Source organism: Cupressus sempervirens, chromosome 1, assembly GCF_028749045.1.
Source record: "Cupressus sempervirens isolate cs-2001-9-10 chromosome 1, ASM2874904v1, whole genome shotgun sequence".
In the NCBI taxonomy this organism is placed as follows: Eukaryota; Viridiplantae; Streptophyta; class Pinopsida; order Cupressales; family Cupressaceae; genus Cupressus; species Cupressus sempervirens.
The window spans coordinates 173,381,236-173,453,324 of NC_143118.1; the positions used below are offsets into that span (position 1 = coordinate 173,381,236).

The 72,089-nt window shown below is 36.6% G+C and overlaps 2 pseudogenes across 1 annotated transcript; both read left to right on the forward strand.

The window, feature by feature from the left end:
* The first annotated feature begins 1,363 nt into the window (after positions 1-1,363).
* On the forward strand, positions 1,364-48,638 carry LOC149576693 (uncharacterized; annotated as a pseudogene). The gene is made up of 2 exons (XR_016362066.1): positions 1,364-3,137; positions 48,262-48,638. The product of XR_016362066.1 is annotated as an uncharacterized LOC149576693 (transcript).
* On the forward strand, positions 12,646-13,156 carry LOC149576694 (iron-sulfur cluster assembly SufBD family protein ABCI8, chloroplastic pseudogene; annotated as a pseudogene).
* Positions 48,639-72,089: the final 23,451 nt, after the last annotated feature.

Consider the following 72,089-nt stretch of genomic DNA (forward strand, 5'->3'; position numbering starts at 1 on the left):
GAAGTGGCACTTGTTTAGTATCGATTTCATATGTTATCATATATTCTATTTTTATCTAGAACCCAAGTTATCAATCTAGGGCTCCAAGTCTCTTTCTTATCGTAAAAGTGGTTTGGTGTTGATTCTAGTGGGACCAGGTTTATGTAGAATAAGGAGATGCTAGTGTTTGATTTGTTGGAGTCCAATTCATATCAGAGTGCTTCCACTAATTATAGTCTATCCCTCATTTTATCTTTTGTGACATTAAGTGTATATTATCTTTTTTAGACAATCACAAGCTACCTTATGGATGGAATTTAAGAATTTTATTAAACGTTGAAATACTGTTATGTTCATCTTCAGAGATTTTAAGATAATGAAACCAATATGTCTGTTGGTTCAAGAATATGATATGAGAGATGGAGACTTATCCATGATTTCCTTTTGTGGAAGGTATCTATTTGTTACAATTGTATCTTAGTTCAACTTGATTAGAAAAAACATGTCAAGTCATTTGTAATGTGGTGATTTTGTCAGCAATGTAGGAGGTTTTCTTTCCTTGATTCTTCCCTCTCGATGCTCTTTTGAGAAAAATCTGTAAATGCTATGGTCTTTTATCTATATATATGTTCTTAATTTAACTATTAATTTTTATTATTTCTAAAACTTTAAAGTGGAAAAATAGTAAATATAATATATTAACAATTAGTTATTATAGTTAAATATTTTTAATAATAAAATATATTTAAAAATCAATTTCTATTTATAAGTGAATTCTAATAAATATTAAACATATGTAATCATTTATCAATTCTATATTTCTCTGCTCTACCCTCTCTATTTATACCTTATTATCTCCAACTCCATCTATCTCTCTGGCTTAATCTTTCTATATCCACTCCTCTCCATATCCCCTTCTTTTTCCCTCTTCATCTCCATTTGCTCCCTCTTGCTCCCTTTCCCCTTCCCACACATATTGCAAAAATAACATGATCTTATTTCTAGTAGAGTTTAATTATCTTCTTCATTCAAAGGTTTTGTTTAAATTAGATCTAGATCATTCAAAGATTTTGTTTAAATTAGATTTAGATTCTTATAAATAAATCCGCACTTATATTTAGATTCTTATAAATAAATCCACACTTAGATTCAATCTCTCTCAATACATAGATGATTTGAAACTATTATTTCTTTATATATATCTTTGTTACACAAATAACATACATCAATCTTTTAACATACCTATTACTTAATCTTTTAATCTTGTTATGCATAGCTTATTCTTAATCTTTTAATCTTGTTATGCATAGCTTATTCGGAGGAAATAAGATGCATACCAAAAGAAAGCATTCAAAGCATTCATTCATTACAGACAAAAGTACAATATATAATTCAAACAGCGTTATTATTCTCATTCAATAACGTGATGGGGTTTAAGGCAGTGTTCCGTCTATCTGTGATTATTAAATAGAATAACAAAAGTAAATTTATAAAGAAACGCAATTAAAGTCGGGGAATAAGTTGACAAAGTTTCGAATAGAAGAAAACGCAGAGAAGAAGAAATGTCCAATCTTCATACCGAGGACACGGATAGACGATGGCAAGGAAGATAGAGAGGTGGCGAATGGTTCCACTTCAAGCCAGCGATTGTCTCCATGCCTGCGAGTGCTCTGCAATTTCGTTTTTACCAAATTTTGACATCCGCAGCGCAACTGTTTTGAATTTGTATGACAATGGCGGCAACAGGGCTGCATTGTGCGATGACAATTGGGAAAACGCTGACTTTCATTTCGTCTTCTCACATCTCAAATGCAATGTCAATTGGAGGAAGAAGCATTGGGCGAAGACATTCCATTGGAATTGCAATCCGCGCAGAAGCTTCCGATGAGACCATGGCGGATAGAAGTGGAAGCATCGTAAACATCCCTTCAGAGTCGAAAGATAGCGACCCAATATATCAGTATCTTAGTAAGGATTACAAGTGGGGTTTTGTGTCTGATATCGAATCCAAATGCATACCCAAAGGGTTGTCAGAGGAAACTGTGAGGACAATTTCCGCTAAAAAGAGTGAACCTCCATGGTTGTTGCAATTCAGGCTAAATGCCTACAGACAGTGGCTGAAAATGAGCGAGCCTAAATGGTCTGATAATACTTATGCTCTTATTAACTTCCAAGACTATTGTTACTACTCTGCGCCGAAGCAGAAAGAGCAGAAGCAGAGCCTAGATGAGGTGGATCCTCAGCTCCTTGAGACTTTTTCAGAAATTGGGGATTCCTCTGACTGAGTAAAAACGACTGGCCAATGTTGCTGTGGATGCTGTTTTTGACAGTGTTTCCTTTGCTACAACACACAGGAACACCCTTGAGGCTGCAGGAGTAATTTTCTGCTCCATCTCTGAGGCAGTTCATAAATACCCCGATCTCGTGAAGAAGTATTTGGGTAGAGTTGTGCCCCCTGCTGACAACTTTTATGCAGCGCTCAATTCTGCAGTATTTAGTGATGGGTCCTTTTGTTACATCCCCAAGGACACCGTGTCGCCCATGGAGATTTCTACTTATTTTAGGATCAATTCAATGGAGACCGGTCAGTTTGAGAAGACCCTTATTGTGGCCGATGAGAGGAGCTATGTAGGTTATCTAGAGGGATGCACTGCACCTTCCTACAGTACCAATCAGCTTCATGCCGCAGTTGTGGAGCTATATTGTGCCGAGGGTGCCGAGATTAAATACTCCACTGTGCAGAATTGTATGCCGGAGATGGGAATGACAATGGTGGAATTTACAATTTTGTAACTAAGAGGGGTTTATGTGATGGAAATAGGTTCAAGATATCTTGGACACAAGTTGAGACAGGGTCTGCAATTACTTGGAAGTATCCCAGTGTGATTTTGAAAGGAGATGGTAGCATTGGAGAGTTCTATTCTGTGGCCCTCACAAATAACTATCAGCAGGCAGATACAGGGACAAAGATGATTCATGTGGGAAAGAATACAAGGAGCAGGGTCGTCTCGAAAGGTATCTCTGCTGGTAACTCAAGAAATTGTTACAGGGGACTGGTGCAAATACAGCCATCTGCTCACGACTCCGGAAACTTTTCACAGTGTGATTCGATGCTCATTGGTGACGAGGCAGCTGCAAATACCTACCCTTATATTCAGGTACTCCTGGAAATTCTGCTGTTATACATTGCAAATATTATTGAATGCATTTATAGTCCTGGGAATTACTAGTTATGTTTAGTGCATGTCATCGAACAACCTTTCAAACTTGGTACAGATTAATCTTTTTATAAGTCAACTTTGGCTGTATGCAAGCTGGAAGGAATTCCTCAATTTGTTCACATCATAACTCCGATGGTTGATATTAAAAGGAAGCCAATTGCGGAAACACTTCCAAATGCTAAATCTAACAAGAATGATAGCGCAGAAAAATTCTTTCAAAACCTTGACTATCGCAAATTAGATACACACATAAATTGGATTTAAAACAATACACACATAATACTAGATATACACGGGAAAACCCTTTTGGAAGAAAACCCATCACTCCAAAGCCAGATCCAATTGTATTATCAGCAACAAAGCAGTTACAATACAATTTCAAGACCCAATGTTCTCCAAGATTAATCAGCTGTGATATCTTAATCCATAATAATTTCGTCAGCATAACAATGCTCTTCAAATACTTATCTCTCACAATTTTCTTCAGCAATACATTGTATTTATAGAGTTTTAATGTAAAAGAAAACTGTTTCTAAAACGTCTACATTCAATGTATTCACAACCTATTTCTAAAAGCTTCCTTTATGGATAACTCTTGCATAAAATACAAATCCAAGAGACTATGCCAAAAGATAAACTTTCTAATTTTTACTCAAAGCCTATCCTTGTAGAAGATTTGGTCCTATCAAGCATCTTTGTGAAAATGAATAAACATTGACCAATGAAAGATCCTAAGGTTGAGTCACCTTATTCCAACAATCTCCCACTTGACGAACACTTTACAGGAGGCTTTGTATCTCAACTTAGGCCCCAAGGCCCATGGAACCAACACACCATATAAATCTCTGAGTGCTCACTGACTTTGTCAATGCATCTGCAACATTCTCCAAAGTAGCAACCTTTTCCGATTTCACCTTTTCATCTTCCACCATATCACAAACAAAATGATATTTAACAGATAGGATATTTTGTATGAAGATAGCCACCGGTTTTCAATGTCCAATGCCAGGAAGATGAAAAGCCCGTCGGATATTTATGTGGGGCAAATTTGATGGTCACTTTCGTAAAAAACAATGGTGATGGAAAAGATGGCCAAACCCTTTGATTTTTGTACTCGTTAGTCCTTGCGTCAAAAGACAGTACAATGATCTTATCACTTTGTGAAACTGGCGATGATTCTTTGAACAATTTAGGTGAGAGAAATTATCGCTATATTCAATGTATTGTCAAATTGTAATGTCCCCCTCATAAAATAAATAAATGATCAAAACTTTGTTTACGGGCCGATTGATTTAGTATATCTCAGACCCATTTTTATTTTATTCGCATTTGTAGGTGTTGCCATCGGCTCTCTTTTAAATCCTCAGGAGTTCCTTCAAAGGGTATTTAAGTACGACATGTAGGAAGTTGTGAATACATGATTTGGATTATTTCTTTGTATTGTAGAAATTTTGTATTGTTCGCCACTTTGGAAGTGGAAGATCTTCCCTACTTGGCTATTCTGGTTTCAGTGGGATTCAACCCTCACCCTATTCCATCTTGTATTACTTTGCTTCAGATTTGACACATCTAGAGCACCATCTTTGTTTTGCAAATATAATATTTTTGGGTTTCGACAATAAATTGTTACATCTCTGTGTTGGCATACGCTTCTATGTCCAACCATTATTTGGTGCATTTGGTGAATTATATCTTCCCCTTGGCATCTCCAGCACACTTTCTTCGACACATTCCTCAAATAGTATCGTGGCATCAAAACTTTCCCTCGAGAACTTTCCCTTGAGTGCATTTCCCTCGGGCATTTCCCTCGGCATGTCTAGCACACTCTCTTTGGTACATTCCTCAAACAGTACCATGGCATCAAAACTTTCCCATGAGCACTTTCCCTTGGGTGTCTCCCTTGGGTACGTTCCCTCATGTGCTTTTCCTTAGATACTTTCCCTCGGGCACTTTCCCTTGGGAGTTTCCCGTGGGTACTTTCCCTCGAGACTTTCCCTTAGTCACTTTCCCTCGGGTGTTACTCTTAGGAACATTCCCTCGGGTACTTTCCCTTGAGTGCTCTCCCTCTAGTACCTTCCCTCGAGTGCTCTCCCTCGGGCACAATTCTCCTTCGGGTTGAGTTTCCCTTTGGATCGAGATCCTCTTCGGACTAAGATAGCCTACGACCAAGATCATTCTGGGAACATTACAGTGGTATCCGAGCGAGTGATCCAGCCATCTTGTGGACAATGAATGGAAGTTTATAGCTGGAAACAAAGGAGATCTCACTCAATTGATAGAATGGTAGATCAAGAACCCACTCCTGCTGAAGTCATAGCACTACTGAGGGATCTTTCACAGAATTAGGCACATATCAATGATACTCAACATCTTATGGAAGAAACTCTTTGAAAATTGGCGGAAAATAAGATATTTGGTGAACAAAATGGGCATAGTGCCGATTTGGTCTTGTGAAAGACAAGTCTTCATTTGGCACACTCTCGATCCTCCATGCCAACCTTTGCTCCATGAATGGAGGTACCGCATGGAGGAAGGCAACCAACCTTTGAGAAAATCCAAGAACAATTGAAAGAAGACTGGAAGCATGCAAACTTAGAAGAAGATATATCCTACAAAGATTGTGTGGAATTAAGAAAGTGATATTATGGAGGTGGAAACCTAGGATACTTTAACGACAACCTTAGAAGGAAGTTGAGTAAAGTGAATTTATCACCATTTGATGGATCCAGATCCATATCTGCCTAGGCATGGGTAATGAAGGCCAATACTTACTTCCAGCTCAATGCGATGCCAAAAGAGGAAGAAATTAAATTTGCAACACTCCACTTGGAGAGAGTCACGCATGAATGGGGACATCATGACACCATTACGCTGGGACATGACCAAGTGAATACTTATGCAGAATTCACTGAAAGATTGATGGACCAATTCGATGGTAAAGATCCGAAACTTAGTTTTTGAAGAGTTGGCGCAGTTCAGGAAAACAGGTTCGACCAATACAATACAAAGTTTTAGAAACTCTCTATTCTAGTTACAGACATTTCTGAAAGGAGGCAGATAGTACTCTTCATGGACAGACTAACCAAACCACCGAGGAGTTAGGTTAAAAGCTTCAATCATTCTACCCTTTCAGAGGCTATCAAGAAGGCACAAAGTATGGCATCATCTTCGACATCATCCTCTTGAGGTTACTTTCACTCCAAACCACCATTGGTTTCAAGGGACAAAGATAACAAACCTCTGCCCAAGAAGCCTTTGTTGGGCGAAGCTACCAGAGAGGAACTCCAAAGGAAGAAATTATGTTTCAATTGTAAGGAACTGTGGGAGCTTGGACAAAGATGCCTCGGTAAGGGGAAAATACACTACATTGAGGTCGTGTCTAATGTTGATGACAAAGAGGAGAATCTACCCATAGGGGGCAGTTACCCATAGGAGGATTCCAAAACGGTTAGCTTGAACTGTACGGAGAAGATTGCCGCACTAGTACAACATGGAATCATCGCCTTGGCCAGGAGCCCGAGATGTACAGTATTCTAGGTACAGGGATCCCCTCAAGAACAAAGGGACATTGTGATGTTAGATAGTGGAGCCACCCTAAATCTTATTAACTCATCTTTTGTGAAACATAGAGGTGTACCTATAGAGGCTTATGTAGGATTCCAAGTCAAGGTCGTTGGAGGAACACTTTTACCCTGCATGCACCTTGTTCCTCAACTGTGTATCACCATGGCTGATCACACAATGAGGGAAGATTTCTTTATAGTAGACCTAGATGGTATGGAAGTCATTCTGGGTATACAATGCATGGAGTCACTGGATGAATACACACAAATTTTCAAGCATATGGACTTCATTTTTATTGTATATGGAAAGAAGGTTGTTCTTAGGGGAATGGCCAAAGAAGGACCAAAGGAATTTTTCGCTCAACAGATGGAGGCCATTTTTAGCATGATGACATTGTGTGGGCTGCACACCGCTTTGTTTTGGTAGAACAAATAAAAGGGCAATGAACATATCAATATGATGAGCTTTAGGCCATCTTGAATACACATGATACAGTTTTTTGCAGATATTTCTCCTGGCATACATCCCCATCATGGTTTTGAGCACATCATAGAATTGGAAGCTGATGCCAAATTAGTTATCACTATGCTGTACTGCCACCCCAAAAAAATTCAAGGATGAAATTAAGAAGACAATCCAGGAGCTGCTCCAAAAGGGATGGATTCGTCCCAACACTAGCCCTTTTGCATCATCAGTGGTGTTGGTGAAAAAGAAGGACGGGACATTACACATGTGTGTGGACTATTGCGTGTTAAACAAGAAAACAATAAATAGATACCCTATCCCTAAGAATGATGAATTGTTGGATGAGTTGCATGGTGCAGTTTATTTCTTGAAAATAGATCTCCGTTCTGGATACCATTAGATCAACATGCAAGAAGATGTGGAGAAAATGGCTTTCCGTAGTCACTACAGGCATTATGAGTTCCTAGTCATGCCCTTCAGATTGAAGAATGCACCAGCTACTTTCCAGTCCTACATGAATTGCATTTTCAACAAACAGATGCTTAAGTTCTTGTTGGTATTTTTTGATGACATCCTCGTTTACAGTAAAACATGGGAAGAACATCTAAAGCACTTAGATGAAGTTCTTGAAATGATGGATGCACAGTCATTTTTTGCCAAGCAGTCAAAGTGTAAGTTTGGGATGACGGAGATATTGTACCTAGGGGCATGTTGTTAGTAAATACGGAGTTCAAGTTCACTCAGAAAAGATTTAGGCTATCCTTGACTAGCCCTTGCCAAAGTCACTCTTAGAGTTAGAGATTCTTTGGGTTGTACAATTACTACAATAGATTTGTGAAGGGTTTCTCTCAACTTAGCACCCTTGATGGACTTGACTAAGAATTGATCCTTCCAGTGGAATGAAAAGGCACAACATACTTTCGACAGGTTAAAGGAAGCAATGAGTACTTGCCATAGTAATACAGGGATGTGTCCCCCCCACTTTTTGCCCCATATCTTAGAGACTTGGACGCATTAGGGACTCTATTCCCCCATCCCCAGTGGCACCACCAGATTCTGCCACCTCCGCCAACGATGGGGGACGCTTTGATGTTGAATATTTGCTGATTCAATTATCTATGTTCAATGTTCTAATTCAATCCAATGTTCAAGTATTTACTCTTTTACATCTTTATATCTTATATTGCAATACATCTTTTCATAACTAGCATTTAAAGTACCATATGTATATTTATATATAAATACACGCACCATCATCCCCCCACCGTCCCCAACTTAAGGCTCCTTTGTACCCCTGTCCCGGAAACTTGTCCCCCTACCCCCTTGGGTGGTGTAACTATGGTACTTGCCTAGTCCTGGCTTTACCCGACTTTACTCGGCCTTTCATTCTGGAGCGTGATGCTTCTGGAGAAGGCATTGGTGCCATACTGATGCAAGATAAACACCCGATAGCCTATGAGAGTCATAAACTTACACAACTAGAGCACTTATATTCCATCTATGACAAAGAAATGTTGGCTATCGTGCACGCCCTAACCAAGTTTCAACAATATTTGGTGGGTGCCAAGTTTGTCGTCCGTATTGATCATAATAGTTTAAGATATTGTGATATTGCTATCAGGATTTTAACTATGTGATTTTGAGTCAAACTCATTGACCCATGTTTCATGAGTAGTGATTCAACATGAATCCATCTCTCATGAGAATAAATGGAACACTTAGCACTCATTGGATCTAGGTGATGCTCACAAGGGTGAAGCACTGGGACTTCCCAGGAGGTCACAGGGGTGATGCTCATGAAACATGGGTCAATGAGTTTGACTCAAAATCACACAGCTAAAATCGTGATAGCAATATCACAATTTGACTTGCTGTGGAAATTATTTCCAACTTATCAATTGATGAGCTTAAGGAGCTTTCTAATGAATGGTTCATAAGGCACAACATTGGGTGAAGGTTTTGCAAATGAGGTTGCAAGCTTTGGGTTTAACCATGGACGAAACTCCATAGTTAAGCGTGCTCAAGCTGGAGTAGTACTGGGATGGGTGACCTCCTGAGAAGTCCCAGTGCTTCACCCCTGTGAGCATCACCTAGATCCAATGAGTGCTAAGTGTTCCATTTATTCTCATCAGAGATGGATTCATGTTGAATCACTACTCATGAAACATGGGTCAATGAGTTTGACTCAAAATCACACAGTTAAAATCCTAATAGCAATATCACAATTTGACTTGTTGTGGAAATTATCTCCTACTTATCAATTGATGAGCTTAAGGAGCTTTCTAATGAATGGTTCATAAGGCACAACACTTAGTGAAGGTTTTGCAAATGGGGTTACAAACTTTGGGTTTAACCATGGAGGAAGCTCCATAGTTAAGTCAAGCTTGAGTAGTACTGGGATGGGTGACCTCCCGTGAAGTCCTAATGCTTCACCCCTGTGAGCATCACCTAAATCCAATGAGTGCTAAGTGTTCCATTTATTCTCATGAGAGATGGACTCATGTTGAATCACTACTCATGAAACATGGGTCAATGAGTTTGACTCAAAATCACACAGTTAAAATCCTGATAGCAATATCACAATTTGACTTGCTGTGGAATTTATCTCCTACTTACCAGTTTAAGATATTTTCTAGAGCAATGGGATCTGAACGAGAGGCAACAAAAATGGGTAAGATTCAGGCTTTTGATTTCGACATTGAATATGTGAAGGGAAAGAATAATGTGGTTGCAAATGCTTTGTCAAGAATACCCACCATCTGCTTATTGTCTTAGATTTCAGCTGATTGGAAAGCACACTTATTTGTGGAATATTCTAAAAACACATTTGCATGTAAGCTAATGGATGGTGACACTCAGGACGATCAATACAAGGTGGTGGATGACATCATTTACTATAAGGATTAGATATACTTAGTGCTTGAGTCCAAACTGAAGTAAAGAATCCTGAAGGAAATACATGCCTCACCCTTGGCCGAACACCCAGGGTTTCTCAAGACCTATAGACAGCTCAGGGAGAAGTTCTTGTGGAAAGGACTTAAAGATGATATTTTATAGTACGTACGAGAATGTGTAGTATGCTAGCAAAACAAATCCAATCACACCTTGCCTGCCAGACTATTACAACCCTTGTCGATACCAGAACAGAAGTGGGAAAGTATCTCTATGGATTTCATCATCGGACTTCCTAAGGTAAATGGAAGGGATTGTATCTTTGTGGTGGTTGGTAGATTGACAAAATATGCACCCTTCTTCGTCATCTCCTTAGATTTCCAAGCCATACAGGTAGTCGACTTATTTTTCAAAGAAGTTTTCCATCTGCACGGGTTACCTTGAAACATTGCTAGTGATAGGGAGGGTTGGTTTCTCAGTATCTTTGAGACAAAATTATTTTTGTTGGCAAGAACAAAGTTGTCGCCGAGTACCAATTACCACCCTCTGATTGACGGATAGACAAAGATTGTGAACAAGTGGTTGGAAGGCTACCTCCAGAATTATGTTTCAGGCCTGGTTTAAATGACTGCATCTGGGTGAATACTGTTACAATACAACTTATCACATGTCTATTGAGATGACATCCTTCACAACACTCTACGAGTATGAACCCCTTTCATTTATGGACATGGTTCTGGGTGACAGTCGTGCACCTAGGGCAAAAAACTGACTTGAGGAGGGACAAGACATTCTAAGATTCTTGAAAGAAAACTTACAAAGGGCACAAAATCAACAAAAGATCTATGCTGGCATACACCAAATTGAGAGAAGTTTCGAGGTGGGCGATTTGTTCTATCTCAAACTCCAACTGTACAGACAATCATCATTGAAGGCAAAGGGGAAAGACAAACTAAGGCCATGTTTTAATGGTCCTTACCCTGTAACTTGTCGTATCAATGAAGTTGCCTATGAATTTGAATTGCCAAATGGGAATTGCATCCATGTCTTTCACGTCTTCTTCCTGAAGAAATCTGTGGGGTAGAACATTGCAGTAACCACAGACTTTCCATCATTCAATGAAGAAGGGAAGCTCGTATTGGAACCGGTCGAGATCATTGATGTGCAGGAGAAAACACTACGGAACCATACCATGAAAGAGTACTTGGTACACCGGAAGCACTTACCATTGGACAATGCCACTTGGGAGGGAGAATACATTCTTCAGCATCTGGCATTGCATTTGCTTGAAGACAAGCAAATTTTGAGACGGGAGGACTGTAATGTCCCCATCATAAAATAAATAAATGATTAAACTTTGTTTACAGGCTGATTGATTTAGTATATCTTGGACCCATGTTTATTTTATATGCATCCCTAGGTGTTGCCGTTAGCTCTCTTTGTAAACCCTTGGGACTTCATTCGAAGGGTATTTAAGTACGACATGTAGGAAGTTTGTAGTATGTGATTTGAATTATTTCTTTGTACTGCAAATTCTTGTTGGAATTTTGTATTGTTTTCCATTTCGGAAGTGGAAGATCTTCCCTACTTGGCTATTTCGATTTTGGTGGGATTCAACCCTCACCCTAATCCGTCTTGTATTACTTTGTTTCAAATATGACACATTTGGAGTGCCATCTTTGTTTTGCAAATATAATATTGTGGGTTTCGACAATAAATTGTTACATCTCTGTGTTGGCGGACGCTTCTGTGTTCGACTATTATTTGGTGCATTCGGTGAAGTATATCTTCCCCTCGGCATCTCCAGCTCACTTCCTTCGACACATTCCTCAAACAATATGATGACATCAGAACTTTCCCTTGGGCACCTTCCCTCGAGTACGTTCCCTTGCGTTTCCTCCGAAACTTTCCCTCGAGCACTTTCCCTTGAGTACGTTCCCTTCAAAACTTCCCTTCGGGCACTTTCCCTTGACATCTCCAAATCACTTCCTTTGGCATATACCCAAAACAATACCGTACCATTAGAACTTTCCCTCGGGTGTTTCCCTCGGGACTTTCCCTCGGGTGTTTCCCTCAGGACTTTCCCTCCAAAAAATTCCTTCGGGCACTTTTCCTCTAGTGTTTCCCTCGGGCACGCTCCCTCGGGTACTTTTCCTCGGGAACTTTTCTTCATGCACTTTCCCTTGAGACTTTCCACTATAAACTTTCCCTTGGGTACTTTCCCTTACGTGTTTCCCTCGGATGTTTCCCTCAGATATGTTCCCTCCACTACTTTCCCTCGGGAACTTTCCCTCAGGCACTTTCCCTCTTGTGCTCTCTCTCGGGTACTTTCCCTCGGGCACAGTTCTCCTTCTGGTTGAGTTTCCCTTTGGATTGAGATCCTCTTCCGACTGAGATTGCCTTCAGACTAGGATTACCCACGACCAAGATTTGTGCTCCCTACCGGTAACTTTTATGCAACTCTCAATTCAGTAGTATTGAGTGATGGGGCTTTTGTTGGATCCCTAAGGACACTGTGTCTCCCATGGAAATTTCTACTTATTTTAGGATCAATTCAATGGAGACCGGTTAGTTCGAGAGAACTCTTATTGTGGCCGATGGGAGGAGCTATGTGGGTTATCTAGAGGGATGCAGTGCACCTTCCTATGATACCAATCAGCTTCATGTTGTAGTTGTGGACCTATATTATCTAAGGGTGCTAAGAGTAAATACTCCACTGTGCAAAATTGGTATGCCAGAGATGAAAATGGCAGTGGTGGAATTTACAATTTTGTAACTAAAGAGGGGTTTATGTGATGCAAATAGGTCCAAGATATCTTGGACCCAAGTTGAGTCAGGGTCTGTAATCACTTGGAAGTATCCCAATGTGATTTTGAAAAGAAATGATAGCATTGGAGAACTCTATACAATGGACCTGACAAAGAATTATCAATAGGTAGATACGGGGACAAAGATGATTTGTGTGGGAAAAGAATACAAGGAGCAGGATAGTCTCTAAAGGTATCTCTACTAGATCAACGTCTGACCTCATGTAAACCATAGTCCACATCAAGCTGCCAACAACACTCGTGTAAGGTAATCTAGACATGTCCTCCATTTCAATAGGAAATAACCACTTGCAAGTTGTCATGCTAAATTTCCCCAGCATAGAATTAACATACTTCTTTTGGCTCATCCTAATTTTTCTGCTAGCTCTACCTCTAATGATCTCAATCCCAAGACTATATCTAGCGTCACCTAGACCTTTCATTTCAAATTGTGCTACTAACTGAGACTTCAAATCTGAAATCATTATTTTACCATTCTTGAAAACAACATATCATACACACACAAGACTATTATAAGAATGTGAACATTTTCAAATTTATATATACACAATGGTCAAATTTAGTTCTTAGAAATCCCAAGGACAACACACAATTGTCAAAATTTTGATACGACATTCTAGGAGACTATTTTAAACCATACAAAGATTTCTTCAACTTACAAACAAGGTTTTCTTTACCTTTCCCAATAAAATGCTCTGGTTGTGACATATAAACTTCCTCCTCCAAATCATCATTAAGGAATGTTGCCTCCACATCTATTTGCTCAACTTCAAAACCCTAAGCTTCTACAAGTGATAACAAGAATCAAATGGATGTTAGCTTTGCTATATGAGAGAACATTTCACCATAATCAATTCTCTCCACCTGCGAATACCCTTTCATGACCAACCATGCCTCCTTTTGTGACCAATCGTGCCTTGTACTTCTTAGCATTGCCATTTGGACCCAATTTCTTCTTGAACACCCATTTACATCCAATAGGTTTGCATCCTTCATGCAAAGGTACCAGATCCCATGTAGCATTCTTCTACAATGTTGTTGCCTCTTCATTCATGACTTTCATCTAGGAATCTGCATCGTTCATACCCATAGTCTCTCTAATAGTCCTAGGCTCATTAGTGTTAGCAATCAAAGAAAATATACAATTGGTATCGAACAAAGAATATCCAAACCTTTCAAGTGAATAACTATATCTATTAGGTTGCTGCCTATCACAAGTAGATCTCCTCAAAGTTTGAGGTTGAGGTTTTTTTTCTTCTTCATAACTTTTAGAGCTGCTTGAGCTCTCATCATTTTCAAGTCCATCAAGAGCTTGTAGTTCTTCCTTAGTGGTAGAAGGATTATAAACCACTAACATTTTTTGTTTCTCTTCTTTCTTTGGTAGAAAATCAACTATGGAAGGTCTCAACTCATGAAATATCACACTTCTACTATAGAGAAACTTCTCTGCAACTGGATCCAAAAACTTGTAACCTTTCACATTGACACCATAGCCAATGAAGATACACTTAAGTGCTTTGTTCTCCAATTTTGTTCTTTTCTCACTTGGAACATGAGCATATGTCTCACAACCAAAGTCTATAAGATGTCTCAATGACGGCTTCTTGCTAGACCATGACTCCATGGGTGTTTTTTGAACAAGTGCTGAAGTAGGAGCTCTGTTAATTAAAGAACATGCAATGGCTACAACTTCAACCGAAAACCTTTGTTCAAGCCCAACACCACGTAACATACTCTTACCCCTCTCCATCAGTGTTTTTTTCATCATCTCTACAGCTCCATTTTCCTCTTGGGCGTATGGAATTGTCTTATGTCTTTCAATGCCACGATCATTACAGAACTTGTCTAATTTTGTTGAACAAAACTCACCGCCATTATCAGTCCTCTATCGCTTAATTTTTCCACTAGTTTGATTTTCAACCAAGGACTCAAATTCCTTATGTAATAACCCTAACTGGTTATAATTTCAAAATACATCAATTATTCAGATGTTTGACAATTCGTCAAACACTTGGCAAGTGAACTCGAAACTCAAGAAAATGAACTGGAGATGGATAGATGCACATAATTGTATATAATACCAATATGATAATTGACTCTCCACTCTTTCAATAATTTGATACATTCACAAATTGACTGGAAATTGATATCAAAATATTGGCAAACAATTAATGAGCAACTCCCCACTTTATTAAATTCCTTAGCACAATTTCATTTATTGGACATGACACAATAGTGTTGCAAGTAGACACAATAAATCTGGAAATGAAATATACAATAACTAACCATCTTCCTTATCAAACGCAGCTTGGAATGTAATGCCTAGATGGATTCCAATCTCTTCAAATTTTAATCTTAGCACAACCAAATGAATTGCAGCCTCCCAATCCTACAAATCTGAAACTCATCTAACCAAACGCTGCCTGTAGACTTCAATAATCAGCCAATCGCTTCGAACAGAAAATGCAAGTACAAATTTAATAATTTTTCCCAATGCCAGTGAAATTCTTCAACATAGAACTCTCCTTAGCTACAGTAAAATAGTAGAAGAAATGGTCAATTGTATACCTCAGCACAATTGCCAATGCCAACTCAGAACAAAATCTCAAATTTGAATCTGCAATACTTCAGCTATAGATCCAATGGAACAACTCAGCATTCAGACCCTTGTACTTCAACAAAGGCACAAAAATCAGAACTCAGAAGAAGCCACAAAGGCAACAAAAGAAAATAAATATTCAAGCATGCTTTTCTTAACAAATGGGCTTGTATTTATAACCTCTAGATTTCCTTTTGTTGCCAAAATGTAACTTCATTCAGGAAGCTTCACCACACAACATTAATTAGAAGCTTCCATTAGAGTCTCTCACTTGACTTGGCTTAACTAATTAATAAATGACACTTTCCACTGATAACTCAACCTTCAACTTAAGCAAAATTATAAAGTTAAATTATAACTTTATAATAAGCCATTTAATTATTTAATAATAATTTGGCCACTAAAAATATAATAACTCCCAAAATACTCATCATTTAAATATGCCGTCTGAAATAGGAGTCATACCTATTATTTTTCCATGTGACCAAATGCACTTTCCGAAAAATAGAAAGGGTCCATCTCAATCAACACCAAATTGCCACAAATAGTAAGTACACAAAACTAAGCTCAAGCGAAGTCCAATCTGAGCCAAATGAAGAGCAACTAGTAGCTTACTGAAATGTGAAGAAGCTAAGACCTTCTTAAGCCAAGCCACTACCTCAAAAGACCCTCGATCCACAACAATTAGCCTACGAGGATTACAATAATAGGCTAATCCTTGAAATTTCTGATACTGACAAAAATGGGGACATTACACCTTAAACCAACTAAAATCTTCAGATTTACTAACGAGGAAATATACAAATGTCCTACTATAATCATCTATAAATAAGACAAAGTATACGAATCTAGATATCGAAGGAACATAAACTGGACCAAACAAATCGAAATGAATATAATCCAAAACCCTAGAAGACTTATGAGAACTGGAATTAAAAGAACATGGCGTTGTTTACCATAAACACAGTGTTCACAGAAGTTGAACTCTAGATTACAATCATCAAGGCCTTCAACAAGGCTCTTACATTTTAGGGCTCTAGGACGCTTGTCCTGAATGTGACGAATTCTTTGGTGCCATAATGTTGACTTCTCAGTTGGGAGCTTCATCTCCAAAGTATTTGCACCCTTAGGTACCTAGAAAACACGACCATCAAATATAGAAACAACTTCTTTCTTTGCTTGATTTGATGGTGAGGATGCCGAATCCAAAGCCCTTTTCCTAGACTTCACAAAAGCACTATTGCACTAAACCATGCATGCATCTAGCCTATACAAGGTGCCAATTCGAACACCATTAGAAAACACCATTGAGCCTCTTGTCATCTTGCATCCACGACTTTAGAAAACAATCTACACACCCACATCACTAAGCTTGCTGACTAAAAGCAGGTTCCCATGCCAAACTAGGGATATGCATCACACCATCCATCCCCTAAACTCCACCATTAGGGAATTTGATCTTGACTCTACCATGCCTAACAATATTCAAGTGAGAATTATCACCCAAATACACTTTCCCACTATCAAACTTTTCATACTTTGAAAACTAATCTCTGTGAGATGTCATGTGTAAAGAAGGATCTGAATTTATCAACGACACATCTTCTGATGCATGTGTTGCCAAGACTGTGACAAAAGAATCTACATCATCTGGAGAGAATTTTTCAAAGTTAGAATCAAAGAAATCCCTTTTACCTTTCTTTGTCTTCTTCTCTTCGCACTCTTTTTGGAGATGACTAGGTTTGCCACAGTTCCAACATTTTACCTTGGACTTTTTACTAGGAGATTTAGATTTTCTAGGAGACTTTGATTTACCCTTCTTGTCCTTCTTGGATTTCTCCATTGTTCGACCACAGGCAACTAGGGCCTCCTTAGCCATCTCAACATATTTTCTTCGTGTCTCTTCATATAAAAACAAACCAACCACATTCTCCAATATGAACATAGTTGTTATGGTTCCAGTGATCATAACAAGGCGATCTCATAAGTTCGACAAAGAACATAACAAAAGAATACATTTATCTTAATTATCAATGTTATCACCAACAAAACTCAACAAAGTAACTAACATATTGAATACATTCAAGTGATCAACAATGAAACCTTCTTACTCCATCCTTAGAGAATACAACTTTTTTTGCAGGAATAACTTATTAACCAAGGATTTCCCTTAATAAATATCACCAAGCTTCTTCCAAAGATCAGCTGCAATTTTCTCTTCATGGACATTCAAGAGCACTAAATCAGCCAAATAGAGTCTTATTGAACTCTTGGCTTTTCAATTCACCTTATCCCAATCATCTTGTGACATAGCTTTGGGTTTCATTGAAGAAACCACAACCCAGATATATCTATCTACAAGCATGTCCTCCTGTTTGAGTTTCCACAACTCAAAATTGCTGCCATTAAATTTATCCATCTCTACTTTGGTGGATGTACCCTCCATATCTAACTCGTAATAAGATTATGAAAAAAATAATATGCAAAACTTCCATTGAGACTAGATCAGCACAAAAACCCTTCTACAGAACAATAATAACAAAGTTGACATGACTTTGATTCCAGTTGAAAGGAAGCCTAGTGTGAAAATACTTCCAAATGCTAAATCTAATAGGAAAGATAGTGCAGAAAAATTCTTACAAAACTTTGACTATCACAAATTAGACCCACATAAGTTGGATTTAAAACAATAAACACATAACATCAGATCCGTGGGAAAAACCTTTGGGGAAAAAACCAACCACCCCAAAGCTAGGCCCAGTGGTACTATTAGCAACAAAGTAGTTACATTACAATTTCAAGAACCATTGCTCTCCAAGAGTAATCAGTTGTGATATATAAATCTAGAATAATTTCGGCAGCTTTACAATGCTCTTCAAATACTCCTCTCTCACAATTCTCTTCAGCAATACATTGTGTTTATAAAGTTTTTGTATAAAAGGAAACTGCTTCTAAATTGTCTATATTCAATGCTTTTACAACCTATTTCTAGAAACTTCCTTTATATATATCTCTTGCATAAAATACAAATCCAAGTGAATATACCGAAAGATAAACTTTCTAATTTTCGCTCCAAGTCTATCCTTGTAGAAGATTTGGTCCTATTAAGCATCTTTCCAAAAATGCATAAAAAATAAAACAATAAAGGATCCTAAGGTTGAGTCACCCTGTCCCCACATATGTCTTCGGTATGGGTGCACTTGGCTAGAGAAATTGCATCATCATTATCATGGACACTTATCTGTGTCTATTCTGCAAGTTGTTTAATTCCTTTAGATAGAAAACATTCACAATAGACTAAAGAAGTGTTAGCTTGAATGCTGATGATATTCCTATGGGGGAGGATCCTAGCATTGCTAAAAAGATGATACAATGATTGTGTGTTGCATTTATGATAGAGTTTGTCATTGATGTCAACATACTAGTTATTCTGTGAAGACTAACAAAGAAATTAGATAGAAATTGGTTTTGTGAGGATCGAGGACTTGAGATAATGTTCTACAAAGTGTACTGATGTTACAGTTGAGAGCGCATAAAGAAATATGAAGACAATGGACAATTATTCAAGATTTATTGAAGACAGTGTTCAGATAGAGTTCTTGTGCAGTGGTTATTGTTGTTTGGATTATATCTCCTAAAAAAAATAGGATGTGGTTATGCGGACTTGGATAGAGGTAGAAGACATGCTGAAGACGCTATGGTTAAATGCACACATCCAGATGAGCATCGAGTGAAGAGTTATGAAGACTGTGAGTCGATAGTTATGCGTAATTGTGAAAAGATGTAAAGATGTAATGTAACTGATGTAGAGCAAGGTAGTAGAATTCCCAAAGGAGATGTCTTGGCCCCCAACAAATAATCACATAGTGGAAGAATAACAATAATACAAAGATATAGATCCAAAATAATGTCAATTTTCATAATATAATCATAAGATTCACATCTAATATGCCTAGCTGTAAGGCCTTCTAGGTTATAGCGAAATACATAAGAAAATACAACTCTCCAAGATCTCGCAAGATCCAAACCCTAGCTAGCCCAGATTCACAATCTGGTAGAAACTCCAAGAAGAATCTAAACTTGTGCTCGCAAACCACTAAGCAACCTTCTTGTTTCCCAAGTCGCAACTACTAGCTCTTCTCAAACTTCGCTCCTCTTAGCTACTCCTCTCTAGCTGACCTCCATGTTGGATCCCATGTTCAATTCCACACTCCATACTGAATGAATAATGATCAAGACACAAGTTACATTAAATAATGCCACCTATTAAATGCCCTTTCCCTCTTTTCTCCATTTTTATTTATTTATTATTTTTCTTCTATTTTTCATCACTTTCTCTCTCCTCCACAAATGTTTTTTTCCTTTTTTTTTTCATTTAAATTTTTTTATGCCCCCTTTTATTTTTTGATGCAAGATGCTCCTGCATTATTAACGTGTAAATGTAATATCTTAAGATGGTCCTATATTGTAATTGTAAATTGGGAAAGCCTCAAGGCTGACTCAATAATTAGTTTTAGGACTTGGTATAAAAGGAACGATTATTTCCTTGCAGTAGTGTGTGAGATAGTGGCATTGTGGTTATTATGTGTAATGCAAGTATGCAAACTTGTATACGAGATCCAACAAACTTGATATTGAATATCTTTTGATCAAAGAAGTGTTTGGTGTAGTTGAGGCACGGTGAGCAAAAAAGACACTGTATTCGGAAAAGAAGTTGCTGTTGGACAGTTGTTTACTTGTATTATTGTGAGAAGGATAGTACTAAGGCTAGTTGGATAGTGAGTTTGGTGATCTTGCCCTAAAGCTGTTTAGACACTGGGTCCTTTTGTCTTCCACAACTTCTAACAGGGTTGGAATCTCCTAACAAGGATTCAAAGTCTCAAAACATGGACTGATATGTATTGAATGTATTTCATTGATTCTTAATGAGATCCATCCTTTTACAAGGGACTTATATATATTAGTACATCATTTTGTGGGTACCATCCCCACCGTGGTTTTTCCTAGTTAACAAATATGACGTTATTGTGTATGGTGATCTTGCTATGGTTGTTGCATCTACTGTTTACATGTTTTGGAATTAATAAGGATATTGAGAATTATTTTAATTGCGTAACTGATTCACCCCCCCTCCCCTCTCAGTTATCTTGGTGTACTTTACTTTCTAACAAGAAGAACAAGACAAAACATACTACACTTGATGAATTTACCTTGAAGAATCAATTACATGGGATCTGATTTCAATTATGATAGCATAGTTTTCTATTTTCCAGCTGTCCATTGTGCGAACATGCATTGTTGGTAATACACGGGAGAAGAGCCCCTTCTAGGCTGCAATGCTAAGGGAGCAAATATCTTCATTCCTAAAATATGAATCGCTATTTGAAAGGTGTTGTCACTCAACATCATGGTGAGTGGTGAGAAAAGGTATGCTTAAAGTCACTATCCTCCTAATTTAGTGTAACTAGTGGTGCATAGTGATGGCTACCACCAAGTGGCAAAAAGCCTTTGCAACTTTTTCCTCTTGTTGCAAAGTTTTTATAGGTTTTTGTTTTTTCGGTAACCGCTCACTCTTCCACTCAAGATTTCTCTGTAAGTGAGATATCTTTCTAGTTGCTGCTGACTATTCAGTTACCCCTGATTCGGTGAGTCAATAGAATGGCTTACATTATTCTCCTCACTTAAAAGTTTTGAACTCGTGATTGAAAACTAGTTTATTTGACAACTAACTTGAGCCAAAACTAAAATATCAAGAAACTTAAGAATTCAACTTTTATTTTATATATTTTTTATTGATGCAAGAGCCTTTTCCCTTGCATGCTGCAACATCAGACATCCAAGTAAGAGTTTTCACTAAATGATAGAACATCCTTTTGACCCAAGCTATTAATCTTGGTAGTGGCTTGAGTTCATTTTGCTGGTTTAGCCAAACAAAATTTGGGGTTAGGTTTGTTTTGGGGTTGTCCATATATAAAAGTTACATATATAAGACTTTTCTTTAATCAATATAAATAAGTAAAACTATATATTAATATAAATATAATTATAACTTATAACAATACTCATAGTTGTTAATATACAGAAGAATTTAGCAGTACTAATTACAAATAAGTTTAATTAATATTATAATATTCTTATAGTTATTCCAACCAAGCTTACCCTAACTTATTTTGTTAAAGTTATTAGTAATCACAACTTGTTCACTTACATTAATAAATATTATAATATATAAATTCATTTATAATCTTTCTTTCTGTCTCCTAGACCTCTATACCTATTCATATTTATTGTGTAATTTTCCATGAGTTATTTTCAACCATAGTTACATATTCAAACTTTGTGCTAATAGAAAACTGATTTTACCTACGGTTCCAGATCTTAAGTATTGCCAAGTTTTGAAGATATTCAAAGCTCATGGTTTAGGATATTCATAGCATCAAAAACAAAAATCACAATATGTTCAAAGGCTTGAGCTTATCTAGTTAAAGAATTGAGTTCTCATTGTGTAGACCCAAGCTCAAATTTGAAATGGACATTTAATATAATATTCAAAGTTGTTACTATTGAAGATTGTAGCTATGATAGAGATCTTTATCTCTAATTTTATGAAATAGACACACAACAGTTATGGTCATTTTCAGCTGAAGAAGTTATTTATAATAATATTTAAAATTATATTACATTTAGAGATACGTTTCATGCAAAGAGAGATGCATTTGGAGATATGAAAAGATTTGTTTTTGGAAATTGAAGAGACCTTTGGTTATGATATGAAGAGTCTATCAATTCTGTATATATTTGTGATTGCATTGTGACAATTGCAATCAAGCAAACGCATTGTATTTGAACATTTTATTATCAATAAAAGTGACTATTTTGTGTGGTTGGGTTTTTCCCTTCAAGTGGAAGGGTTTTCCTAGGATAATCTTGGGTGTCTTTTGTATCCATCTTTGTTGTTCCTTGTTGATGTTATCATAATTTTTGGGCTAAACATTAACGGTTACTCCTGCTCTTCCATAGTTAGTTTCGAATATAGAGGTGGTTTCTAAATAAGTGGATTTCTAAGTTGTGATTTTTGGTCTTCCATAGGTGGTTTCTTGAGTCATTTTTCAAAGGAGCAGGGATTTGTCTCATTTTTTTGTTTACAAGTGCTTGTATTGGTGTTACGTTGATGCTTGTATGAGCATAATATTCATAAACAATTAGCATTATCAAAAAAATCATAATCATGAACTATGGTAGAAAGGAGGTTATTTAGCCCAAAATTACTAGCTCTATGTGGAGTCATGTGCTTGTATTTCATACAAGTCTATAAATATTGCTACATCCTATTCTGATCTAATCACACCTCGCCCATCAAAGATGGGACCTCTACTTTCGTTCACTTGCCCCTCTTGTTTTGGCTTTATTGGTAGCTCTAATTTTAATCTCCTAAGGGTCCTCGTATTCCCATTGAGAAAGGGTAAGTTTTGCCAAGTTTTAGGTTTTGATTCCCTATCTTGTAAGCTCCCAATTTTGGTTTATTTTCTAGTTCTTGTGTTTCTAAGTTGAAGCCTTTGAGCGAGAGCCTAGGAGAAGTCAGAGTCTTTTTGAAGCCCTTGTTTTTGTCATCAGAAATTATTTCAGAATCAGATAAGAAAGCAATTCTGTCATTGCCCCAAAAGCACACTTGAGCTCATTTTCAGCCTAGTTGTGGAATGATAAAAAGACAAGAAAATCCTTTAGAAGTGTCAAACCGCACACCAATGCAAATTTAGCTTGGTCTTAAAAACTTTCAAATAAAAGAAAATCCTTGCATGCTAGCAAAGTGCAGCCACAGTGAGGAAAGGTCTACAAAATAAGAAAAACTCCACAGTGGAGAACAAATCGTGCTCAAGCACAAAATACTCTTGATGAAGGAATGTTCCGAAAGGGTGAATATTGTCCATAATAATGATGTCGAAATTTGTAATCCAAATGGTCAAATGTAAGCAATGTAAATGGCAAAAGACCCCTAGGGACAAGTGTTTCATCCATTGTCAAGAATCTAGACCTATTTTTGTAAGGAATTTAAGGGGAACATTTATACTAAGAGTTGGATTTAGAAGCAAAAGACCCTTCTAGATGAAATCCCAAAAGACCCTTGGAAATCTATCCGATTCCTAGAGTTTCAAATTTGGTAATGAATATGCATATAGTTGAGACAAGAGAAATCTAGAATGAAAGAAATTGGACAAAACTATCCAAGGTGGTAAATTGTAATGATGAGGGAATGTTTTAAAAGGTTTGTTCATTGAGAATGAGGAATCATGAACAACGCAATGAACAAATATTGTAAAGAAGTTGTTCAAAAAGAAGATACGTGCCTAATCAAGGGAGTAATGTAGGGTCTGTATATCCACTATTGAACCACCACTTGCATAGAGGAAAGAAAGATTGTAGTCTAGGTGTTGGGATTGTTCCAATATACAAAATTAAAATATTGATTTTAAGCGTAGAACACAAGAAGGTATGGGTTTGAAGAGGTAAGATCCTTGGTTGCCTCTCAAATGCACACAAGAGAAATAGCTCCTGCTAATGAAGATTTGTTGAAAGCTAGGTGCACATATCCAACACAAACAAGTGATGAACAACAAAAACATCCATTGGAAATCTTTGGTAGCGCTCATGACATATTTAAGAATAATTTACACGTAAAGAAACACCCCATGGTGATTCGAAACATTAAAAAACAAGATACCCACATATAGTTAGAGTTTTTAATTTAGATTGAGAAATAAGAGTGAGCATAACTGCAAGAATAATAAAGAAAGTTTTAAATTGCCACATGCTTAAAGGCTATTAGGGAGAAGACACTACTCTAACACAATAAAGAATTTGCTCAACATATAACAAATTTTATGGAAATAATCTCGTCAAATGAAATGAGTCTACTAAATGCCCATAACTGTGCTCACAGTGTATATCCTTGTGAATCAATGAAAGTCTTGCAAAATACGTGTCACTCGATAGATGAATTATCTGTCAAGACCGCCTAAGATCTCCCAAGCACATTTCTGTTGTGCTTGAGGAATGGTGACAAGGAAAAAATGTGTGGCTATACTACAAAATTGCGCTTGAGTGCATTTCTACCTAGGTCACAAAATATTGCTATGCTTTAAAAAATCCTTCACCTAGCCTAAAATGTGCCCAAGTGCAATTCAACTATGTCAAAGGAAATTTTCAAGCCATGGGAATTTTTAAGCTTTTCCTTCAAGGCCGTGATGCTCTAATACCAATTGTTAGAAAGTAAAGTCCACTAAGATAATTGAGAAGGGGGGTGGTGAATCAGTTATCTAATTGATATAACTTTTATCAGCCATATTAAACTTTAAACATGTGAACAATATAATTAGTAACCATAAGGAGATAAACACAAACAATAACACCAGATATGTTAACTAAGGAAACCCTTGATTAGAGGGGAAACCCCGGTGGGGATGGTACCCAGAAAATGATGTACTAATATAAATGTTCCTTCCAAGAGGATGGACTGTGTTAGGAGCCAATGAATTACATTTAGTAAATATTAGTCCTTGTTAGGAGACTTTGAATCCTTCTGAGGAGATTTCAACACTGTTAGGAGTTGTAGAAGGTAGATGGACCCATTGTCCAAACAACTTCAGAAGCAAGACCACCCAACTCACTATCCAACTGACCTCTGTATTATTCCTTTCAGAAATAGAAATGAAATTGATCTCCACAACTCGAACTCTTTGTCTATCCTCTTACTATGCCAATACTGCACCAAATACCTTTCAAATCTCAGTACTAGATCTTCAAATTCGCATCACACTGATCCCTTTGATTGCTTACTTGCATTTATCAACTTTGCATATCCAATACAAGTTCGCTTACACTTGCATACATTTTTACACTTCATCACAAAGAAAATAAACTTCCTTCATACCATATCCTCAAAATATTTCTTTGAGTCGGCCTTGAGGCTTTCCCAATTAATTATAATAGGACCTCATTAAGATAGTACGATTCATTACATCTTTTCACAATTACAAAACATTGTCGGCTCACAGTAATTACAAATTTTCACATGTGCAACCTTGGACCTTGTGCACTTGCTCATGTCATCATTAGGCTATCTCGTCACTATCTAACTTCGCTCATCACGATTTTATCGTTGTTAGGAGATACAATCTGAACAACAAAAACCACTTCTCAGGTAATTTGTCTGTACACTATATTTTATAAATCACAAATAACTTTCACATGTCTTTGACTTTCTTCACGTGTACTTGTCCACATTATCAGGACATACTGTAGAGCATATCCTGAACTGCGCTTGACCTCATCATCAATACACAACTTGTATGATTTCATTCTTTGTCTGCTACTCTGTTAGTATTTACAGAAACAATACTATGTTGACATCAATGGAAAACACAGTCATGAATGCAACATGTCAATCCTGCTAACAAACTCTCTAACTGTTCCAACAACGCTTAGGATACTCCCCCAAAGGAATACCATCAGCATTTATGCTAACCATCTCCCCCTTTGGCATTGATGGCAACATCGATGAAAAATATCTAAGTTCAAAGAATACCAAATTCAACTCTACTGCTCCCATTTTTTCAAATCCTCTTCATCAATCAAATCTGAAATTTACAGGAACAACTCTTCATCTGCGCTTCCTCATGCTTACATAGATGGCATCAATTGTTCGCACTTCTCCCCCATTGATATAACTCAATGTGATTATACATCTCCCTATGCATTCTCTCCCCTATATACATCTCCCACATTCTGTCAAATGATGTTTTTCATGCAATCTCTCCCTCATTGACATCAATGACAAAGGCATCATTATGTCAATCAACTGCTCAAAGTCTTCAACCAGCTCAAGTGTCCAAAGACACTGTTTCATACCAGCTACCAATAGTCCTTAGTGACTCTTCTCAATCATAGATGCTCCCCCATACAAGAAGCATTAACATTCAGTCTAGATAAACAATAGTGCTCTATACAATTGGATTGATGCAATTTATGCATCATCTACTTTGAAGTAGGCAGGGGCATAACCCCAAGCATACCTCACAAATACTCAAATGTATCCTTAGGCAAAGGCTTCATAAAAATATCTGCAATCTTCTCATTGGTATTAACATACTCTAATCTGATCTCTTTCTCTGCAACTTTCTCTCCTAGTACATGAGACTTGATAGATATATGCTTAGTCTTAGAATGTAATACATGATTCTTAGACATACTTACTGTCTTGTGTTATCACAATGTATGATAACAGGTCCTGAAAACTCTATCCCAACATCCTTCAGCATCTATTTCATCCACATGATCTAATTGTAATTGTTTGGTGTTGCTGAATACTCTGCTTTTGCTGTACTTTGTGAAATACAATCTTGTTTCTTGCTCAGCCAAGAAACCAATCTTCCTTCAAGGAAAAATGCTCCACCACTTGTATTCTTTCTATCATCCATACTGCCTGTCCAATCCGCATCAGTAGATGCACATAGAGTAAAGTCATTTGATCTATCACACCATAATCCAAAATTAGGTGTACCCTTAAAATATTTGAATATTCTTTTCACTGCTGCATAGTGTGATTCCTTAGGGTCTGCTTGAAATCTTGCTACTATACCAACTACATTTTCTATATTTGGTTTGTGTGAGTCAGATATTGCAAACTTCCAATCATGGATTTGTAGTTCTTCTACTCAACTGTAGGTGTCTCATCTTTGCTAGATAACTTGTGACTAGTTATTATAGGTGCACCAATAGGCTTACAACTTTCTAAGCCAAATCTCTTCAACAAGTCTTTCAAATACTTAGTTTGTAATAGGAAAATACCATCACTGTTCTACACAAATTGTAAACCTAAGAGATATTTCATCTCACCAATCTTGCTCATCTCAAATTCATTCTTCATTTCATTAGCAAATTTGTCACTTGCTTCATCATTACCTCCAAATATTATGTCCTCCACAAATATCACAATAGCCAACAAACCATTCTCAATTTCTTTCGAATATAAGTTACTATCTGCAGTACCTTTAGCAAATCCCAATTTTTACGAAATACCTATCCAACCTCGCATACCAAGTTCCAGGTGCTTGCTTTAGTCCATACAATGCTATCTTTAACTGGCATACCATGTCTCCTTCTTCTATCAAAAGAAATCCGTTAGTTTGTTCAATGTAAACTTTTTCTTCAAGTTCTTCATTTAGAAATGCTGACTTTACATCCATCTGATGCACTTTGAATTTCTTACTTGCTGCATAAGCCAAGAACATTCTCATTGCTTCAATTTTGGGAACAAGTGCAAATGTCTCTTGATAGTCTATACCTTCTTGTTATGAATATCCTTTACATACCAATCATTCTTTATTTGTCATAACATCTCCTTGTTCATTCATCTTGTTTCTGAAAACTCACTTAGTGCCTATAACAATCTCATCTTTAGGTCTAGGAACCAGTTCCCATGTCTCATTCTTCACAATCTGATCTAGTTTTTCCTTTAGCAATCATCCTTGCATGCTTCATCTGCACACTTTGGTTCAACTTGAGAAATCAAACATAATTCTTCATGAACTTTGTTTCTTGTCATAATTCCTCTATATTTTCTTCCAATATTATGATTAGTAGAGTGATTCTTTGTAAAATTCTTGTTAGGTGTCACTATCTCAATACTTACTTCTTCTTTAGGTTCAGATTTTGGTTCTTCTCTCTATTCCACAACTTGAATGTCATTTTCATCCTTTTTTGATTTGCACTCTGTTCATTGTATACACTACTTTATTGATTACTCCTTTCCAAAATGTCTTTGATACATCATAGCTCTAGCTGCTTCTGTTACAGACCTATTTCTTCTCTCAACAATTCCATTTTGCTCAAGAGTATTCGGAGCTAATAGCTGCCTTTGAATGTCATTCACTTCAGAAAAGGTGTTAAACTCATTCGAGGTACACTCTCCACCTTTATCTGATCTTAAACATTTAATCTTCAATCCAGACGTATTCTCAACTCTATTCTTAAACAATTTAAGCTTCTCAAATTTATAATCAAAATCCTTTTCCCTTTCTATTTAGGAGTTGAAAAAAGTTGCGCTCACTTAGCTTATCTAGTTCACATGTCATGATTCTAGCTATTTCATGTCTATGTTGTTTGCATAAGCATAGAAGATTTAGGGGTGTTATTTGCTATATAGATTCAGTTATATGCTTTAACACTAGTACCATATGAAGAATTTGAGGTTCACTCGCTTAAGCTTTGCAGAGCCTGAAGTAGGAGAAGGGTTTAGCCTTATAGTTGGCCCTGGTGTCCGAATAAGTATGTTGAATATGGGAATTACCTGCCCCTAGATTATTCTATTCCTATCACTAGGTTTTTGAAACATGACGTTTTGAAACACCAACACCTTTCACCATAGAATCCTCTTGTCTTAGTAGGACCACTCAAATCTGTACGAACAATCTTCAATCTCATTGTTGTAGTAAACTTCTTGCTAGGAAAGGAGTTTTTCTTTTGCTTAGTCATAACACATTCCTTGCACACAACATTAGTAGGCTTAACAATTTTTGGTAAACCTCTAACAACAAATGTACTACTTGCCTTCACAATATTATCAAAATTTATATGACAAAATCTTCTATGCCACAACCAACTGTTATTAACTTTTCTAACATACATGTCATCTTTGTAGGGTTCAGCTGAAAAACATTACTTTTGGATTTGTACTAGTGACAATTAACTTACCATCATTGTCCTTAATAATGCATGTCTTTTCTGTGAACTGTAACTGATATCCCTTATCAACCAACTGTCCAACACTCAATAGGTTATGCTTTAATCCATCAACAAAGTAAACATCATTTTTGTTAGTTTTCCCATCAAGGGTAATAGATCCTATTCCCTTGATATGACAAGCAGCATTATTACATTATTACCAACTCTGACAATTCCTCTATCTTGACTATTAACTTAACAAATTTATTCATGTGACTAGTCATATGATGTGAACAATGTGTTAGTTTTCCTATCAAATATGATGTGAACAATGTGTTAGTTTTCCCATCAAGGGTAATAGATCCTATTCCTTTGATATGACAAGTAGCATTGTTACCAACTTTGACAATTCCTCTATCATGACTATTAACTTAACAAATTTATTCATGTCACCAGTCACATGATGTGAACAACCACTGTTTATGATCCAATCATCTTTCTTCTCAACTTTTGATACTCGGGCTTTCTCTTCTCTGATTTTTGTTTCAAGACTTTCTTCTTTTATAGCTAAAAATCCTCAGTCATCATCACTTTCACTTTGAATTCTCTCATCAGACTCATCATCTTCATTTGCATACAATCAATCTCTAGGCCTTCTAGACTTGAAATTCTTTTTGTGGTTTTTCACTCTTTTAGGACACTTAGAAGAATAATGACCAAATTCATCATAAGACCAACATTTAAAGATTTTCTTACTATCTGATTCTCTCCTTACAAGCAAGGTAATTCCTTCTTCAATCTTTTTGTCTTCCTCAGATCTGGATTTGGTGCTACTGGCATAATCTCCATTGGTGCTTGCACTTCTTGACAAGGAAGTGTTAGAATATATAGTCCAATATAACTAAGAGGGGGGAGGGCGGTGGTGAATTAGTTATCCAACTATTATCACAATAGTCAACCTTAAAAAAACTTAAGCATATGAGTAATACAATCAAAAATCACAAAGATATTCATACACAATAACATTAGATATGTTAACTAGGGAAACCCTTGATTAGATGGAAAACCCTGGTGGGGATGGTACCCACGAGATGATGTAGTAATATAAATATTCCTTATTAGAGGATGGTCCTTGCTAGGAGTCTATAACAACATTTAGTACATATCACTCCTTGTTAGGAGACTTTGAATCCCTGTTAGGAGATTCCAACCCTGTTAGGAGTTGTGGAGGATAGCTAGACCCGTTGCCCAAACAGCTTCAAGGTTAAGAGCAATGAACCCTGTTGGTGTTTTTACACTACCAAGCAAAAAAAAACTTGATACCAGGATAATGAAGATCAAAATAACCTAAGGATTAGCTACTTCCTATGCTTAGCTAGATGGTCTTTAGATCTGGACCCAACTTCAACAAAATCATAAAAATTTTCTACTCTTTTGGCTCTGCAAAACCAAGGCGGGTGCACTTGAGGGATAAAAAGATTCAAAATTTGATACTATCTTCACACTTTACTGATTCAGTGACATTTTATTACAATATTCATCCCCTCTAGCAAATTGGTCATAATTCTTCTCAGATTTACTAGTAATTCTGGGTAACAACAACTAAATATAAGTCAGCGATTAAATACAAACAAGTATTGACCAACTATGATACTCTTCACACATTTAAAGTAAAATTAATTTTGATTTTGAGATTTTTCTTGATGCTGATCCATGATTTCTTCATATGCAAACTGAACTAATTGATTAGTGCCTCATCCATTGGGATTCAGAGTCTATCCAACTATTTTGACCTAATTGATTGCATCACAATTAAAATCATCAGCGGTTCTCCCTAAAACTCATTCTTATGCATATCCTTATTATTGCTTGGAAATCCTATCATATCACTGAAGCATTTACTTAACTCATTGAATAAAAAACAATAGTGAATTGACATACAACCTATCCTAGTTGCATTAAATTGATCAAGCTTTGCCCACACAATCTCAAAACAACCAGTCAATAACAATGGAGACAAGATTCAGAGAAAAAGATATGGTGACAGTTCATCTTTGTATTAATTTGATTTGAAAATTATGTAACATTGGAATAGAACTCAAAACAACTCAAGACTAGACAATCTAATACTTCAATGCTAATGTATCTTGAAATTTGCAGAGAAAATGCATCATTCAATTTTGACATCAAGAAAACTGGATCGAATAAATTAGCAAAACTAAAAGTTATACAAAATGTTCGGACCCTTTCTCTAGCCTTGGGATCTCACTTATATAGTGTGAGATGCAACAAGCTTGAGGCTTAGAGAGTATTGACAACTGTCCTTAAGACAAAAATATATTTTCAAAAGTTACTATCATAAAAGACAAAAATTGGTGCAATAGAATAGTTTACATCATGAATATTCTTTTGTGGGACCACTTCTATTGCACTCTTTGTTGAGGAGTTTGTGATTGGCTTTATCATAATAATTATTCTTCGGAGCATGTGGCCATTGGACTTGCTTGTGGTGGACCCTGTTCTGATACTTGAAAATTGAGCTGAACTCGGGGTTCTCCATCCATGTCATCCTGCACTGACAAACTGACAATCACACTTGATTGTCTTGTTGCTAGATCATCGGTTTGGGCCTTTGTGCTTGTGATTGCAATTGGTTGTTTACCTTTGTCTTCTTATGCTTTTACCGAGGCATCAGTTACTGGCAACTCATCTTGTTCCATTTCATCATCGTCAGTTTCTCCAAATTCTAACTGCTTTGCATGTACAAAATCTGCCATCCACTTGTCAAAAAGTGTGTCATTTTGGTCAGTTAAAACTCAAAATCTCATTTTGTTTCTTCATCAGATACTCTCCCAATTTATCTATTTCAATAAAATCTTCTTTTAAAGAATCATAAACTATTTGCACTTTTACAACTTATTCTGTCATATTCGCCCACCATGCATGTCCCTTTTCATTTATGACCCTGTTCATCCTAAGGCATAATAAGTCATCCATTTCTTGGGCCCAATCTTCTTTATTTTTTAATTTATCTTTTTTATCCAAGGCATGGGGGAAGAGTCCAAAGTTTTTACTCTTATACTTTGCAAGATAATTTATGATCCTCCTTTGTAATGCGATTCTTTTATCATCAAACTCGGAGAGATCATTACTCAAGTAATAAGTCATTTCTATATACTCACAAGACAGAGTGATAACTGAATAACATAAAAGGGTGACATCTTTATCCCTCTTATTCCATTTATTAACAGTTGACTTCAAGGCCTCCTCATTTTTTTTCAGCTGATTCCATATGTTTATTGCCTTTGCCAATTGTTCATGGAATGCAGGCCAACCAATTTTATCTACTAAATACATAATTGCTTCCCTCAAGTTATCCTCATATTGGATATCTAATTCCACATGCAATGCCCACAGTTTGCTCTTTTCTTCTTCAAAATCCTTTGCAGTATAATACTGAGGTCTCTGTGGTGTGTTTGGAATCTTTACAAGAGGAGTGGATTTAAAAGGCTCCATTGGTGGATGAGAATAAGTAATTCTAGGCCTACTAGACTGTCCTGGGTGCCCCATCACCTTATTCTCAAGCTCTGTTCATTTTTGTACTTCTTTATTGTAAGCTGATAGAACCTGTTCATATTTTTCTTCTAATTCTTATTTCTCTTTTTTCTCCCTCAGAGCTGTGGCTAGGGTGAGGTTGGCTGTTCCAACAGTTAGCTCTGTGGCCTCCACATTTGGAGTATCCTCTACCCTTTTTACAATCAGGTTTCCAATCAAGCCAGTATCATCAGGCTGGGAGCAACTAGCTTTGGATCCTTTTCTGATAGACCAAATCACTAATGCAGCATGATCCTCACTGAATTTGACACCTTTCAGCTCTTTTTTCAACTTTTCATCTACATTTACCTTAGTAACAATGTTAACAATTATTGCATCTGCAATGTCCCAATTTGGCAGGAGAAAAACCCCAAAAGATCTTATCATTTTTCTCCCCTCTTCAGGGGTCAAGTTCTTAAACTCTTGCAGCATTTCCTCTTTTATTTGATTTTGTAGAGCTGCCTCTTCCATCTCAGAATGCTCTGCTTTCATCTTGTTACACTTTTTCTCAAATAATTCAATATTTGTCCTCCATGCAAACTGGTAGAAAGCTCTAGATTTGACAAAGTTGTCATCAGAAATAAACTCTTGACTAGCTTCTACCACAAGGTCCAATTCCCTTCCTCTATAATCAACAACAGTTAATTCCAGGCTAGGCATGGGAGGCTCTTGAGGATTCCCCTTTTCTAATTCTGAAACAATGATAAAAACTCCCCCTTGGGATCCTAATTGTTCCATTTGCTCCTTAGTGAGCTGCTCATCTCCTAAATGCAATGGGGATTGAGAGGGTGAGTATTCTTCTGCTTGGGGCATATGTTTTTTTTCTATCTTCTTCCTTTTAGCCTTTGGCTCTTCAAGCCTTTCTTCCAAAACAATACCAGCTGACCCAACTATTTGTTTACCTTTGTCAACTGCGGGCTCTTTATTCTTAATGATATTATAGCCAACCCTCCTCTGAATAATCAATTGTCTTGATCCTACTACAGGGGTAAACGATAACCTTTTCATGACCTCTCGGGCCTTATTAGGATAAGAATTAATAAAAAATGTCATCTTCTCATTCATTGCTTCCATAATCTCAGGAAAAGTAATCATCAATTTATTTATCTTATCTGCCTCTGTCTTGGCATCTTTTAGAGGCTTATAATCTTTATCAAAACAATTAATAAATTCTAAGACCCTGGAGTAAACTCTTCACTTCTCCTTCTTAATCTCTTGCTCTTGGAGAGAGAATTCATTTCTAATTATATCTTCAGGGAAGTAGGGCTAATGTTTTCTAGCACTAGTCTTAGCCCTCTGTCTGAAAATATCAAAGAATCCTTCACTATCATTGAAGCGATCATGAGAAGTAGCCATTTTATATTGATCTAAACATTTATATAGAAACAACCAACCACCCTTGGTGATTATAAGCTGATGGGCAACAGTACAAGATGGGAGAATTGAACCTCTAGACCGGCCAGTTAGTTGTGCTTCCTCCAATCCACCTATCTGCCATAGCATTTTAGCTATTCCCACCTTCAGAGGTACTTGGTAGGGAAGTACATGGGCAGTTCCTTGGAATCCATACACTCTAAAAAATGTAGATACATGGTATGGTATGATATCTGCCCAATTATGGAACACCTTCAAACTAGTAGGGTTATCCGTAGGCCTGATGAAATCCAGCAGTGCCTTAGGTATTCTAGGATTGCCCCTTAATAAAAGGCTCCTCAACCTGGATGCGAAGTATCGATCAAATCTCACAAAGCTGGCCTCTTCTGCATGCTAGGTCATATCTGCACTCCATAATTGGACTGGCAGAGCTTCTCCCTCATATTTTCTGTTCAATTCCATTTCTTTTTCAAAGAAAGTAACACCTCTAGGCAAGAACATATGTATCAACAAAGTGTAATGGCCAAATGTTTTTTCAATTTCGCCTTTTGCAATTCCAATTAGACCTATGTGGATTTCCTCTACTAAATAAGATGCAAAATCAAAAATAATATCCACACCAAAAGAAGAAATTTGTGTCATCATATACATGAATTTTATTGGCATAAAATCTTGTTCATCTTCACCAAAAACCTTACATAAGGTCATGTAAATGTCAATGGCCCTAGTATTGAAAAACTGCTTCTTAAAAGGCTCTTTTGTTGATGCTGTAACAAAAGTCAAACTACCAATTGTGGCCAGGTGTCCTCTCAATGCACCTTGTCTAATTTGATCTTTACGAGACAAGTATTCCTTTTCCAATCCTTGAAAGTCAATGATCTCATGGTAATCTGTGGTTGGCTCCATTCCAAAATCTTCCTGAATCTCTTCTGCAGTAATTTTTACCAACATTCCCCATCTATTCTCCTCATCATCCTAGTTACTGGGTCATAATTTAGGGCTACAGCGGTGAGAAGGTTTGAATCCATGAAAACCCCAAAGACTACTAACTTACCTAAATCAAAGTTCCAAACATTTCCATGGGGAGCAAACAACTTCCTTTCTAAGAACCATTTCTTGAACAATTGGAGCCCTGTTTTAGAGGTTATGGCATCCCTAGTCCAATTCCTTTTATCATACAAACCATTTGCAATCCGAAGCCTAGGGTTTACAGGAACTATCTTCTTAATTTGGGCTGATTCATTCGTAGATTCACTCAATTGTTCAAGGAAATCATCATGGATATTCCTACGAGCATACTCTACTTTGCTCGAGAAACCCTTCTTTGGAGGCATATTTGATAATAATGAAGCGAAAATAGAATTCCTTGAATTATATTCGAATTGAGGTACTTACTTGGCTATCTTGCTTCTTCTCTCTGAATGTTGTAGTGAATTGCCGATATAGAAAGTTCTTCACAATTCAACCAGGCGGGAAAATTGCTCTTCAACAAGTTCTAGCTCTCAGAAAAATCAAGAACACATTTGCATGAAGAAAATCTCGACTATCTGCAATATATTCCTTGTTTTATTTCGCATGGGGAGCTTTAATTCTCATAAATGGATTGTAGAGAAATAGAGTGGCATCACCTTTCAAATTTGAAAACAAGCTGTCGATTTTTTGGAAAATCCAATGATTTAGGAATAAAACGTTTTATGACTCAACCCTCTTAGTTGGTAGTCAATCCAATCGAATTTTTCCACATAAGCCTTTTCTTTCACTGCTGGTGACTTACACCGGACCCACTTACACCTCTGGAAACGTGTCATGTTCTTGCTATGTTGCCAAGGGTAAAAATCAAGCAACTCCCATTGGCGACAAAGCAACCATTGTTGATCAAATTTGCATGGAACAGTAGAGCTTTATGGTTATTCTATTATACAAGATGTGGGTCCGCAATATTTCCTTTTGGTCGCTATGTCACCAAGGATAAGGTTCTTGTAACTTCCGTTAGCGACAAAGCGACCACCGTCGATCTTGGGGAGATCGGATGGTGCAGACTTATGTTTCATTTCCTTTAAAGTGAATCCCTCGTAACAATCTAGCATTCTAACAATCCTTTAATAACATGGAATTTATGGTGCCGTCCTCAAAGGTTGGTCCTACCACATATCCATGTGGCAGGCTGTCGCTATGTCGCCAAGGGTAAAAACCTTGCGGTTTCCCTTGGCGACAGTGACCATTGTCGATCATGAAAAGATTTGATGATGTGGATCTTTTTCTTAAAATCTCATTCCTTTATTGATTGGGTCCCGTGGACGAGTACTGCTTGGTCTCTATATCGCTAGGAATAAATAGCATGTAATTTCATTTGGTGACAAAGCGACAGGTACAACCCTTGATCTTAAGAAGATCAAGGGTTATCGTTACTCGATCACTTTTTTCAAATAAAAACATAAACCCGCGGCAAATTAAAATGAAAGCTTAGGTTAAGGATATTTTCAGAGACTTAGGATAATGTTTAGACAATCCAAATGAATTTTAAAAGGGTACCCGGGAAAAATAAAAAGGGCATTTAAAAGGTTTTTCCTGCGCATCTTATTTTGAAAGGGCACGTTATGAAACACAATCCAAAGGTTTTCTAGGGAAACATTTAGGGAAACAAAAATTAGGGTTATTCTAGGGTTAGCCAAATGTAAAACATAAAACCCTAATTTTTACAAAGGCCACTGCAAGAATTTACTTAGAGATACATTAAGATAAACTTGGAGTGAAAACCAGACCAACAAACCCATTGTCCCAATGATGTTTGTATTATTCCTTACAGAATAATAGAAATGAATAGTACTCCCTTCCTCTGTCCTGTCAACTGGACCTCTGCTCCTTCTGATCTTGTAACCAGATCACAAAACTCACATCTAATAATCCCTTCGATTGCTTACTCACATTCAGTCAACACTCTACTCCTTTTCGCACTCCACACTTCATACAATACTTGATACTTTTTGCAAACAAGGAAAACATCTTTCCCTTATACCATAGCTTCAGAATAATTCCTTGAGTCGGTCTTGAGACTTGTCCAATTAATTATAATAAGATAATTAATTAATTACAATTACAATAGCATTGTTGGCTCACAGTCTATATGTTAGTACCCAATACGGCCACGGTTTTAAAACTTTTAATTTATGATTTCGAACCACTTTGAACTAAGGTTCAAAGTAGTTCGAAATGGTTTCGAAGCCCAAGGTGGTCTGTTGGTTCAACATGCAGATTCATATCCAGGCTCCCATTGCCAAGTTTAATGATTCAGTACAAAAAGCCAAAGGTCATAGTTTGGAGATGCTCCTCAGCCAAAGAATGAAATATCATAGTGAATCCTCAAGGTTCTTTTCAGTGGTTCAGAATGGTTCAGTTTGTTTGAATCAGGTTCAAAGTTTGAGCAAATTTTGAATTCAGCTTGGAGACCTGGCAAATTCGGTTTAGTGTTTCAGCAATTTGGAGTTCAGGTACAAAAGGTTCAACAAGTTTGTTCAATGTGGTATGGGACAAAAGACAAACACTTCATGGTATAAAGAAAAAACGGCTATAATCTTAGTTCAAAAGAGATAATTGCATTTGATGATGCCGCGAGCGGAAGGACTTCTTTCTTAGGGATGAATCCACAATGATGCATGCAGATGATTTCAAGACAGATCGGTATGAATTGCTTATAGGGCCTTGCAATGGAAGCTATTGTAATGATATGATTCGAAGCCATATTAGTAAAGTCCTCTCTGACCAAACATCAACGCTTCTATGTGAGTAGCCGAAAGGTTCCCAAACAACACTTAAGGCTTGGTTTTGAACATCCATTTCATAGAAGAATGGTGAATATGAGACGCCCGAATTGGACATTAATGCGGCAATTCACATGATATATCTTGATGGAATGTGGAGCAAAGGTTTGAAGATGTTTCGAGAACGAAAATGCAAGTTGAAGCCGCACCCTTGAGATTTCATTTATCTCAAACAGCATATACCAAGTTCAGTCATGATGTGCATGATTCCAAAATCGCCATGATAATCGGAATAAACACTTGGGTTGTGAAAAGTATCATGTGATAACGTATTTAACATTAATGCTTCACATTGCAAAGGCTCTTCATAGAGCGAATCTCAAGGAAATCTGTAATAATAAGTGCCCTTGGTATGAAGTATACCGATCAGTCAAAGTTTCTAGCAGACCAGAAGCTTGAAACATGCACAAAGATCACTTCACGATGGAATCAAAACTGTGAAACGAAGTTTGGGAAGTCGTGATGGTAGTGTTTGAAGCAACCCCACCATGTTACATATGCCATCAAGCATGCACAAAGGTATTAGAAGCCGCGAGTTCCTCCACAGTATAAACTTAACATCGGGGAATGTTAACGCAGAGTATAAGTAAACGTCGGTTTGGGCATTGATAAATCAATTTGTGAGCTCGGGTTCCAAAACTCAGTAGAAAGACATGAGATTGAGGCCAAGAAGACTTGAAAGACAAATTTGAGAACCCTGAAAACCTTAGCAAGGGGTCCTGCAGTCTTGTTAGATGACGATACTAATGAAAGGAGAGGAAGGAGAAAGTCTGCTCGTCTTACAGTTAAAGATTTGTTATGAGAAAATGTTAGAATTTCTTAATTGATTTCGAGAAGAGAGCCTTGAACGGATATATATGACATTTGCTCATAAATTGAACAGGGAGAAATATTCAAACTATTGGTTGCGGTTAGTAAATTTGATGTCAGTGTGAGAATTTGAGAAGGGGAAGTCACCAATTACCCCGACCATGGTAAAACTATTGGCTGCACTCACACTTGTCAGTTCAAGATTTTTATTATGGCAGATTGAAAGAATTTGGAGATGGTCAATGAATTTAAACAATACAAGGGTTCCCAAGTGGTGAACATTTGATAAAATGCAAATTGATAAATTCGAAGCACTGAGTGGTATGTTTGATCAAAAGGAGGGACATAACTTTGATAGCACATTATGCTATCTGCAGGTGTTAGTGAGAAAGATATATTAAAAACGTATGATGGAAACATTATATGATATAAAGATAATGTTTCAAAGTCTTGTAAACTATAACAAATGAAAGTCTGTGTGCTAATAAATTCAGTATAAGCAATGAGAAGGAATATGCATTCCAAATTAAGAATGGTGAATCATCACCCATTTTAAAGGTCTGACATATCATTTGAATAAAGGAACATCTGTGCATCTTTAAAATGACAGGTTAATCTAAAGTCACTCATGACTTTAAAACTTATAAAATATTATAAGCCCAACTTGAAAGATGGAAGGTTATGGGTCAGTTTTAATAACTAAAAAGTGAACAGAGTCATGGGGTCTCGGGAATTCTATTAAAATATCATGCTATGCTAAGAAGGCAATACCAAGAATTAGTTATGAAGTTGAAAAGTTACAGGAAAAGAAGAGGTTAAAAGAGCCGGCAACAGAATGAAACGGGGTTTGATCTTTTCTCTCCAGTACTACAGACTTGGTGCTACAGCAAAGAGGGAAACTTTTCCAGATTATTTCCAGCATTAGCCCATTTTCTTGTGAAGGTCATGAGGAGTAGAGCCAGGGTTTTCCTTTCTTTCTTTCTGAACTGTGTGTGTTAGAAATAAGAGAGTTGTGTTTTGTTTGAAATGCAGAGAAAAACTTTAGATTTCACTAATGGTGATTGTAATAGCAAATGCATCTTTATGCTTTTAGAGGAGGGAGACTCGAAAGTTAATTGTATGTCAAAACTTAGAGTTTGAGCAATCTACTTTCCACTAATCATGATCTTTGTGTCACTTTAGTTTTCTCTGAAACATGCTGTTACATCTCCATATCTTCGTTTCTGCACTTTCTCAGGAAGATGGGTAATATGTTTCTTAACTTCGTTCTTTGTAGCATGTCGGGGTGAATGGGCTTTCTATCATTTACCATTTTTTTTTTTGTAGTTGTTTAGGTTTACGCATCTACGCTGTACTTATGGATAGATGTTTGATATCCTTTTGTGCTTTCCGGTTAAAAGTACCTATAATTAATTCATTGGATATCTCATACGGGGAGTTGTACCTGGTAAAATTCAGAGGAAGGTTATCAATCCAATGATAACCTGTCCAACTATTGGTGTCGGTTTGTCGTTTCACTTGGGCATTCAGGGTCAGATTTGCACATGTTTTCTCGAAGGACAATTTGTTCACTAACACTGTACAGAACTTCACACGTGCAATACTAGGGCTTGCACACTTGCTGATGTCACCATTATATTGTCCTGTGTCACTGCTTGATTGCGCATGTTCTCATTACATCTCAGGTGTTAGATAGTGAACAAACATCAAGAATTGCTTTTCAAATGCTCTGTGTAAATCAGGTACAACTTCCATATGTCTTCAACTTAGACTCTACACACTAAACCACATCATCAGGACACTATGATGAATATGTCCATGACCGCATCACCAAACAATCAAACCTTTGTCCGTACGACTAAGATCTCTGTCTGCTGCTCAACCAGTCTTTACAAAAACCATACTATGTTGACATCAATGCCAAACAAAGTCACGAATGCAACATGTCAATACTCTTCAATGCTTAGGATACTCCCCCAAGGTAGTATCATCAGCATCCATGCTAATAGGAAGGGTGAACACTTAATGCACTTAAAGCAGTTTCTACTCTAGGCAAGTCTCCAACCTGATTCAAGCTCACTTTGGTTGCTTCCATTAATCTTCCAAGAAGAGTCTCTCTGGTAAATTTCTCAGTACAAGGTATCACTTGCTCAATCATCTACGATGTCTACTTGAATGGTGGTGTCAAAGTTTTCAAGATCTTCCATATAATCTCATCTTCATCTTTAGATCCATTACAAGACTTGATTCCTACAACGATTTCTGATATTCTACTAATATAACCTCTTATAGATTCATCTTCCATTATCTTAGCCTCTTGAAACAAACATATCCAATTTTGTAATCTAATTATCTTAGCATGCTTATCACCTTCAAAAGTAGATAACATAGCTTTCCAAATTTCATGAGATCAATCTAAGGATTTTACTTGATTAAGAGCTAACAAAACTGCTTCTCTGACAAGCATGTTACACATAAACAGATCTCTTTCAGCTTTACTACATTCTTCAAGTTTTCTTTCTTCCACAATTTTCTTTCCATTCTTCGTCATCAGCCAATATCCTGGACCCATTCGTAGCAGATGTGTCTTCATCTTCTCTTTCCAGCTGTCATAGTTAACTCCATCAAACATAGGACTCTCTTTTCTAAATGACCCGCCATTAATCTCCTTAAGTTGTTAAGCTTTTCCTTCAAGGACCTGATGCTCTAATACCAATTGTTAGAAAGTAAAATCCACCAAGATAATTGAAGGGGGAGGGGGGGGGGGGGGGGGGCGGGGGGGGGGGGGTGTGAGAGGGGGTGAATCAGTTATCTGATCAATATAACTTTTATTGACCTTATTAAACTTTAAACATGTGAACAATATGAACAGAAATCAGAAAAAAATACACATACATAATAACACTAGATATGTTAACTAGGGAAACCATTGATCGGAGGGAAAACCTCGATGGGAATGGTACCCACAAAATAATGTACTAATATAAATGTTCCTTGTAAGAGGATGAACTTTGTTAGGAGCCAATAAATTACATTCAATACATATCAGTTCCTTTTAGGAGACTTTGAATCCTTGTGAGGAGATTCCAACCCTGTTAGAAGTTCTAGAAGGCAGATGGACCCACTATCCAAAACAACTTTAGGGGAAAGATCACTGAACTCATTGTCCAACTGACCTTTGTATTATTCCTTTCAGAATAATAGAAATGAAATTGATCTCCGCAACTCAAACTCTTGCTCTGTCCTCTTACTGTTCCAATACCACACCAAATACCTTTCAGATCTCAATACCAGATCTTCAAATTCGCATTGCACGGATCCCTTTGGTTGCTTACTCGCACTTATCAACTTCGCATATCCAATACAAGTTCGCTTACACTTGCATACATTTTTACACTTCATCACAAGGAAAATAACCTTCCTTTATACCATATCCTCAAAATAATTCTTTTAGTCGGCCTTGAGGCTTTCCCAATTAATTATAATAGGACCTTATTAATATAATACAATTCATTACATTTTTTCACAATTACAAAACACTGTTGGCTCACAGTAATTACAACTTTTCACATGTGCGACCTCAGACCTCACACACTCATTGACATCATTATCAAATTGTCTACAGTCACTGCCTAATTTCTCCCATCATGATTTTATCCCTGTTAGGAGATACAATTTGAACACCAGAAACCACTTCTCAAGTACTCTATTTGCACACTGTCTTTTGTAAATCACAAATAACTTTCACATGTCTTCGACTTTCTACACGCGCACTTGTCCATATTATCAGGATATACTATAGAACATATCCTCAACTGTGCTTGACCTCATCGTCAATACACAGCCCATACAACCTCTTTCTCTGTTTACTACTCTGTCAATCTTTACAGAAACAATACTCTGTTGACATCAATGACAAACACAATCATGAATGCAACATGTCAATCATGCTAATAAACTCTCCAATTGTTCTAGCAATGCTTAGGATACTCCCCCAAAGGAATACAATCAATATTCATGCTAACAAGTCACCCATCGTAGTATTACTCCAGCTTAAGTGCGCTTAACTATGGAGTTTCCCCCATGGTGAAACCCACTTTGCTTGCAACCCCATTCATAAAGCTTTCACCAAGTGTTGCGTGTTATGAACCATTCATCAAAAAGCTTCTTAAGCTCATCAATGGATAAGGAGGAGATATTTTTCCACAACAAGTCAAATTGTGATATTGCTATCAGGATTCAATTGTGTAGTTTTTTGAGTCAAACTCATTGGCTCATGTTTCACACAAATTCATCTCTCATGACAATTAATGGAATACTTAGCACTCAATGGGTCTGACCATGGAGAAAACTTCATACTTAAGTGCGCTTAAGCCGGAGTAGTGCTGGGATGAGTGATCTCCTGGGAAGTCCCAATGCTTCATCTCTGTGAGCATCACCTAGATCCAATGAGTGCTAAGTGTTCCATTTATTGTCATTAGAGATGAATGGTTCATAAGGCACAACACTTGGTGAAGGTTTTGCAAATGGGGTTGCAAATAGAGTGGGTTTAACCATGGAGGAAACTCCGCAGTTAAGCACTCTTAAGTTGGACTAGTACTGGGATGGGTGACCTCCTAGGACGTCCCGTTGCTTCACCTATGTCCAATGAGTGCTAAGTGTTCCATTTATTGTCATGAGAGATGAATTTGTGTGAATCCACTACTCATTAAACATGAGTCAATGAGTTTGACTAAAAAAACTACATAGTTAAATCCTAATAGCAATATCGCAATTTGACTTGCCATGGAAAAATATCTCCTACTTATCAAGGATACTTGAGTCATAGAATTCTAGTTCAAGTGTTGAAGATGTCCAAAGTTCCAAATGATACGATTCAAGGTGTTCAAAGGTTCAAATATCAATTTCAAGTGAAAATATATAGAAGGGAGGATGTAACATCTTGAATTCCCTTTAAAAGTCCAAGGCCATAATCAAGAAGTTTTGTGTGATGAAATTCTATAATGACTAAATCATCAACGAGGTAGTTTGATCCACTTTTAGGGGATGATTTCCCAAGTAGATGCATGGAAGGAAGAAAGTGGTCAAGGATGATAATTTCAAAACAAGAAATCAAAGTTAACTCAAGGTTACAAAATGATGCAATTAAATGGTCCAAGCCTATATAACATATGTTATGTTGACATGGCATCCAGTCATCTCTGTCAGCTAGTCAAAGATGTTGAAGTCGAGGGTCATTGCATTTAAGGAAGTCAATCAAGAAAGATGATGCATTTTATGCATAGTGGGCATTCATTTCACCCCTCTTCTGCTGGATCGACATGCATAGTGGGCATTTATATCCCATATGATGGTGGATTCTTCTTGGTTGGTCAAAGTGGACCCTTGGAGATTAAAGTAGATTCCTTTTCCATTTCCCTAACCCCAGTTAGGGTTGAGGTAGCATAATATGGGCCATCCAATTTTTTTTATCCAGGCCACTCATTGTATTCGATGACCTATATAAAGGTCACATTTCTCATTTGTAAGCAGTGGAATTTCAAGATTGTTGCTAAGAGCTACCGTGATAAAAGAGTTTTCATTGTTGGTTTCATGTTGATTGCTTCATAGATTTTTGTGTTTGCTTGGTTTCATTATTTCCTCATTTGATTAGATTATTAGATAAAGTATTATGATATCAATGGAGAATACAATGGTGTTTTGATGAATTCCTTGGTTCATACTTTTGACGATTTATTGATTGTAAGTCATCGTAAAGTTAGCTTGAACCTAGTTTTATGCATGCTTAACTTCCATCACTCGATGTGCATTGTTCGTTTCGATGGTGTCCGTTATGGTATGAAAATCATTTGCATAAGCCCTTGAAGATTGCATCGGTTCTTGTGTAGTTGTAGTTTAACTAGGCAAATAAAAGCTTGGTTATTTCAGAATTTGTCCATCAAAGTAGTATTTGTTATTATCATTATCCTTAGGAGCAGAGTAGACTTCCTAAACCCTTCTCCTTTGCTTTCTGCATATTTCTGAAAATCCCAAAAAGTAATCTATTGCCGCATCTTTTGATAGCTCCCATCTAGTATGATTTGAAATCAATACGAGAAATGGAAGCGTACGGCCCCTTGTGATATTTAGTAAATCACATCAACCGTTGAGCTTATTCACGGTCAAGATTTGACATGATAGGGACCTTGGAGTAACCTGTATGATCTTGTTGCAATATTAGCATACATGATACTATGATCAAGAGATGATAAGATACCTTGGTATTTTGTTCTATTGTTGGGGAGTCGGAAAACACACATCACCACATCCCTAATTGCATTGCTTAGAATAGGTTTGATTTAGCAAACTAGAAGTATAATGGTAATTTATTTAGTAGTAATGTACTTGGGAAAAACTTGGAAAAAATGTTGCTCTTCCATCCAACAAGGTCCAAAGAGATGTTAAAAACAAAAACCAGGTATTTGGGAGTAGCATCCCTAGTTGGGTCAAGGAGTAATGTCGTTAGCAAGGTCAAAGGACACTCCTAGCAACAAAGTATAAAAACCCTAAGTAGTCAAGCATCAACTTCTTTCACATTGAATGGTTTGACATTACATCAAACACTTTCCCAGCAAACTCTGATACCACTGTAAAAAAAACCAATGTATGCTCTGACAAAACTATGTATGCCAGTGAACAATGTTTGGTGTAATTTTTAATATATACTTCTTTGAATTTTCTGAAGATATAATGGTTGCAAGGGAAAATACTATATATTATTATTGCTGAAAGAAAATACAGAATTTGACAAATTATCATGAACCAAATTCCAATATTTTAATTAACAATGAAGCCTGATTATTCAATAGCATAATCCTTTGTGTTGCCGGTTGAGGCAAGAATCCAGAATAGTTTAATGACAGCTTCTTTACTCCGCATTCACCTTTATCTCTTTCTACGCAATACCCCCAAGAACTCAATCACACAGTTCTGGAATGATGGACATAGCTCCAAATGGTAATGGCAGGTAGAATGACAATGACATCCAGCTCCAACACAGATTTCACAAGCTGATCACAGGGTTAACTCAGAATGCCATACCTGCGATTTGTTATTACTCCTCCCAAATGCCAATCCCATGATTCGTCTAGCTAGTTGTTTGGGCGTCCAAAGTGCTGTCAAACCCAAACGCCGCTCCAAAATATCAAACCGGAGACCCTTTAATGTGGTCGTTTCCCTGATGGCAGTAACTTACGGGCCCAATACAAACCGCAACTCTCACGCAATGATGACCTTACCTCACAAAACACGAGGCCTCCAACATACAAATTGCGTTACCAGTTCTAGAATATTTTGATGATGAATTGGAGATGGCAGCCAGTGAGATCACAATCAACGCCCTCAAGTAAATTCGATGAAACCAATCTATGCAGATAATCAACAGAAAGAATTCACTCTTCAGCCACAGCAACAATAGTAGGAGGAATTACCAAATTGCTATACAACAATAGCAATTTGCAGAACCAATCTTCAGAGCAATTCTCAGAACTTAATGAAACCCTCACCAAATAATCAAAGAAGAAATATGTATTCAAGATTATTCTCCTTAGCTATAGAAGATACGGTAGGAGAATGTTGGCTGATTGTATACTTCAGCACAATTGCCAAGAACTTCTCAGACTTAGCCCTTATATATTAGCAAGGGCATACAATTCAGAACTTAGAAAAAAGCCACAAAAAGAAAATATATATTCAAGCGTGCTTTTCCCAATGCAATGAGCTCTCATTTATAATTTTCCATTCGCCAAAGTTTCCTAAATAACTCCACCTCATAAATTGTGGAAGTTTCCCAAAAGAACTCAACACTAGAAACTTTCCAATACACTTTTTAGAAATATCTCTTAATGTCATTATTATAATAATACAAACATTATTATAATAATGCAACTCAATGATTAATAAATAAATAAGAGCTCATGCAATTATTTCTTTAATAACTGTAGGTGACGACCAACTGCTGAAGCCACCCACTACACTGTCAAAAATAACAACTGCCAATAATTGACTTACTAAAAATATTAAGTTCATAACTGACCCCCAAAACACCCCGTCAACTCACGAGGGTCACTATGATGAGCTAACTCCATCAATAGCGTAGACCAGCCAAAATCGGGGACGTGACACAAAGCCCAAATTCAATCTTGTAATATCATACAAATTAGCATGGGACAAGCCATTTTTCATAATTTTAGTACTTCTAGAATCTAAATATACCTAAAAATTGCTCCAAACTCCTCAAAAAACACTCCACTTTCATATTTTTACAATTAAATATTTTCTAAATCTTATGTATTTTGGCCCTTGGTTTTCATAGACATGCCGGAGTCTACTTACTAGCATTCACTATGTCCAGTAATTCTGATTGAACTCTTTTAAGTATCAGATTGCAAGTTGTCAAGCCTCAGTTTGACCTGCTCGCTTTGGGACTCGCCAAGTCTTGTCCATGTGCAACTGGAAATGAACAAAGTTGCATGGAGTTTCCCAATGTGTGGATGTGATGACAACAACAGGGAAACACATATAGTACTTGAAAAAATAGTTACAAGAAGATGTATAAGAATTTAAAATGAAACTTTGACATACTAGTTTCCAACATTTGAATTTGAAGTGAACATTAACTTTGTGTCACTCCCCTTGCTTCTCCTCAACTCTCTTGCATGTCACTCTCACTCCACCTTTCACTTGCAACTCTTACTCTCACACTCATGCTATCAGCTTCTTGTCGATTTGTTTTTGTTAATTGGAACAAGGATAAGAAGCAGTTTTATAGAGTCTGCGAGGTTTGGATGGGGCCCATAGGACATAACGGTTCAGCCTTGGGCAAAGAGTTCAAAGACAATTTGATTTTTTTCTTTGAGTTAGTTTTGGTCGTCTGGCTCCAAGAGATTTATGGGAATCCTTAAGATGATTAAGAAATTCGTAGGAGTCCTCTGAATGTCTTGAGGATGTCCTGATGTCTCAGCAATGTTTTGGAGATGTTTGTCTGAGATTCCTGCCAAGACCCCTAGTCTTGGAGATGTCTCCATCCTGGAAATGTAGGGTGTTTTTGGGGCAACATATCCTCGTGGAAAATGAACATGTCCTAGTTGTTTTGCTTCTCATTTGTTTCACACATATTTTCACTTATGCTAATGGATAGATTTAGACAGTAATACATCTTATTTTTTATTATATATTTTGTCTGTGAGTTTCTTGTTCACAACATTGTTGGGACCATGTGTGCATTTGATAGGCTTGTATATCTATTAAATATCATGGGGTTGGGAAGATGGTTTTATTTTTCTTCTCAAAATATTTCTGAAATCTTGAAATATCTGGAGGCTTTATTTATGTTGCTAATGTTTGTTGACTGTTTACAGGTCAAAGATCCTACAGCCTGTGTTGAACATGAAGCAAGTACATCAAAGATTGGGAAAGACCAGTTATTCTATTTCCAGCAGAGGGGAATTGACCCAGAGAAAGCAGTAGCAGCTATCATTGGTGGATTTTGCAGGGATGTATTCAATGAGCTCCCATTTGAATTTGCAGCTGAAGTAAATCAACTTATGAGCTTCAAGCTTGAAGGCAGTGTTGGTTAGGTGTTTTAAATTTTGACTTTGTAGCACTAGTCATTCACACTGTTTTAATACATGACATTGTATGTCTAAACACTACTGTATGCACAATATTAATATTGGCACTTGGTGTGGTTGTATTTATATTCTACTTATACAACAATACTGTACTTTTAGTTAAATTTGCAATTATGCACTTACAAATCAACCTAAATGATGGGATAATTAATGTTTTTTCCTAAACCTTTAGTGAGTGTGATGGGGTTTAGAGTAAGTCATGCCAGGGCTAAGGATTGGGTTAAATAATTTCACTTTCTTCAATAGAAAAGGATGATAAAATTGTAAAGATACCGATATATCTTAGCTTGTAAAATTCTGTTCTTGGAACTGTTAATTACTAAATGGTTTGTTTGTGATATAAGAAATAAACAGATAAGAATGGAATGTTCAAGTATGTTCTGTTAGATAGACAACGAATATTTTTTTGGAAAAAGTATTTTGAAGGTTGGCTGAATGATGCTGATCACTCCATTACAAAGTGTTTACAATTTAATGATACATTAAATTCTAATCCCTCTTTTGCCCCACATTTTTGCTATCTTGCGCAAGACAGTTATACATTATTATGAGGAGATAAATGCAGTACTCTTCCCTATGATAATGATGCTACTTGAGAAAGGAAAGAGATCAAAAAGAGTTTCTGATATTTCTATTGAAGATAATGTTCATTGCAGCAGAAACTAAAGAATTTCAAGGAGCTTAACAGGCGTGCATCTTCTCTATCATACTCTCAGAATTACCTAGGCACAAGATGTGCATGCCAGCATCCTATGTAAGTACTCATTGGTGCCATAAAATTGCATGTTACTGTATGAAATCTGGTTTTGATGGCATGTACAAGCTTGGGAAGTTGTGGTATGAATTAATAGCTATGTTGTCCTCTCTATGTTTGCTTATTTAGGTCTGATGATCTCTTCTATGGGGAAATATCTTGTTTGGCCACAAAGTGGGGGAACTGTATCAATTTTTTATGCTTCCTTTGCAGAATAGATACACAAGGAAACAAGGAATCTTTATTTTTGGCCCTAAATTGAAGGATGTGTGTTGTGAGGTTTTCACGCCATCATCTCATTGCAAATGGGAATCCCATCTTTTCGCTTGGCAGTGGGGTAGTTGCCCTTGGTAGTCTTAGTTCAGTGGCAATTTTCAAGTCTCCGAGTCTAGGAAATGAGTTTGAGCAACTTTGGCTCACTAGGGAGTCTAGTCAATCAGGGACATGGGTGAGAGCTAGGCCAAGCTAGTCAAGAATGTTGAATTGAAGTAAGGAGATTTGTGATGGAATGAATTAGCCAATGTGTAAAAAGGATGAAGCAAAAATGCAAAGCAAGAAGAGATTAAGTTTTAACGTGAAAAAGAACATGAGGGAAGCCTGTGGACCACTGAAATCTGGGTGAATCTGACAATATTTTGGATCTTCAAAATATAGAATCTCTATTATAACTCCTATGAAACTGAAACCACTCTCAAACATCGTGGTAGTATATACATAAAATATAACTAAACGTATAAGAACTTAATTGTTATATGTTATGAATTCCCCGTTGCCACTTGACCCTCTTATTGATCTTTGCCAAAACACCTTGTACTTGTCAAGTACAAGTGAGATTTCCGCCCACCCCTTACTTTTACGCCTTCAAGTGGAAGAGTTTCAAGTGAAAATTCAAGGTAAATTACAGAAAATTGAGGAAAGATGTTATAAATTTGCAAAACCATTGGTAAAGCCAACACATTGTACTTGACAACTGCGAAAGCCAACACCTTGTACTTGACAAGTGTGGAATCCATACTTGCCATGTACAAGGCTGTATTTGACTAGTGTAGATTCTGCACTTGTTAAGTATAGGTAAACTCATTCCCTCTTGAAATTCCCTAGCTATTAGAAGGCCTTCCAATGCGACTTCTAGGTGATTTAAAGCATGGCCAAAGGTATTTTGGAGCATTTTATGCCTGATTCAAATTAACAAGGATGGTATTTTGTCACTCACTAAAATCAGAACTTCAAATAGAAATATCTCAAACAATCTCAGGTTTCATGATGAATTCCAATCCAAAAAATTAAGTACTGATCCAAGTGTGGAATTTCAACATGAAAAAGCAAGTTCAAGTGTGATACAAAAATCAGATCTGGAATGGTAAAAGAGCATCCAAAGAAAATGAAATCAAAGAAAAAATAAGGTCTGAAATGGAAACCTACGTATGAATATTGGAAATGTGATTTTTTAGTAAGGTTTCTCTCATCAAGACCTAATGCTGAAATCATTTTAATAATGTTTTAATCTTGTTCATGATCATCATTTTACAAGCGTAACACAATTCTCTCCTTTGTTTTGCAAGGTAACTATGAAAGAAGGAGATGGTTTAGAAAGCAAGAGGCTATGGCAACATTTCATCAAGAGAACAAGAAGAACAAGTTTAAGAATTCAAGGCAAGCAAAATGGATCAAGTGAAAGCCAAAATGAAGATTCCAGTCCAAGTTCAAAGTCAGATTATCAAAGTGGACTTCAAAAATACAAATTGTGCACAAGGAAAATCAAGGCTATAAGTAAAAGAAGTAATCACCAACATGGATTTCCTCTGCAAATTGAAGTTCCAGATTCAAGCACATGGAATACTACAAGTTCAAAATCACGACAGTGAGAGGATTTCCAAGAGATAGAGATAATTCGAGAAGATGAAGCAATTTGGGAATATGTCATCACAATCAAACTTGTTAATGTTGAGTATCAAGAAATATTTTCTCATCACCAAGGTATTGATCAACTCTCTAAGATAAACATATGGAGGTGGTGAAACTCATGTTTGACCAATTAAAAGGCTCCAGTTGCATGTGTCCAAGAATACCCAATCACATTATGCCAAGTGTACATGTGGAGTCCTTTTGATGCTTCTACCCAACCTGTTTTATAGTTGGTTCTTGAAAGGATTGTAATTTTCTCATTGGCCCATGAGGTAGTGCTTCCTTGTAATTGGACAAGCATTCAATGCTTGTAGGTATTAGTTGGATGTCAGGCTTAGTTGACATAATCTTGCCCCTTGATCTTGAATTGATTTTGGCTCTTTATTGTAATTGAACAACTATAAAGGCCAAGGCCTTCTCACTTGTAACTCATTTGAATTAGATTAGTTAGAGTGAGAAGACTCATTGAAATTGTTGCTATAATATAACCAAAATTATTCTTTCTTCCTTGTTGGTTTTCATGGTGAGCGTTTGTGATGCTTGGGATATTGCATGGTTTCTACATCTCTATACTTACATTAGGATTTCTTTTCATATTGAGTAGAAGTAGTGTTAAGAATAGAGGATCACTGATAGATAAACAATTACAAATTCCTGTAGATAAATTCTAAATCAAACTGTGCAGAATATAATAACTTATCTGAATTGTGACTTGCAGTAACCTTTGATTAGCCTTCCTTCTTCAGTAATGGTAGAGACTCCTGATCGCTGTATAACAGAATGAGAATGATAACAATAAACAATAAACAATGGTGATATTATTCCACAGGTACTCAATATGCCTTTGATCGATACTTTTTCCAACGACAGAGGCAAGTATATATATATATATATGAGTGAAGAGACATGACTCCAAAGAGTCATGTCTCTACGTGGCCCAAAAGCCATGTAGGGACATGCCTTTTCAGAGGTATGTTTAGTTAATGTAACTGCCCAACAAATTATATAAGTCACACCCGATAATAATCAAAGGGTTAAACAAGGCTTAATACCAAGCAAGACAAAGCACGGGTATGAAACCCAATACAAGTAATGAGGCGCTGATAATATGCAGCCTGATCAATATAAATTGATCCACAGTAATCTTACCTTGCTGTCAACAATTCATATGTATGATAGAGGTATATGCATACGTATATGTATGCATATGTAAGTATGAATATATATACCTATGCACATATCTCTGTGATACATATCAGACAGGGGTAAATTTGATGGTTATCTCTCTGTAATGTAAAGCAGATATCAGTAATAGAATTCAGATGTTTATATCTCTGTGATGCAAAGTAAACAGTGGTAGCATTCAGGTTTGCTTCTTCTAACGCTAAACATCAACACTCCCTCTTTAGCTAAGGAGAAGCAAAAATAAATTAAATCAGAGTCATCATATAAGCAACATCATATGAACAGTAAATAGTCTCTACTTGCACTTAAGCAATGTCTAGAGATAGCACACGTAGTCTCTACTTGCACTTAAGCAATGTCTAGAGACAACTCATATAATCTCTACTTACACTTAAGCAATGTTTAGAGAAGCCTGGAAATAATCTCCACTTGCACTTAAGCAATGTCTAGAGATAGCTCATATAATCTCTACTTGCACTTAAGCAATGTCTAGAGAAGCCCAAAATAATCTCTACTTGCACTTAAGCAATGTCTAGAGAAGCCCAAAATAATCTTATTATTTACAAGATCGTCACCTTGTAAATAATTAGTTTACACTTGAATATGTTCATGAAAGATCGTCACCTTTCATTACATATCAAATACTATTAAGTAACCAATGGAAACAAAATCTCAAATGAAACAACTCTTTTATTTCAAAATTTTCCACTACAAATAATCATACCAAGTTTTTCTCTGAAGTATTTCAGTTTCACTTTAGCAAGAGGTTTGGTAAGGATATCAGCCGTTTGATCATTTGTACATATATATTCCAATTGAATGACTCCTTGATTAACCATATCTCTGATGTAATGAAATGGAATTTCAATGTGTTTAGAGCGATTGTGAAACATAGGATTAGAGGAAAGCTTGATACAGCTTTGATTATCACAATAAATCACGATGGGCTTCAAAGGTCTTTTGAAGAGATCTGAAAGCAACTTTCGTAGCCATACTACTTCTCTGGCACCCAAGGAAGACGCAATGTACTCGGCTTCAGTAGAACTTAAAGCTACTGAAGTTTGTTTCCGACTAGTCTAGGAAATCATACCAAATCCAAGACTGAAACAATATCCTTAAGTGCTCTTTCTCTCAATAGAACTCCCAACCCAATTAGAATCTGAGTATCCAATTAGTTCAAGGTTGACTTTGTCATATTTGATTCCCATTCCAATAGTTCCCTTCAGATACCTCAAGATGTATTTAGCTGCATGTAAATGAATCTTCTTAGGTGCACACATAAACTGACTCAAGGTATGAGTTGCATAGCATATGTCCGGACGGGTATTAACCAGATACATTAGGGATCCAATAATTTGTCTGTAGTAAGTAGGATCCACATCCTCAGATTCATACTTTAATTTGTGTAGATTTATTTCCATAGGTGTAGCAGCCGGTTTACATTCCATCATCCCAAACTTGGTTAATATATCAATTGTATATTTTCCTTGATTTAGTATAATGCAGTTGTCCAGCTGCCAAATTTCTAATCCTAAGAAATAGTGAAGTAACCCTAGGTCTTTCATTTCAAATTCAACTGAGAGATCTTGCTTACATTTTTCTATAAGATGTTCATCACCTGTGATTAACAAATCATCAACATATAATACAAAGATAACCATATCATTACCTTCAGATTTGAAGTATAGTTTAGGATCGGCTTCATTTTTGACATATCCCAATTTCAGTAGGTGATTATCTATTCTTTCATACTAGGCTCTGGGAGCCTGTTTAAGACCATAAAGTGCTTTCTTCAATTTACAAACATGTGTCTTGCAATCAAAGGTATTGAACCCTTCTGGTTGTTCAACATAAACTTCTTCTTCAATCTTACCATTGAGAAATACTGTTTTGATATCCATTTGATGTACTTTCCATCCTTTAGATGCAGCAATAGCTAGGATTGTTCTGACTGAAGTATACCTGGCGACAGGGGCAAAAGTCTCATCATAATCAATACTTTCCTTTTATGAGAAACCTCGAGCTACAAATCTTGCCTTGTATTTTTCGATACTGCCATCTAAAGCATGTTTAATCTTGAACAACCATTTGGAAGAAACAACTAATTTGTTTTTGGGTCTTGGTACAATGTCCCATCATTTTTCAAGATAGAGTTATATTCCTCAATCATAGCTTCCTTCCAAGATTGATGTGAAAGTGCTTCTTTAACATTGGTCAGTTAAGATTTTATGAGTTCAGATAGCAGTGCAACATAACAGGATTGATTCCTAGTTCTTTTACTTTTCTGAATTACATCATCTGGTTCAACTTGATTTTCAGCTAACATTTTCCTGGCCCAAAGGGGTCTCTTCTTATTGGTATGGTTGTTTTCTGATTCTGTATGATTTGACATGGAAGAGATGTCAGAATTATCCTCCCTCTCAATTTCTGTAGATTGATCTTCTTCTGAAATGGATTCATCACTATTGTTAGAAATTTTGAAAGCAGTGTTTTCTTCAAATATAACATCTTTGCTAATCTCAATTGTTCTTTGTCTAGGAATGTAGATCCTGTACCCTTTTGAAGTTTCACTATAACCAATGAATATTCCCTTTTTCCTAGAAGACTCCAATTTGGTTCTCTTTTCTTTTGGTATGTGAATATAGACCGGACATCCGAAAATTCTTAGGTGACTTAAGTTAGGTTTAACACCGATAAATACTTCTTCTGGAGTGGTGTTTTCTAGTATAGAGCGAGGGCAACAATTTTGAATGTAGACAACAGTATTGGATGCTTCAACCCAAAAAGAGTAATGAAGATTTTGATCATGTAACATGGCTCTAGTTGACTCAACAATAGATCTATTTTTTCTTTCAGCTATTCCATTCTGTTGAGGATTATAAGGTACAGAACACTCCCTTTTAATCCCAACAGAAATACAGAAGTTTTTAAAGATATCAGATGTGAACTCTCCCCCATTGTCAGACCTTAGGATTTTGATCTTTTCTCCTAATTGATTTTCAACTAAGGCTTTAAATTCTTTAAACTTGTATAAGACCTTAGATGACTCCTTTTGTTTTAGAAAATAAATCCATGTTCTCCTAGAGTAATCATCAATGAAAATTACATAGAAATGACATCAAGGGAGGGGACTGACATAGGACCACAAAGATCTGTATGAATCAATTCAAGAATGCTTTTAGATTTATGATCACTTTTGGGAAAGGAATGCTTAGTATTTTTGTCTAAAGCACACCTTTTACAAATGCTAGAATGATCTAATTTTAGATTTAGTAGGCCTTTCACAATTTTACCTATAGATGATAAGGCTCGAAAGTTAAGGTGGCCTAGTCTTCTGTGCCAAATTTCAGTGGAATTTGACTTATCATTACTAAGGGTTAGGTTTAACTTAGGATTTTGATTACTACAAAGCTTATAAAGACTTTCATCCCTAATTCCAATGGAGATGGCTTTCTTAATAGATGAGTTCTTAGTCCAAGATAGAACTCTATCTCCTTGAAATGCAATTTTGTACCCTTGATCAACAAGTCTGGAGATGGAGACAAGATTTCTTTTAATCCCTGACACATATAGGACATTCTTGAGTTGAAGAGTGATTTCAAAATTCAGTTGAATAGAACACGTACCAATTCCTTTAATAGGGTGAGAGGAATTATCTCCAATAGTTACTTCTTCTAATTCATGATTTGAGAGAGTTTCGAACTTATCCTTAAATCTGGTGATATGACGAGAAGCTCCACTATCTATAATTCAAGTGTTGTGATTAGTGCTTAACTCACTTGAGAGAGCTGCTATAAAAGCATTATTTTCTTTATCTATTTTCTCATTATTTTCTTCTTTAATTTCTGCTAAAGCTGCTTGAATTTTTTGTTTTTCAGGACATACATAGTAGGAATGACCAAGCTTATCACATTTAAAACATCTTACTTTGGACCAGTCATGTTGTTTGTGAGATTTGTGATTTTTTTTGTTGTCCTTTTTGTTATGTTTGAACTTTCTTTTCTTATTTGATTTAGAGTAGAATGCTTGGATGTCACCATCTTGATTTGGAATTAGACCTCTGGAGGCTAACCTAGACTCCTCTTGAGTACATTCATTCTTTAGTTGATCAAATTTTGGAAGTTCAGGACGTAAGCTTAAACCTCGTATGAAGGTTTCCCATGATAGAGGAAGACCTCTAAGAGCAATCATGCTTAGTTCTTTATCATCCATTTGACTTTGCATAGTAGCAAGTTGATCCTTTAACTCAGTAATTCTAAGGAAGTAAGAGGTAATGGATTATCCATTTTTCATTTTTATGTAAAGTAGATCTTGTTTCAGAGTTAGCAATTTACTTGTATTATTAATTTCAAATGTATTTTGAATAGTGGAGAACATATCAAATGCAGTTTTAAGATTGGCTATGGAAGGAAGTATATGATCCTTAACTGAATCTATGATTATTTTCATTGCCTTATGATTATGCCTTTTCCATGTTGCTTTCTCAGATTTATTTTCAAGCATGGGTAAATTTGTTTCAATGTGATTTTCTAATTCCATCTCTCTTAGAATTATTAGTAGCCTGGTTTTCCAAGATGAAAAATTAGATGCTCCATTTAGTCTATCTTCAATTCTTACGTGATTCACCATTTTAATGCTTAACAAAAACTTTTCTTTCCTTTAACTTTGTCTCAGATTTAGAATTAATATTATGTAATAGTTTTCTTATCAGTACTGCTCTGATACCATATTAAGAATAGAGGATCACTGATAGATAATCAATTACAAATGTTTGTAGATAAATTCTAAATCAAACTGTGTAGAATATAATAACTTATCTGAACTGTGACTTGCAGTAACCTTTGATTAGCCGTCCTTCTTCAGTAATGGTAGAGACTCCTAATCGCTGTATAACAGAATGAGAATTATAACAATAAAGAATAAACAATGGTGATATTATTCCGTAGGTACTCAGTATGCCTTTGATCGATACTTTTTCCAGCGGCAGAGGCAAGTATATATATATGAGTGAAGAGACATGACTCTTTGGAGCCATGTTTAGTTAATGTAACTGCCCAACAAATTATATAAGTCGCGCCCGATAATAATCAAAGGGTTAAACAAGGCTTAATACCAAGCAAGACAAAGCATGGGTACGGAATCCGATACAAGTAATGAGGCGCTGATAATATGCAGCCCAATCAATATAAATTGATCCACAGTAATCTTACCTTGCTGTCAACAATTCGTATGTATGACAGAGGTATATGCATATGTAAGTATGAATATATATACCTATGCACATATCTCTGTGATACATATCAGACAGGGGTAAATTTGATGCTTATCTCTCTGTAATGTAAAGTAGATATCGTAACAGAATGCAGATGTTTATATCTCTGTGATGCAAAGTAAACAGTGGTAGCATTCAGGTTTGCTTCTTCTGACGCTAAACATCAACAAGTAGTTTAGTTGAATTGAAGTAATTGTGAATCAATCTTTGGTGAACTCACTAAGAACAAACTACTAGCTACTTGTCGATTATAAGTCCACCTTGAGTGGTTGAATGACATATTTATGAGCTTTGCTTTGATTTTTTCTTGCACATTGATATGCATTGATGGATGATGTTGTTGGAAATTACAAGTGGGAAGATTTACTTCTGAGGGGAGTGGGGGCGGGTGAATCAGAAGTAACAGTATATAACCTCTTAAAACTTTTAACTAAGATTATTCTCATGCATCTAACATATCTAATTAACATGAAAGTAAAAACATGCATGAAAACAGATAACACAAGATTTTGGTCACCCAGAAACCCTCGAAAATGAGAAGGTAAAACTAAAGTGGAGATGACACCCACAACTTATCATTGCAGCAATATGTAACTGGTTAAGGTTACAAAGTTTGACCACCATCAATGGTCTGCCCTGTGAAAGGCCTGCCCTGTTAAAGGCTTTACACCCTGTTAAAAGTGATCTGTTAAAAGGATTTACAAACATTCACTTGGAATGTCACCTTGTTAAAGGATTTAACACCTTGTGAAAGGTTCTACAAAATAGATGTTAAGCCAACCTATCTTCATAGGATTTTCATTCTCTTATTACAATGGTTAGAAAGTATAGTAGAATATGTTGATTTGATGACTTACAATCTTTAATTGTTGATTCCAGATCCTTGTTTTGTTCAATCTAATATGATCCTTCCTGATCTGATATATCTCTGTTCGAAGTGCTAATACTCTGTTCTTGACAAACTAATTCTGCAATGATGTTCTTCCTCTAAGTCTTCTCACCCCTTCCAAAACTTCGCTAGCATTCACTCATGCGTTTCCACACGACTTCTTACACTTACATACAACAAAAAATTATGGGGTTTCGTCCTCCTTATAAAGGTTTCGAGACTTAGGGCTAGGTATGAATCTATGATCGAGATTTATTCATCTTTTCCCTTCCAATTCTTTCCATTTCTCCAATTGGTTGCATGCTCTCTCCATTTTTCTGATTGGTTGCATGCTGATTACATAGGGAATGTAAAAAATTCGATCTTATCATTTAGATCCTTCGAGATTCATCTTGAGTCGGCTCAAAAATGGTTTACATCTGAGTTTGTGAAGGCACAAACTCATATGCTGATTCTGTGTTACTCGACACTTTATTGATTGTTGATGCTCAACACATATAAATTTTTTGTCTTGCTCGGCTCCTATAGTAACTCTGTCTCGCTCGACTCCTATAGTAACTCTGTCTCACTCGACACCTATACTTTGCTCGGCACATATACCAGCTCGGCATCAATTGTCACTTGACACTTAAATAACTCAGCACCTATTGAATTTTTGGCTCGGCACATACTTTAGCTCGGAATCTATATTATACTCGACATCAACTTAGAAATTTGTTAAGTGTGTTGACACTCAATTGTCAAAACCAATTTAAGACCAACAGATGTTGATGGAATGGTAAGAATTTGAACATCTTACATCTACCCTAGGAGATTGCACTAGTTGGTTAATGTTGATGGCTAAACTGAGTTTGATAGAGTCACAGAGGCATTCATTATCTCTTTCATTCTAGGATTAGATTAGATTTTCTAATCCCTTTCCCATTGCAGTTTGTTTGGTTGGAAGAAGTTGATATCCATTGGATGAACAATGTAAGTCCCTTTGTGATACCCAACATGTCACATCACTACAATTGAGTGAAAATCCGTAATAAGAAGGAACCTTGGGGTTGTCTCTTTTAATTACACAACCCATAAAAATTATTTATTGTATGAATATCCTTATTCAAGAGAGTTGGAGATTCAGTGTTTCAATAGAAATATACTAAGTGTTTTGATTCTGCATGTTGTAGTGGCATAAAACTCATGTCAACAATGTGGAAAGACTCCAAAGAGATAGTTGATGTGAAGATAAATGTATTGGTGTGTTTATGAAAGGAAATGATGTTGAACCTAGACAATATAGTTGGAGAAAAAATGTATTGGATGCTGCACAAAGCATTAGTTGTTTGATCATATTATACAATGCAGTGGTAACTTCTGCTCCTAATGGAGACAATCTAGACATTTAAATTGCTTTCTGGTGTTTAGGCAGTGACTACAATTATGAGAAATACTTTATTCTTGATGGACTAGAGACATTGAGTGTATTTTTCTGCTCCTACTTGCTGTTCCCAAGTAGTTGAGTTTGTTCCCATGCTCCTTCCTTGCTATACACAGATGTACCATGCTCCTTCCTTGCTATACCATGCTACAAATGGGAAAACATTACATGTAAATGACAACATTGCCACAAAAGGATATGCATGTACAACATGAAAAATACATATATTGCCGACCATCCCATTGATTTTGTTGGAAGTCAACACTAATATGATCGACCTCCCTAATTACCCACCCATGGTAGAATGAGAGAATGCCAGTACAAATCATAACCGAAAGAAATGTGGAGGCTGAAACTGATCCATTACCTCATTGGATCCAAACTCTAAGTAGACAATCTACACGCAGGATTAATATTTTTAACAACCATATTCATAGGAAGTGCTGGGAATTGAAAGCAACCCATTTATTCTCCTCCACAAATCAAATAAAATCTCTACCTAAGAATCAAATGACGATCCCTTACCATGCAGTGATAGTGAAAGTTGTTATCTCTTGATTCTTGTGTTTTGGTGCACTCCTTCCTTTGCTTGGTGGATGCTCTTTCTTGCATTTGCCATGTTCTAGGTGAAGTTTTGGTTGACATCTTCCAACATTTTCCGTCATAATGCTCTTTAATCTTGCACTAGAGTGATAGTTATGAAATTTGAACATACTCAAATCAATCAAATTCTTATTCCTATATGCATCTTGACCTTACTCTTTCTTCTATCTCAAATAGCGGTTTCTTCTCCTTTCATCCTTGTCATGAAATCATAGGCTCTTCATGGTATTTGTCTTGCATTGTGTTATATTCTACAGCTAGTATAAGGAACAAGATATCTTCATTCTCATGCATCATGTCCTTCCTGGAATGGAAACAAAAGATGTGTTCTTCACCTTTGGTATACTTTCCTTGATTTCCCATAAACTGGCTTGGCTCCGTCCTAGGCTTGACTTAGTGAACTAGGTCGATTGGAACCTCGCCATTCTCTCCTTGGATCTTTTAGAAAGAGTAGATAATTTGTTTCTTCTCCCTATTTTGTAAGGTGTTGTCTTTGAAGGCTCTATTTTTCCCTTTTGAGGTAGTGCTAATCTACCTTATTATTTAGCACTGATGGAATGATTGTCATTGATGTCAAAGGATCTCATGACCATGGACAATCAGCATCATCAATGTCAAAGGCAAATGGAAGATAACAATCAAACCATTTATCATATTAGATGGAATTCAACAAGAGGATATCATGACAACTACATATGCCATGAGGAAAATATAAACACCTATACCATGTTAGTATAAGCAATGACTTGAATATCTAAAGAAAGTGAAAGCCAGTGATGGGGACATTATAATTATTACAAGGATTGATGAATATACTAAGATGGAGCCCGATATTTTTGAAGTCCGATGAAAGACAAAAGTTGTGGCAAAGATAACTCAATTCGCTGCACCTAGAAATGCCGTCAGGAGTTGTGAAAATTTGATATAGACAGCACAATGAAAAGTAAACAGTACATACAAAGCATAGAATTACCAGTGTTGGAAAATAAAAACCATATTCAGATTCAGTTAGTTTCTCTCAAGGTTTTATCTCATATAGCTTGAAGTTTAGATGCAGGGGTGATGAAGCACAGTAGAGTTCGAATTTAAGCGGGACATTTCCATTTCTCGAGACCATCATAGTCTGATATATATTGACAATCTGCATATATTGTTGCCAGAAAATAATCGTAGGAAACAAACAGGGCATCAAATAAATTACTGAATGGAAGTCAACTCATCAATAATAATAAATCAAAAACTATGAACTCCCTTAGCAGCACCAATAACGTGAATGCAGAACAAAATTGAGACAGGAAAAGACAGATAACACAAATGAGAAGAAGCAAAATGTCAGCAATCAACACTCTCATTAGTTCGTTGAGGTCATAGCGACAGCTTGAGAAAAATACCAAGTCATCTTTATCAAAAATATCATCATATTAGAGATATTTTCCATCATCGCGAGTCTGCACAGATGCAAGTTGATGCCAAATAAACTACACAGGGCCTGACTCGAGGGCTATATCTAATCACTTAGTGAATGCCTTGGATACAATGCCAGTAAAAGATAAGAAATAAGCATCAGCGATATTCAAATACAAAGAGATTGAACACACATCCAAAGCAATGATGTCTAAAAGATGGAGTCCATAAATGAACAGCGAGTGCATATCATGAAATTTCATATAAAATTCAGTTATATAAGGAACGATTGTAGCAGTGATTAGATTATCAATGATGTGGACAGCTGTTCTACAGAACAACAAATCATCTTTGTAAGAATTTGGTATAGCTCTGATACCATGTAAGAATTTGCCTAAGGCAATAATTCAACACCAAGATCAAGAAGCTCAATAGATAGCACAAGAGAGACTAATGATGATCAAAGAGAATGAATATCAGATAATTGGATATCAGATGATTGGATATGAGATAATTGGATATGAGATTAATACACACTAGAAGTGCTTGTATATAAAGGCAACTAGAATGACTAGGAGTCAGCAAAGAGATAAGGATTACAACTCAGCACATGTCCACCAAGAGTGGATTATCCTCCATTGAGCACAAGAGTTTGTGCGATGATGAGAGGATAAGTTTACATAGGTGTATCTCATAAAGAGATGTTGTAGTCACCATGTGCTCAAATAAGTTGCTAACTCCTTTGTTGTCAACAAGACAACTCACATGTCTATGCATATTCCTAGGTGTCTACATGACAACTAATATGCTAAAGCATTAACCTAAGTAAACTTAAGTAAAGTGTAATAATAATTAATTATTTAGACTAACAATCTTGAGATATGGAGTTGGCGGTGATCAATGAAAGGCAAAGAACAAATATATGCGGATAAGACAAATAACTAAGTTCGAAGAATTGCCTGGAACAGAGTATCGAACAGCTTGGAGGTAATACACTGAGGTCAACAATATTAGTTTGGGCACTCATTGAAAAAGTATCCATGATAAGAGTATGATGGCAATGAAATTAACAGTGGACCAAGCTTGATAAAAAGATTAGAATACGTTGTGGTATGAAGGTTTGCACAAAGTCACGATAATATGGTCAGTAGTAGACAACGACATCATAAATGGTTGATGCATCAATAGTCCCTAGTGTTTGGAGTTTGATCGAAAATAATGATATGCAGATTGAAGAAACAGAGATCAATATAAACAATAGTAAACTAAAGATGAATTTTTTATACAGCAATGGAGATATGAAATATATAAAGAAGATGTCCTTCAAAGAATGATGATCAATAGATTGCAGCTATATCCTTGAATATCATTGAATTCATTTTAGAGGAGCCGTCAGCGGTATCAGAAATTTTCACATCGTTAAAAACAACCCCATACAGAGATATGGAAGCCAATATGGATTTTAATAGAACAAAAAGATTTGGTCATGCCGACAAAGAAATGATTATATAATCAATAGTCAGCTAAGAAGTGATGGAACACGGAAAAAATTACTTAAGTCCATAATGTCTTTCTGCAAAGGATATTGATTGATAATAAGCATAACTGATAGCTAATCGGTCTGGCAAAATGAGTAAAATAATTACTAAACAAAATCTATGATTATCATGATGAACCGGTGCTCATTTAAGATCAGCCATAACTAAGAGATATATTTCATTAATCAAAGAGGTATGACCCTTCAGAAAAAAAGGTATATATACTGATCAAATTAGAAAGATGAAAAACGTGTATGAAGCATATCCTTGAAGCGAAGTATGTAAAAGAAAATTATCTGATATATATGTATATGTATGCCTGAATATTTAGAGAGAAGTGAGTGAAGCAGATCGTATAAGAGAAATATAAGATGTAGTGTGAAATAAAAATAAAAGGAAGAAGAGCAGCGTGGTGGTGTAAAGATAGAACAATAATAATAAGAGAATGTGTAGTGATTAAAATATTAAAAAAGAATAAATTATATATGAAAAGTAAGCAGCTGAGAAGAATAAGAATGCAGTGAGTAGGTAGAAGAAAGTAATAAGTGAAGGAGGAGAGGTGATTTAGAGTAAAGGCATCCAATATTAGAACATTAAAAGACGAGAGAATAAAGAGTAAAGAAAGATTTATATATTCAGATTAATCAAACCTGATACATATAAATAAATATATGGTAAAGTAATAGAAGAGAAATTAAGGAAGATTGCCGCTCTTATAAAGATGGTATAAAAGACATATTCAGATATTAGTGGAAGGAATATAGCAGATTCAGTGAAGACACTTATAAAGATCCATCATCAGTTAAGTAACATTGGCAAGGTGGAAAAAAAGTTTGTGTGCAGTGGATCAGTGCTCATGAAGACAAGCAGTGGGAGTTGAGCTTCCTGTAGGTTGGAGCATGCGAAGTGTGGGAGTTGGAGCTTCTAGTGAGTCGGTACTCATAAACATAGAGGTCTTAGCCTCTAGTAGGTTGGAGCCTACAAACCAATTTGTAAGAAGAACAAGTTTATATAAAAGCATTTATTTGGCGTGGTTTCTCCCACATTGGGTTTTCACGTAAATCTTTGTGTTATCGTGTTCATGTGCATAATTGTTCATTTCAGCATTTGAAGTTAGTTGTTTGGATAAAAGTTTAAATTGGCAAAATTCTTATTATACTAATTCACCCCCTGCTCCCCTCCTGCTTAGTATAATCATGTGCTCTTCAAGCACCTTGCTCAACAATTTGAGGCTTTAAAATAGCCTTAGCTTTAACAAAAGGAATAACACCGTTACCTGGTGGGTTGTTTTCCAAGTTGTGGCTTGGGCTTCTTGTCTTTGTAGAGCACCAAAATATTCCACAATTACATATTGAGGTCTTCCCTAAACCTCTATGGGACTAAGTGCATGTTGGACATTCTTTCCAAGCCCTATCCTGTTGTTACCCATCCTGCTTACTTGCATCCAGAAGCCAAAAATTTTAGTGTGGTTTTCATAATTACCAAAAATTTCTTTGGAGAGTGAGCTGGGTAACTAGGGTATAGAGGTTGAAGGTCTATTGAGGATTGGTGATAGGGGGAGAAGGGATGGTGAGTGGATGATGATAGTGGGTGAGTTGGTTGTTTAGCGTTAACGGGTGAGTTGGTGGATGATGATAGTGGGGAAGGGAAGTAGAATACAATGTAGTGACATTTGTGAATGTGTTAGTTTGAGTTAGTTTAGTTTTGTAGAAGATTCGTATTCATGCATGCACCATTATCATGAATGTAATGTCCCCTTTTGGGATATTCTTGAATCTTTTCCTAAAACCACAATCCACTCGATACAAGAAGTGTAATACATTAAGAGTATATATTTATAGATTGAAATGCCCTTTTTGGTCTAAAACTACTTATAATATTAGTCACAAGAAATTGAGATAAATTATAAGGCAAGATAACATCTATTTAAACTGGGCATTAGTATGCATCATTATATCATATAAACATTATTCTTATTAAAATATAATTAAGGTAATAGCCACTCCAATGTGTATTTCCATATTAATCTCATTAGGCATTTGTTGAAACGTTTGTGAACTGCAATCTCAAGCTTGGTTGCCCTTGTATTGCAAGAGCATGAGAGGTGTGTCGCCCTTCCATCCCTTAATTTACCTTGGAGGTCGGCCGTGACTGGACTTCCATTATACCTCATAGTCCATGAGCATGGAAGGATTGTTTTCCATTCCATCTCATGGTGGTGTACTCGATAAGAGCATGAGGGCTGGTTCCTTCTCCTCTCGTGAACTTAGAAGGCTGGCTGTCCTTTCCTATTTGCAACCTGTTTCTCTAAATCCAAAATGGGTCACATATTTATTATTAAGTATTAGATTACTCACAAAGATCATTGATTTTTGTAAATATTACTATGGCATGAACACATATACATGCCTATAATTTAAATTGATTTACATAATCTATCTCTTATAAATTTGCTGCTATTAAATATTTACTTCTGCTCTTAAATCATATTTGATTCATATTATCTCCTTAGTTTTAATAATTCAATGCTCCTTAAATCTCTTCTTTGAAGGGACCAGCCTAAACAGAGCAAGTTTAAAACAAATTCAGGGCACTTTCTCTATTGATAAACCACAAATGCCTGCCTTAGTCGCCCATAAAGGAAAACGGTCAATCAGCTTAGTGGATCCTCTAAGACTACTGTGGTGCCATGTGTATTATTTGGAGTCTCCAGCCAGTCAATCTACTGACTACAAGGAACAAGCTCATGTAAGGAGCAGCAGCAAGATGAAAATCTTCTCGAGTAGTGAAATGCTTCTTTAGCTATGTTATCTATATGTTGTATGAATGATATCTTTGTTTTGTTTGTACTTACCAGCATCTACAACTATGTAATTTAAGTTGTAAGCTTGTAGAGATCCGAATTCCTAGACTCTGATGCTTCACATTTAACTCATAGCTTTTCAACAATATTGTATTTGCTATATTCCTATATATAAATGTGAATTTATACACATTTTGCATTCTGCCTTAAAAAAATAATAATATGATATCAAATACCTTAAATAAAATCGGAGCTACCCAAAGACGCATCCCCAAGTTATTTTTCAGGTGTTCGCATCTTGGGAGCAGCAGATGCCTTGGTGATTTTCCTATAAATTTTGCATACTAACAATGAATTATTGACGCTCAATTTAGTACAAATGTGGCTTAAGAATTCAACTATTTTTTATTTTTAAGCTTCTATACTGTATATCTGCATGCTTTATCAATAATTTCATATGAATATTTTAATTTTACTATATATTTTATTTCCATTTTCCTCCCTATTTATATAGTTGTCCCTTGGCTGTCTCCAAAAGTGGCTTACAAAATTGGCATCTTAGAAATGCAGCCCACCCATCCCAAAAATCGGCTTGCAAAATTAGCATCTCAGAAATGGAAACTCAAAGTAATAGTTGCGCTGTCATTTTGCATGATGATTAAAGATAGAAATCCTTTCGAACTCCTCTCTTGAAAAGCTAATCTGAGATCAACTCCAAGGTTCTGAGAGATCTTGCGACCTACTAGAATCCGCTCAGTTGAAGATAAATGTGTTTGTTCATAGGGAGGCCTTTGCTAGTTTAGACCAATTTTGGATAAGATATCAATCTGCTTGCTGTTTCAAAATTAACCACAAAAAGAAATATGTTTTTGGTATTTTTTGTTTTTAAATGAATGCAATCTAACAATGCAACTATATGAATTCCTAATTTAAGCAAGGGTTAGCAAAGAAAATAACAAAGATAAGGTAACGAGAGATGAAAGAAAATAACATGAAAGATAAATTTCTAACGGACATAAACCACGGTAACAACACGTCTGTGAGTTAAATCGTTGAAAAGATTGGGTAGGAAACCAATGAAACTAGGAGCAGCACTTCTTCAAATCCATTGATGCAATCATCGACGAAAACTTAGTAAAACCGAAAGATGTTTCACTTCTTATCAAATCGCAAGGCCATGGAAAGTGCGCTCATGTGAGATGAGAAGCTATGTAGGAGCAATAGAGTGATCTTTTCTCCAACTTGGTATGTCAACAGAATTCGTTAACATGCAACAAACACTAGAATTAAAATATTGCACAATCAAATCAACACAACAAAACCATTGGCTCCATTATTATCATGAACAAGAATCCAAAAAAATAACACACTCCAGCAAGAATAACTACACTCAGAATGAAAGCACCGATAGCATATATTATTACATCAAAATAACGGCCCAGAATACATGTTACATTTCTGAATTTATAAGAAATCTCCTCCTCAATTTGTGTTGAGAGTGAGATCTTTTCATGCAAATATATGCTAAAAACTAGTAAAACAAATCTAATTATGTACAAACTGACTCTCTAAATGGTGTTAAGTAGGACTCCACCCTTGTTCATATCAATTAATGAGTGCACGAGCCTTTACATGACTTAAAACAATATAAGAAGTAGACAATAAGAAGGAAGCTGCAAGAGGATCTGGGAGTCACTAGAAGCTCTAAAAATAGAAGCTTAGCCTTCTCTGAATGTTTCTAAGAGCTAAACTACCATTAGAATGCATTTTTGGTGCATGGGAAGCTCTCAAATTGGAACTAGCAGTTAACTGTCAGTGTACCTCTGACTTCTTCAAAATTTCCAGTGCACCCTTGGAGTATCGCACCTTTAGAGTAGGTTCAAAAGATCCAAAATTCTCCCAAATGTCAAAACTGAATTTTTAGCTTTTGGGTTTTCTTCCCCTTTATACTAGAGCAATGTTTGAATGTTTATTCTTGAATTTCTCTATAATCTCCATCACTTAGGAAGCATCCGAAAAATCTAAAGCCTCATATTTATACTTGATTGTTTGCCAATAATTACTGATATCCGTTCGAGTTTTTGCAAAATCGTCAAGTCTACCATCAAGTTTCAACACCACCTCTTCAGTCTTGAATGCTTGCCTAATATCTTCATCAAATGCAGCATCTTCGAAAGTTCTTTGGAATTGTTCAACCACTACTTGCACTATCTTGAGCTTCGTCTTCGACTTATCGTCAAAAATCTCAAGGGAAATAGCACCATAATACCTATTTGCATCCAAAATTTGCTCTTGAGATTGGCCTTTTAACTTTTGAATATCTTCATGAAGTTCTTCCATGACCTTATTTCTGACAAATCTTTTCAATCGAATCCTCAAGTCTATCAATCTCATCTACTGTATACACTTCCATGAGTGTAGGATACCTTTGACCTTTTATTGTTTGGAGTGCTTGAAGGTCTTTTTCCCAGGTATGTACCTCATCCATAAGCCCAAAATCCTGGTCTACTATAGATACCAGTTTCTCCACATTAGAATGAACATTATGCAACAGGTTCAAATTAGCCTGCATTATCTCTACACCTTTCTGCTCAAAATTGTCACACCATTGCTAACATGATCCCAAAAATGAATCAACTTGGACACTCCCCTTATCTCTCCTTTCTAGTGCCAAAGTGAGAGTAATCTTTGGGTGATCTTGATCCAATGGACCTACAATTCCATGCAGATAGCCTCTTAGTAGCTTGTTCTCTTTGTGCAACTTTATCTATTCATTCTCATTTTCATCAAAATGCCTGAACACCTCCCTGATGCCCGTAGTGATCATTACTTTATTGTATCTACTGTGGGCTTTCCTAATAGGATTTTTGTAATATGATAGTCCTTAGAAGTCAAATCTTTGGTCTCAGCATGTGGAGGAGGAAAGGCGATATGAGAAAGTAAGTACTGATCTTTATTCTTCATTATGAAGGTCAATTGCTGCACATCACCCATAGGTAGCTCAGGCCTCTTGATGGCTTCTACTAGCACCTCCATACTCTCCTCTTCATTTAGGTTCAACTGTCTCTTTTATCGAACCATAACCTCCCTCTTCAGCCAAGCCAGTGTAGTGCCCATAGGAGACATATATTTGGTTGAAGAGTAGGATTGCCTTGTAGGCCCTTTTCCCTTATCCCTCCTTTTCGGAGTCTTCTCCTTTAGAGAGAGATCTAGATTTGGTGTCTCTGTATCTGTGGTATCCAAAGTCCTTGCTTTAGTATCCTGAGAAGTTTGCTGAGGTTCTTCAGGTATTTGTCCTTCCTTTGATACTTCATTGGCTGGCCTTTATTCCGGCTCTTCTTCATAACTTGCTTGTTCTTCTTTGGTAATAGGAGGGAGAGGAGTGGCTGAGCCTTTGTCCAAAAATGACAAATCCTAAAATGATGGTGGTGAGGTACCCAAAGATCCTTGTGGTAGAGGTGGCATTTGGTTCCAATCCTCTCCCAAAGGTTGGTTCGTGGGTGTATCTCATATTTTATCGCGCACCATTTTAGTTTCCATTGGCATAAAGTCAAAATCAGATATGTTGAAAATGTCTATTCCTTGCCCCTCTTGCCGATCCATCCACTATTGTTGCTCATCCTCTAAAGTTGTAACCTCAATAGGTTGCCTGGGAATAGATGGCAGCGTAATGGTGGAGTTTCTCCTTTTCTCTTCTTGGGCAGCCCTTGCCAAGCGTGTCCTTTGATTCAACAGGAGATTGTCTTCTTCATCTTCTCCAACTTCTTCATCTTCTTCATCCGCCTTAGGCATGGTTTTCAGGACTAGAGGAATAGGTATAACCTTTCTTTGTATCTTCTGTCTTCTAGTCCTTCTGACCGTAGGTCTAACCCTAACTTTCTTAGCAGCTGAGGGAGAGGCTTCTTCCTCTTGTACAGGTGGTGACACCTCGTGTGCTTCATGTTCTGGTTCTTGTTCCTGTTCCTGTTCTGGCGGAGGCACTTGTGGAATATCTAAAGCTTGAGCTGCTTCTTCATTTTGAGGCTCTTGGTTCTTAGGAGCTTGAGCTGCCTCTTGAGGTTGAGGTTCTTCAACTTTGGGCTCAACTTGCTTAGGAGAATCTCTTTTCCTTTTATTCTTCCCTTTGTCCGTACCCAACATCCCTGTCATGTTTGTATACTGTTTTTGGCCTAACTGGAGATTGGACAGGGAATGTTGGCATTGTAACTTTTGCACCTTTACCCTTTACTGGGCATGCTATAGCTTGGACGGTAACAATCCGAGGAAGTAGGTCCATCTTAAAGGGCTTCTTGATCCAGTCTCTTGTCAATTGGATTATATGCCTTGCCTTGTGATTGATATCTGCATTCTCTTCCCTATCAACCTCTGCATTCATGATTCGCCTATCAAATATCTTTTCACGATTGTATAAGCGATCCAAGACATCTTGAGTGTCTTGTTGGACAACCTTTAATGGGATCTTTATCTTCAAGGTGCTTCGTGCCCGATATAGAGTCATCCTACAATAATCCCTAATTTGGATATCATAGTCATCTATCGCATTCATCCAATGATCTTCTACTGCATCTTCATGAAAAAATTGCTTTCCTACCAAATGTTGAACTTTGCCAATATTGTCAAAATACGGACAAGGGGAATTGTAATCTTCCAAGGGAGATTGATACCATTCTACATCAAAGGTCATGATATTTTGCTTTTGCTTTACTTCAAATGGACCTATAGTAATGGGCCATACCTAGATCTTCTTATGTTGTTTCCTCACTGTGTCATATGCAAATGAGAGTTGTCTTGCAGTCTCCAATAAGATGAGTCTATCCAATGGATACCTCGGGAGTTTCTTCGGATTCACCGTTGTACCAGCTACCCTTAGTGAATGTCTTGAACTGTATGTAGTAGGTGCCAATTTCTCTAATCTAACATCCTTTTGGCATAATCACCTTCTATGAATTGGATGATCGCAAAAATGAAGGTATCATTCACTATCCTGTATTCTTGCTCTGGTCTGATAGCTTCTTCTTTACCAGTTAAGGGTATACCACATAAGGCCATGCATTAGCATATTGCATGCTTCCCCTCTTGAATAGTCCTGGATAATCAGTTGTCCTTGCCGCCAGTAAATACACCAACTATGATGTCATGTAAAACTTGGGGTTAGCTTTGACTCCTACCAGTTGCTTATCTAAGTTTTCACTTAGTATTGTGGTTCAATCAATTGACATTTTAGCTTTTTTGATGGTCTCTATGAAATGTACCATCCAAATGTTGAGATGTCCTATTGCCGGTAGACCCATGACTCTGCTTAGAAGTACAATGGAGTATCCGATATCGTCCTTCATATATCCTCTAGTCATATCCACCTTGCCTGCTCTACGTTCCACTGCCGTTCTATCAATCAAGAATGATGATTGTATGATTTCAGTTGCCTTCTACTCATTCTCCCTATGCCATCTTTCTGCTTGATAATAAGTTATCCTCACGTATTGATGGGAGATGAAAAACGTTCTTGATGTTCCTCGGTCTTAGGTCTAAGACGATCTCCCCTGTAATACTCTTGACAACTCTTTCTTCTAACATAGTTTTCTGTTAATGCCATTACAAGCTCCGAAGATTGTACTAATGTTGGATGTGATTCCTTATTGACCAACCCCGATCTGATAAGTGTCGAGACCATCGAGGACCTCTTGTTAGGTTTATTGCAAAGTGCCAAGAACATGTTCCATTCTATGTGTCTGAATGTGCATCTTGAAAGTGTGATTTCTTCGGTGCACCTTGAAACTTG